The sequence below is a fragment of the Dermochelys coriacea genome, chromosome 6, assembly GCF_009764565.3.
Source record: "Dermochelys coriacea isolate rDerCor1 chromosome 6, rDerCor1.pri.v4, whole genome shotgun sequence".
NCBI lineage: Eukaryota > Metazoa > Chordata > Testudines > Dermochelyidae > Dermochelys > Dermochelys coriacea.
Window position 1 is genome coordinate 52,278,963 of NC_050073.1, and position 60,948 is coordinate 52,339,910.

Sequence of the window (60,948 nt, forward strand, 5' to 3'; positions counted from 1 at the left end):
TGTCTGTGTGGCTTTTGCCTGTATTCCATTTCCAGGATGACAGCAGGGGAATGGGTTGACAGCCAGACACATCCCAGGTGGGAACTAGCTCTGGGGATAGAAGTGCCTTCTGTACAGAAGGGGTCTATTGCTATGGTTTTGGCAAGGCTGAATCAGTGACTTCATTTGGTCTGAAGTGCCAGGAACAACCATCAACTTCTATTCCCAGGGCATTCCCCTTACTGAAACAATGGACTGAATGCTGCCCATCAAGGTGAGAATCCTGCTCTAGTGTCTGATCTCCAGGACTGTGTTCTATGCTGTTGAGGAAGAAAGTCCATGTCTCTTGGATAAAAAAAGGTACTATGTTCATGATGACCATCAGCGTGAAATGTTACATATAGACTGAGACATTACTTGTTAATAACAACTGGTGCGCTGCCAGCTTTACAGACCTATAAGAAAAGCAGTGCACTTATTCTGCTCTCAATTACACTGGTATTTTAGTGCTGTAACTCCATTGGCTTTAATGGAGTTACTGTTGATTTACATCAGTCTGAGAACAGGATCAGGTCCCTGGTCTGAGGAGCTTATAAACAAAGGCCTGATTTTCAGAGTGGTTGAGCATCTGTAACCCCTACTGAATCAAACTGGAATTGTAGGTGCTCAACAATTCTGAAACTCTGGCTGGTAGAGGCTCTTAGAGTGCAGAGCGCCTTCAACTCCCACTAACTTGCAGGGTCAGGCCTTAAACAACAAATAATGATGGCTGAGCATTGGGGACAGGGAGTGATGAGGAAAGAGGACAGACTGGCAAACAAAGGAAGAGGGGGCTCTGCCCTGGGGAGCAGGAATATGGATCATATAGTTTGCTCTCTTACATTTTCTTTTCTTCAACTTTGAGTGAGCAGACATCATGGTGTGAGTGACTGAAGTTGGAATGAGGATTAAGGATGTGCACCAAAAGGGGATGGGTGCACAGGTGGGCACACAGGAAGAGTAAGCAGTTGCAGGTGTAGAGACAGCATGTCAATAGGTCCAAAGCTGCTAGTAGGGGCCTTCCTGGTTCACCTTGTGTCACTGCTTACACCTGTGTAAAGTGAGTGTCAGAAACTCCCATCTGTGTGAGTGGAGGATACTGATCTGGTAGCATTTTACACCTACCTTGTACGGGGTAAGTGATGCTCCAGGTGCCAGGCAGTGAAGAATCAGGGCCTATGGTGTGTTATAGAAAGAGGAACAGGCAGAGCGCATTGGGTATGAAAGGGAAGACAAGACACGAGAGCAGAAATATAGCCACTGACAGAGCCTCAAAAGTCAGGAAGAGGAGCATCAGAGGATAAGGATGGAAGAAGAGAGAGAGACCCAAGGGAGGATGCATATGGGGAGGATATGGTTGAAGAAAAAGATAGTTTTCTCTGCAGAGATCTAGGAGAGAAGTACCACAGTCATTGTGATGGGTTCAGTCACAGAGACCCCCTTGGGACTGTCATCTGACATGCTGGAATTACCTCTGAGCCCATTTTCCCTGCCAGCTTGGGACTCCAGAACCCTGCCTTGTTGAGCCAGACATGCTAGCCTGCTGCAACACAGACCCAGGTCTGGTCCATGCCCCCAAGCTGCAGGCTTTACTGAAAGCAGCTTAGCAGGTTATCTGCCTCCAGCACCCAGACACCCAGCTCCCAATGGGATCCAAATCCAAAATAAATCTGTTTTACTCTGTATAAAGCTTATACAGGGTAAATTAATAAATTGTCTGCCCTCTATAACACTAATAGAGAGATATGCACAGCTGTTTGTGCCCCCAGGTATTAATCACTTACTCTGGGTTAATTAATAAACAAAAGTGATTTTATTAAGTATAAAAAGTAGGATTTAAGTGGTTTCAAGTAATAACAGACAGAACAAAGTAAGTCACCAAGCAAAATAAAGCAAAAACACACAAGTCTAAGCTTAATACATTAAGAAACTGTTTACAGGTAAAATTTCATCCTCAGAGATCTTGCAATAAACTTCTTTCACAGACTAGAGTCCTTCCTAGTCTGGGCCCAATTCTTTCCCCTGGTACAGTCCTTGTTAGTTCCAGCTCAGGTGGTAACTAGGGGTTTTCTCATAACTGGCAGTCACTTTGTTCTGTTCCACCCCCTTTTATAGCTTTGGCACAAGGCGGGAATCCTTTGTCTCTCTGGGTTCCCACCCCTCCTTCTAAATGGAAAAGTACCAGTTTAAAATGGATTCCAGTACCAGGTGACATGGTCACATGTTCTGAGAGACCTCAGCCTCCATTCTTCCAGGGCTTGCCTGTATGCACCCAGGAAGGTTTGCAAGTAAACAGAGCCATTTACAGGCAATTGTCTTAGTCAATGGGAGCCATTCCAGATTCCAAACTACCATTGATGGCCCACACTTCCTATAATTTCAATAGGACCCCAGAGTTATACTTCATATTCCTAGTTTCAGATACAAGAATGATACATTCATACAAATAGGATGACCACACTCAGTAGATCATAACTTTGTAATGATACCTTACAAGAGACCTTTTGCATAAAGCATATTCCAGTTACATTATATTCACACTCATTAGCATATTTCCATCAAACATATGGAAGTGCAATGTCATAGTTATGTGCTGGAACTTTTGAACAACAACATCCAAACTCTTTCTAACTTCAGCTCTGCAGAAAGTCACAAGAGGAAGATGCAGGGAAGCTCATGTTTGATGATTCCCCCTTTCCCCCCCGCCATGTTTCTTGGTGCCTCCTTTGTTTATTTTGCTTGTATTTTTATTTATGCAGTTTCCATTATCTTTCTCTTGGTTCATCAACCTCTTTTAAGGGCCAAACTTCATTCAGCTACCCATAATCCTCACTGCAGAATCAGTGGGGTTGGTATTTTTCACTTCCTGTCCTAAACTGTGGGGTAACACACCTATAATTCTGATCCCAGCAGTCCCTGTGGTGCCTGTTAGTGGGGAGTCATGTGTCCAAGAGGCCTTGCAGGAGCTGTTGCCATCACAGAGAGTAGTTTGGGAGCCAGATTAGCGATCAACATTACCCAAAGGAGCCACAGTAGTGTGAATGCATTGTTTCATTGACTATACTACTGTATATTCATATTAGTCTCACAGCAAAATGACTGACCAAGTATTATTATTTTATCAACTACAACTGGTTAATAACATAGTAAAAGCATCCTGATTGGTTAATAAATAAATCACACAGTGTTTTAATATCATGTGCTGCAAAGAGCTGCAAGAGACCCATTAAAGAACCACTTGCAGCTCCCAAGCCTCAGTGTGAGTATCATGGGATAGAGGTACCTTCACGAAGCACCAGACAGGAGGGGACCTGTAGGGAGCAGTGACAGCAGCCAGATTTCCATCCTCACTGCAGGTAACTCTTGCTACCGTCAGGAAGTGGAGAAAAGTGACTTGGCTCCTTTGTCTGTTGCCCCCCATTCCAGTTCCCACGGTGAATCTTCAGAGAGACAGGCAGTAGCAGCCTTCTGTGCCAGCCACCAGTAGACATGTAGGGTGACCAGATGTCCCGATTTTACAGGGACAGTCCAGACATTTGGGGCTTTTTTCTTATATAGGCTCTTATTACCCTCCAACCCCTGATTTTTCACAGTTGCTGTCTGGTTGCCCTACAGACATGGTAAGTGCACAGAGAAACTGAGAGGGTAAGTGAGGCAAGACACTGGATGGTGAGGGGATTGGCAACGCCATCAGAGATGGAGGGAATGGTTTGGTTGATTCTAGGAAGCTGTAAGTGCAGAGCTAGGGAAGAGGGACACTTCAAAATTGTGTAGTAGGGCCTATTTAGGCCGTGCAAGTTTCCTTTACACTGCACTGCCAACATTCCTCGGCCCTGCCTTGGAAGGACCATCTCTAGTGTAGGACCTTGGCCTCTTTGCTGAGACAATTTATAAGGGCAATGGCGCCAATTGGGGGGGGGGCAGGGGAGGGCAGAAGCCCCTCCCTTGAGTTTCATACAGGAGGTGTGCAAGCTCCCAGATGGAACTCTTAACTATAGCACAGCATTAGTGTGAAATGTAAGTTCTGCAGAGGAGAGGTGCCCCTGCGGCAGGGAGTCAGTATTTTGTTTACAGTCAGAGGCAGGGGGATTAAGATAAGAAAGGGCTGGTGATTAAATTAAGGATATGGAAGTTTGTAGTAAGGTAACACCTCTAGAGCCCCAGGAAGGTGAAGTATAAACTCATGGGGCCTTGCCCTAGTCGGATGTTTCCAAAGTTAAATGATCTATTCCAGGCTTGGTGAACTGCAAAAAAATTGATAGAAAATAATCTAGATTTTTCTACAACGGTTTCAATTGTTGTAGTCAAGAGTTAGTAACAAAGAATATATATTTAAAATTTTAAACCCAACCAGTGTTACTTAAGTGACTTGACACAAGATGTGAGAACATGTTAGTATTATAGCTGAGTGGGTCTAATATTTATCTGCAAAAAAAAAAAACAACCCAGAGTTTTCAGGTGCCTAAGTAGCCCTTGGAATCACAGTTAAAGTCCTCACCCCCAATCTGAAATGGCACCCATGTATAAGGGAGCAACTAGTGTTAGTTGCTTAGGTGTATTTGTTGGATTGACACGTGTCCACTGATATATGCAGTGCAGTTGTAGCCTTGTTGGTCCCAGGGTATTACAGAGACAAGAAGGGTGAGGTAATGTCTTTTATTGGACTAACTTCTGTTGATGAGAGAGACAAGCTTTTGATCTTACACAGAGCTTGGACATGAAGGAGACACAGATATCTCACCCACCTTGTCTTACTTGTCCAATGAGAAATATACGGTGACCGACCAAACCCATTTCACCTAAGGGCCACCCAACAGCTGTCTGATGGGAACAACTTCTAATCCCTACTCAGATGGGTTGGATTTACACTCTAGGGCTAGAGGTAAGTCTCTGCCAATTACCTACCATAATTCCAAATCAAGGGTCCCACACTAGCCATAGTTTTTTTTTCCCTGCCTGGATGTATACCTTACAATTTGAGATGCACAACCCATTTCACTTACCTGCTTATATAAGGCCCTTATTGTAGCAATACTGCTTTAGACATTGTTTAATACTGCATCGAGTCTGTTCATTTATTTCCTCCTCACACCTACACCCTGTTTCGAGGAGGAAGCTGTGATATCTATGGGACTTCTCTTTCTCTGAAACAAAAGTTGGGTATAATTGCTTCATTTCAGCTGCTATAGGAAACACAGCAAGGGAACAAGCTGGATTCTTTCCTAAGACCTCATTTATCAGCAGCATTGGGTAAAAGGCGCATCAAGTGAGCACAGTCGTGGCTGGGAAATGATGACAGCAATCTTTGGGATTCGAGAAAAAATTGAAGACGGGGAGAGGAGGGTTTGGGGGAAAACAACAACAAACAGATACACTCTGTTCTGTGCTGCTTTCATAACATGAAAGCTTCTATTCATCAGGGCTGCATCTGAGTCATCCCTTCAGCGGAGGAGCCATTAATCAGGCTTGCCTCGTTGTAATATAAAAGTCCAAGGTGTCTGTGTGGGGAAAGGCAGCCTTCTGGTACAGCACAGCTGTGCTTAGCTTATCCAGGCTCCCATTGTTAACAGTGCAAGGCCACGGGGCTGTAGCTCTTTTGATTGTGACTGAGAATGTCTCTGGCATTTCTGTTAGGAAGCCTCCTGGGGGAGAGAAGGCTATGCAGCTCCATCCAGAATCCTCCAGCTCACTTTGATAATGTCTGTGCTAAGTATATCATGCCTGCCATCAAATCCCTGTAGATCTCAAATACGCCTACCTTTCAAATCCAGTACTCAGATCTCAGTGGAAGCATGGGAAGTCCCAAGCCATAGCTGAATCCAAGCTGGGACCTTACAATGGAAGAGTGTGTATTAAAAGTCTTCTTGTGGGGGAGGGAATTGTATCACCAGTAAGATACCAAAGGGCCTAACGAAATCTGATTCCTATCGTTGGCTTCATTGTTGAATCTGACACTCAAACAGGATGTGTGTGGTCTACCACTTGAGCCTTTCCCATGGTGGAGTTGCCTCTTCTGTAACCAAGCTGCAAAGAGCTGCTAAAAAGTCTAAGATGGGAGTCTGCTCTCCCTGGCTGTGCTGATAGGAGCTAGGATGAGCTGCTCTCTGTTCATACAATCACAGAATCATAGAATATTAGGGTTGGAATAGACCTCAGGAGGTCATCTACTCCAACCCCCTGCTAAAAGCAGGACCAACTAAATCATTCCAGCCAGGGCTTTGTCAAGCCAGGCCTTAAAAACCTCTAAAGATAGAGATTCCACCATCTCCCTAGGTAATCCATTCCAGTGCTTCGCCACCCTCCTAGTGAAATAGTGTTTCCTGATATCCAAGCTAGACCCTCCCCCACTGCAACTTGAGACCATTGATCCTTGTTCGGTCATCTGCCATCACTGAGAACAGCTGAACTCCATCCTCTTTGGAACCCTCTTTCAGGTAGTTGAAGGCAGCTATCAAATCCCTCCTCATTCTTCTCTTCTGCAGACTAAACAAGCCCAATTCCTTCAGCCTGTCCTCGTAAGTCAAGTGCCCCAGCCCTCTGATAATTTTCGTTGCCCTCCACTGGACTCTTTCCAATTTGTCCACATCCTTTTTATAGTGAGGCCCCCAAAACTGGACGCAGTACTCCAGATGTGGCCTCACGAGTGCTGAATAGAGGGGAATAGTCACTTCCCTCGATCTGCTGGCAATGCTCCTACTAAATCAGCCCAATATGCAGTTAGCCTTCTTGGCAACAAGGGCACACTGCTGACTCATATCCAGCTTCTCATCCACTGTAATCCCCAGGTCCTTTTCTGCATAATTGCTGCTTAGCCAGTCGGTCCCCAGCCTGTAGCAGTTCATGGGATTCTTCCGTCCTTAAGTGCAGGACTCTGCTCTTGTCCTTGTTGAACCTCATCAGATTTCTTTCGCCCCAATCCTCTAATTTTTCTAGGTCACTCTGGACCCTATCCCTAACCCTCCAGCATATCTATCTCTCCCCCCAGCTTAGTGTCATCCGCAACCTTTCTGAGGGTGCAATCTATCCCATCATTCAGATCATTAATAAAGATAGTGAACAAAACTGGCCCCAGGACCGACCTCGGGGCACTCCACTTGATACTGGCTGCCAACTAGACATGGAGCTGTTGATCACGACCCACTGAGCCCAACAATCGAGCCAGCTTTCTATCTACCTTATAGTCCATTCATCCAATTCATATTTTTTTAACTTGTTGGCAAGAATAGTGTAGGAGACAATATTAAAAGCTTTGCTAAAGTCAAGATATATCATGTTCACCACTTTTCCCCTATCCACAGAGCCAGTTGTCTCATCATAGAAGGCAATCGGGTTGGTCAGGCATGACTTGCTCTTGGTGAATCCATGTTGACTGTTCCTAGATTCATAGATACTAAGGTCAGAAGGGACCATTCTGATCATCTAGTCTGACCTCCTGCACAGTGCAGGCCACAGAATCTCACCCACCCACTCCTATGAAAAACCTCACCTATGTCTGAGCTATTGAAGTCCTTAAATCATGGTTTAAAGACTTCAAGGAGCAGAGAAGCCTCCCTCCAGTCACCCATGCCCCATGCTACAGAGGAAGGTGAAAAACCTCCAGGGCCTCTCCAATCTGCCCTGGAGGAAAATTCCTTCCCGACCCCAAATATGGCAATCAGCTAAACCCTGAGCATATGGGCAAGATTCACCAGCCACATACTACTCCTGATCACCTTCCTCTCCTCCAAGTGCTTCAGAATAGTTTCTTTAAGGACCTGCTCCATGATTTTTCCAGGGGTGCTGCCTTCCTGTGGTCTTGCTAGTAAAAGCCATGCTGATGTAATCCTGGCTGGAAATCCCTTCCTGTCCAGGATGAATCAGGTGAAGCCACACTGAGTTGGTCTTGGCTGGAAGTGGCTCTTTGAAGGTCTCACAGTGGATGTAACAAACTGCTGTGGGTAAAACCAGAGATTTGTCCATGGGGATAGTTGAGCTTGGCTCTGTTTGCTTATTCAGGTTGCCAAGGCCTTGCTTATCTAACCTCCACTCCCTGTTCTGCTCTGCATGGAAACATCTGTATTTATGCAGCTGAGACAGGAGGTCTTTTTGTTTTAACTCTTAAAAGTTTGAAATCTTGAAAGACTGTCCTGACTGTCTCTCTCTCATTGGCTAAAAGACATATAAAAGAACGAGTATATGGAGAGCCCATGTTCCCCTTTTTGGAAATATACATATTACTCTGTCTTGCCTGCATTCACCACTCTGTGCAAATGCATGCTGTTCCCTCAGCTGTTTTACGTCATTGATCACTATAATTATCAGAGTAGCATTAAGAAGCCCCAAACAAGATGAGGGCCCTATTCTGCTAAAAACCAGTCAGATTAATAGCAAGTGACGGTCTCTTGCCCAAAGAGGACATATCATGTCAATGAGGCCTGTACTACTTTGTCCTCCTCTTTCACTCACCTTATGTTTCCTTAAGCTACTTGTCATCTTGTTCCCTTTGCTAAATAGACTTGCACACCTGATGGCCCCCTGCCATCTTTGACTATTAGAGTGGCGACCCCGTGGGCCTGATTATTGTTACTCTAGTGTTACACTGATGTAGTTCAGGGATATGATTCCTGATTTATGTCAGTGTAAGTGAAAGAAGAGTTGATATTCTGCAGAACATTGTATTCTTCTCGAGTCTGCAGTTGCCAGAAGGGAGTTAAATGGCCCTGACATGGCAGCTCTACCATGTGCTGTGTGCTACCAGATGGGCTATTGTGAAAGGATGCAGCCATGAGCTTTCCCACATGTGTGAATTTCTCTCAGGGACTCCTGTTATGGAACTTTCTGTCTTTGTTTAAGTACTGCAGGCTCAGGGTGCACTGTGTTCAGCACAGTGTGTACAGCAACAAAGAGGAGTAAATTGTGAGTGATTAATTAGAATGTGATTTGCTTTTTATCAGTTCTGTTCTGTTACAGAATGTACAGGTGCTGTTTCCATAGCAAAGCCAATTTCTGTGGCTCACAACTACTCCCAAGTTGAGGGAGGCCCCTACCAAGTTGTGGCCTGGCCCCACCATGCCTTATGAAGAGGTTTTATTGAGTTACAGAGTTATCCAGTTTTGTATGCGACTTAAAATATTTAGTGTTCCACAGCCTATTTTTAAATACATGAGCGACAATATACTGTAATGAACTAGCTGGAGTAAGCATATGTATGCACCGCTGCCCTCTTCAGGAGGGACTCAAGATTGTTCATCAGTATGCCCTAGGCCCAACACTGCTAACTGCTAAAGAAGATTCTTCTTCGGCCTAACTGGAGGGAGTCTGTAATTTTTGTAGCAAGTGTCTCCAAGTTCTATCCTTGTTGTCGCTGTGAGGTTCTGTGTGGCATAGTGATAACCATGCTATTCCTAGATAGCACTGAGTTTGTTGCAGTACAAATAACTGCACATTCTGATGCCTCTGTGTAGCCCTCAGTGTCTGGCATCCATTAGGTAAGTGGAGACCACACACATACACTTTCAGGGCAGAGCAAACCTGGTAAAGCCCAGGAGATATTATAAATCCAAAGTGTTTGGCTTTGAAGGAGAAAAAATGTGTCTTATTGGTTCTAATACAATTTTACTGTGTTCCATCCCCTCAGAACAGGTTTGAAACTGAGTGGCAAATAAGCGTGCTGGGATTTCCCACATTTCTCCAGGAGATGTGACACATTTCCTGTCCTATTTCAAATTCCCAAGAAAAGAATATGTTATGTCAAAAGTTTTAAAATTTAGAGTTAACAATTTCTACTAACAGAGCTTATCTACCTAAATTAATAACTCTATAAAACCTACAGAAATAATACATGTGTTTGACTATTAGCTGCATTGGCCCTATGAGTCAATGCCATGCAGCTAGTTATATGATGGATTGAGGCAAATCTAGGGCAATAACATGCCCACAATCTTCAATTATTAAAGATCTCACAAGGTGCTCAAATTATACTCACTGTGTGACACTGAATCTTCCTATGCCTGAGTCTTGCCATCTGTAAATTGGGTATAATAAGATATTGACATCATGATGAGATGAATGTCTAGATTTGTTGTCCCTCAACGTATTGCTAATCTCAGGTCTAGCTCAGTGAGTATTTACCTCTTAGGTCAATAAATCATGAGCTCACCTCAGTTAAAGTTAAGATCTGCTTGTTGTCCCCCTTGGGGAAGCCAAGACATTGAGTTTGAGTGACTTGTCCCAGGTTACATAGTGAATGCTGGACTGATTTGGGAATAGCGGGGCCTGATGTGCAGATTTCTGCTTTAACCACTATATCATACTCCGTCCCTGCCATTGTTTGTTTTAGTGTCTGGGCTGCTGAAGTGGTTAATGTAAGGATTTAGGTGTGTGTGTTTTGGGGGGAGAGGTGGTTTCTCTTCTTGGTCAGCTGCAGCACTTCCCAAAGGTGAATAAGATGAGCTTGGTTATTAGAGTCTTTAATGCCCTTCAGAAAGGTTTGTTGTTTGCATGTTGCTGAGAACATGCTGATGCATATCATTGGACTTGGCTAAGCAGCACTTCCCATGACCTCGGTAGAGTATTTTGGAAAGAAAATTAAAACAAAACCAAACTGGCCTTAACGAGGAGACCTTTTCAGTAAGTGTGTTGCAAGCATTTATGTTAAGGAACTCATAAACCATGCAGAAGCTTTCCCCTTGGTTCTTGCTTTCAGAGCAGAGTGAAAATGTTGGTGTGAGGTGATTTGTGGAGGTGCTGGCTGCTGACACAAGGACCCTTGTGCTGTTTATCTGAGTTCTCACTTTGCCTTTTGTAATATTTATGACATGCTTGTTGCTACCAATATATCACTGGAGCATAAGGGGCTGTGCCTCTGTCCCTCACCCTCTTCCCTTGCCCGGCGACCCCGAAAGACTGGAGATTGCTCATCTGCCCAGTCACCAGGGAATTTTTATTTCCGCTGTAGGTTTGATTGGTTTGTCATGTTCCAGGAACCCTGGGGTGGGTTTTAGGCAAATGTTGCTGCTTCTGATCAACAAACTGCATGTGGGGAGCAGGAGGAGAATAATAACAACAGTAATAAAAAATCCACAGAGGAAAATAAAAATGAAAAATGTGGTACTTCTTTTCAGCTCCTGCCACACTAGAAAGGGGGCTAATGAAGGACTGTTGTGTGGCATCACAGGTCTGCCTTTCTCTTTCAATTGTCTGCAGGAAATCCACAGGTACTAAAGGTATTGGCGAGCTGCTGCACTTTCAGAAGTAAAATATGAGGTGATTGTAATGGGATGCAGAGGTCACTTGGTTCAAATCTGGTCCCCATTTGGTAAGGACCCAAACTCATGATAGCTGTTGAATGGCTCTCTGTGAAATGAATGACTGTCTCTGCTTATTTCTTACAAGGGTTGGTGTCACCCTCAAAATATACTCCCTTCAAAATATGACTTTAATGGGACTTAAGTGGTACATAGACTTCATGCTAACCTTCTGCACAGGGGTGAATTTCATTTGGAAGTGTGTCCTTAGAACATCCTCCCCTCCACTTTCGAACATCCCACAACTTAGCCACATAGCTCCTGTTCACTTCACTGAGAGTTGCAGCTAGTTTCTGGGCTTGGCTGGGTCAGTATATTTTGGAGGAGAGGTCAGCTACAGCCATCATGATATTGACCTTTCATGTGAGGTCACAGGCAAATCACAGGTGTCCAGGGAAGGACTCGGTAAAATCAAGGCTTTGAAGTTATTTTTATCCATCTTTGGCCTCAGTCTCTAGGTTTCATTTCCCAGCAAGCCTTTTGTCAAGGTAATGTGTGATACTGGGATATTTTCACCTCACTTTTAAATGTTAAGTCTGTGCTTTTACCCACCGGCCTTTCCCTCTCCTCAGATGTTGTTTGGCCCCACAGTGTCTCTGCTATCCTGACCCAGCCAAGGCCCTGCACTTTGCTGGGAGAAGAGAGGCAAGGCATGGAAGAACAAGTTGCTCCCTCATTTCAAGGAAGGAACATAACCCCACAGCTGTGATTGCAGTTACCAAGCCCATCAAAGATTGCCTTTATAGTTCTTAGTCCCCATCCAGTGACAATACCTCTGCTAAACTGGCAAGAGCCCCAGTTGGAGACATCTGTTCTGCACATACTAACAAGGGGTGCTGCATGGAGAGAATTATAGGTCTCTTCCCTGCAATTACAGCCCTTATTTTGTCATTTTGCTTCTCTTTTTGTGGAATCAGTCAGTGATCTGTACTTGCTTTGCGTTATTCCTTCCCCCAACCCCCGCCTGCTGAGAGCTTGCTGCAGCTTGCCCCTGGCTGCTTTAGCAGGGCTGGCAGACCTGCTGCCTCCCTCTATATGATGTGGATCCAGCTGCTGCTAAAGTTTTCCGAGCCAAAAGCATCAGGCACCAGGGTTCACTTCTGAGAAATGCCTGCATGTGTTCAGCAGTGCTGGGAGATAGACCTTGAAGGTTCAATAACTTCTATTTGCTGCCTGGACCAGATATGAAGACAAGTGGAGCTTGTCCGGGATGGCAGACGTATATGTATGCATGGAGGCATCATTTATATAGAGGGGGAAGGACACACTATAAAAGTCAGGTTCAAAGTGGTCTGGCAAGACATTTTTCTTTAATTTTGAAAAAGCCTTTCTTTTCCTCACTGGTGTTTAAAATATCCCATTGGAAAACTCCACACTCAAATTGCTTTCCTCATCATTTTTTTCCCCTTTCATCTAGTGGTTTGCAGTTGTAGGGTCACTCTTTATTACATGGTTATGTATCAGTACTGGGCTGCACGCATACTGGTTTGTGGGGCCTGTATGGTTCAAAGTACAATGGATCATGTAGGTTAAAGTCTAAAACACTGGAAGAAGTTGTATCTGACACACGTAACTATCCACATTATGCTTTTTCTTGTGCTAATTCTGAATATTATTGCCAAAGCTTCCCCCAGAGATGGTACTTGCAGATCCCTCCATTACACTAGGTAAAAGAGGTATTTGGAAGGTCATTTTCAAAGCAGAGCTGTTTTTCTTAAAATATCCTAGGTAAGGAGTGACCTAGCCAGGAGTGACCAGTATCATTTTACTGGGTTTAATCTAATATCTGAGAGACTAAATTTGCCATCCTTTCTTACATTGCATAGCACCTTACTGCATACCTGGCCCTCTGCAATCAGTGGGCCTGTCTGTACAGTAGGTTACCAGTCCACTTGAATGAGGGTTGTAAAATTAGAGTTTTTGGAGTATGTCTACACAGCAGCTGGGAGGTGCAGTTCCCAGCATAGGTAGACAGACTCTTGCCAGCTCCACTCAAGCAAGTGCGCTAAAAATAGCAGTGTGGACATTGTGCACTGGCAGGGACTCAGGCTAGCTGCTGAAGTCCAAACCTGCCTGACCCCATGGGCATGAACCTATGCCACAGCGTTCACACTTCTATTTTTTTAGTGCTCTAGCTCAAGCAAAGTTAGTGTGAGTCTGTCTAGCTGGGCTGGGAATCACACCTCTCAGCTGCAGTGTAGACCTATCTGTAACTGAGTGTGTTCACATATCACATCCACTATCCAGTTCATGAGTCTCTGGATGGAAGAGGCCAAGGCCTATCACAGGTCAGGACTGAATTGTGGGGGACTGGAATGGTGGGACAGGAGCACAGGTCAGGATTGAGCTGTGTCACAGAATTGATGAGGAAGAAGCCTGCACCCTACCTTGTCTGCACACTGCCTTTCTCCAGTCAGTGTTAATTTTATGAACACAAAACTTGCCCCAAATGGAAAATCTCCTTTAAACTATAAACTGGAGTGAGCAGATTGGCTGTGGAGCTTGATGTAGTAATGGGAAGACTCAGAGGAAGTTGGGATTCACTGAATAAGAACTTCCAAAGGTTCGGCAGTTTTGGGGGCCGGGGACGAGGGGGATGCTGTGCAGTTCTGCAAATCTTTCTTTCTGATAGAACCAAGCCCAGGGGCATGGAATTACTGCCCAGCATGGCAGCTTTCTCTGCAGAGATGTTTTGGATCTTTAAAGCAACCTCAGTACTTTGCTCTCCCAACAAACAGGTGCCTGATGTTTCTAACTTTTGTGATTCTATGAAACAATATAAAATATGCCTTTTCCCTCCAGCCCATCTCCCTGTAAATGCAAGCTCCTTCCCTTCATAATGTTTTTTAGTGTCTTGTCCAGTCTATCTTAAAAATTCTCAAGTGATGGAGCTTCCACCATTCCCACAACTTAATACATATCACTGTAAGGCTAGCTTCCCTGATCTTTAATCTCCCCGTCTTTATTTCATCCCATTTGATCCTACTCTTACCCTGCCTATACAACACAAAATAATTCCTCTTCTATTTTTATTATTTTCACTCTTCCTACAGTTGTAGACTGTTATAAAGTCCTCCCTTAGTTGTCATTAAGCCAAGCTACAAAGATTTTTAGCTCTTTTAATCCTTCCTCATAACACAGCCCCTCTAGCTCCCTGATCATTTTTGTTTCTTTTCCCTGAACTCCCTCCTATTTTTTTCAATATCTCCCTGATAATATGATGCCCAGGACTGAGTGCAGTAACCCAGATGATGTCCCCCAGAGCCCTACCCAGAACTGTCTTTTCTCAGCTGCATGACATGATTTCTTTTGTAGCCGTATCTTATTGCAAATTCATTTTCAAAGGAACACCACCTCCCTCTGCAACAGAATGTAGATTTAAGCCTTCCAGGAGAGGTGGAAGATGACTTCTAGCAACTATAATCCCTGTCTCTGTGGAAACCTTCCTCTCCCTATCACCACTGAAAGGGTAGATGTAAACACACCATTTATATATAAACAAGAAAATCTCTAGTACCATCAATGGCTCTACTGTTCCAATTTTCAAAGAGATCAGATCTGTGAAAATCAGTATCCAGACAGCCCAAGGTGAGGACCAAAGGTTTAAACCAATGGTGTGCAAACTGCGGAGCACACCCCCAACCCCAGTGTGGGCACAAGAGGTTCTCGGTGGGCTGGTGGACAAAGAAACGGGGATCCTATTCCTGTGACACTGTATGGAATCTGGGAGACACTTTATGATATTGTTGTTACCAATATTATAAAATTTGCAAGGAATCTGACCATGTAAGGTACCTGTGAAAATGCTATGATTTGCCAAGTATGATGATCTTGTTAATATGTTTGTATGACCTTTGTATTGTGAGATGTAGATATGTAGGGTATATCTGCAGGGTATATTTCCAAACTTGTGCTGTGTTCTGGGTGATACCCCCAGACAGATTGGCAGCAGCGCTGCCTAGCTTGTTTATGGCCGATCAAGGGTCATCAGCTGTACAATGAATCCATTGAAAGAAGCCAGGGAGATACACCTTATGAGTCAGCAAGGCATGTAGGGGCAAGTTGGTGGACAGAACTCTAAGGCTGTTCCATGCCATGTGCTGTGAAACTTGTGTTTGGCATACAGGGAGTACAAGCCACATGGCAAAAGGAATATAAAGGGCAGCTGCATCATTTCCATTTTGTCTTCAATCCTTCCTGCTTCTTACCCCCATAAGCAACTTTTCTACAAATGAAGCTCTGAACAAAGGACTGAATGGCCCATCCAAACTTTGGATGTGTTCCAGAGGGACTTTCAAGCCAGCATACTCACCAATACTGCTAAGAACCTGATATATGGACTTTGAAGTATCTGTATGTATCTGATTGCTTTACCATTTAACAACTTTTTCTTTTCTATTCTATTCTATTCTATTCTATTCTATTTTCTATTCTTTTCTATTCTATTCTTTTCTAATAAACCTTTCATTTTAGACATCACAGGATTGGCTGGCAGCATGGTATTTTGAGTAAGATCCAAACCTGTACTGACATGGTAATGTGGCTGGCCCTTTGGGGTCAGAAGAACATTTTGTATAGTGAGCAGCATTTTTAGGTAACTTTTCACTGTACTGGATTTATGTGCTGATTGGGAGCCAGAGAACTGGAATGCAGTAAAGGGGGCAGTTTGATTTCTTTCTTAGCTTCTTGAAAACCAGTGTCGGGGATCAGGAGCACAGTTTGTGACTGGTTGGTAAATGTAACTTCAGTGTTAACTACCCGTTTTGGGAGAATCTGCTATACTTTTGGCAGCCTCCTCTAACCTGGGCATTTTCAGTGAGGGCTGTCCCAGGCACCTTGAGTCACACTACCACAACAGCAGGAGCAGGATAAAAATAGAGTGGGTATTGTGGGGTGGGACGGGAGCTATATTTAAAAAATAGTCCTTCCACTTGGCAAACAACATGAATGCCCCGGCCAGCAGCCGCTGCTCTCCAGCCACCCAGCTCTAAAGGCAGTACTGCCACCAGCAGTAGTGCAGAAGTAATGGATTACTTCAAATTACAAGTGATGGGGGCGGATGACAAATTCTATAAATGGTAAAGGGGGTGCGACAAAAAAAATTAGCACATCACTGGGTTAAACCCCCAAAATGAGCAGTTGAATCAACTGAATGCATACTACATTATTGTAAAAAGAAAAAGGAGTACTTGTGGCACCATAGAGACTAACAACTTTATTAGAGCATAAGCTTTCATGAAAGCTTATGCTCTAATAAATTTGTTAGTCTCTAAGGTGCCACAAGTACTCCTTTTTCTTTTTGCGAATACAGACTAACACAGCTGCTACTCTGAAACCTGTCATTATATTATTGTACTATCACAGTGTATCAAGTAAGGTCTTTCATGAAAGCTTGTAGTATTCTGAACTTGACGGTCATGAGAGAGATTCATAACCACAGTCTGTGTGTATGTGTATGTATGTATATATATATATATATATATGCATTTATGTCTGTATGTATGTGTATATATATATATATGTATGTATGTGTATATATATATATGTATGTATGTGTATTAAATACTGAGCTCATAATCTATACTACAATTTCAACCACACCTCACAGCAAGGACAGGCATCTCTCAAGACAGGTGTTTACACAAAACCAGCTCCAAGTAACAACCCTTTGTCCAATGAAGAAAAGACAATGGGGGACCATTAATGTTAATGGAAAGACATTGAGACATCCCCTGCTCTTCAATCAAGAAGGATTTCCACACTAAATAAACATGAGTCACCATGGCCTAAGAGAAGAAAAATAAAAAAGAGAAAAAAAGCCTTTTAAAATCAGGCTTGTGTCTGAATTTTGGGATCCAGAAACTGAGGGACAGTCACTTGGCAGGTGCTGTCTGTGAAATGCTGGATCCCCTCTATGGTATGGGATATGCAGGGAAACTGTTCAGAGGCAATAGATAACATTTTTTTTAGATAAAAAAATTTCTAATACTAGAAGCGTAAAGCCTGAGGTTGTATCTTTATTTTCTGTGTAACTTTTAGTGTTTGTTTTCCCCTTACTGTTTCATCTTTCAGAGTAGCAGCCGTGTTAGTCTGTATTCGCAAAAAAGAAAAGGAGTACTTGTGGCACCTTAGAGACTAACAAATTTATTTGAGCATATCCGATGAAGTGAGCTGTAGCTCACGAAAGCTTATGCTCAAATAAATTTGTTAGTCTCTAAGGTGCCACAAGTACTCCTTTTCTTTTTTGTTTCATCTTTGAATCTGTGGTTTTTCTATGAAACAAACCTTCTGTTCATTTTTACCCCTCTGTTCTGCTAACTGTGTGTCAAAGTAGGCTGGTGTTTTGGGGGGACTGGTTTCCTGCCAATTCGTCACACCCTAAAGGCATGAAAAGTCCAAGTATCTGGTAGTTAAGAACTTGGGGAATATGGATTTAGGAAGACTCAGGACTGGAAGGGCTATTGGTGTTGGTGTTACCCTGCAAGGAGTACCTGTGGCACCTTAGAGACTAACAAATTTATTTGAGCATCCGATGAAGTGAACTATAGCTCACGAAAGCTTATGCTCAAATAAATTTGTTAGTCTCTAAGGTGCCACAAGTACTCCTTTTCTTTTTGCCAATACAGACTAACACGGCTGCTACTCTGAAACCTGCAAGGAGTGACCAGGCTGGTGGAAGCCAGGGTGAGATCTTTTGTGTGTGTACAAGCTACGAGTGTCAGGGGTCTGAACCAAAGCTGCACAACAAAAGGCACCCAAGGTTACAGAGCTGGCAGTAACAGAACCCCTTACTGGATGATCCCCAAACTATCACAGTTTTCCCTTCCCTTGGGTCCTGTTTCTCTTCTGATCCTCATAGTGCTCTGGGGAAGAGCAACTAATGGACCAATACAACCATTTGGAAGGGAGCATGACTCCCTTCAAAGAGTCTCAGTGCTGACATTTCTGGTAATGCTGTGGCAGCTGTTTTCATTTCTGGGCAATTTTGACAGAGGATACCAGGCCTTTGTGGTCCCATACTGGAGGCTCTGTTGCACTTTGCCCTAGAAAACAATTAGCAATGAGGAAAACAGCAGCCATTTTGGGAACCAGTGAAATCTGGTCATCCAGAAGACAGAAGGGCTGGGAACCAGCAAAAACCAATTAAGACCCACCAGGCTGAAATAAAAGGAGCTGCCTGCTGCCAGAGAAACAAGGCAGGGCCAGGGTCACTTGCTGGCCACAGTCAGTGACAAGGGCTAAGAAGGAACTTTGCTGATTCCATCCCAGAGAGAGAGTTTAACCCAGAAAGGGTAAGAATCTATTTTGGTTAATTGGCCCAGAAAACAAGGAACAGTTTCAATTTTTGAGTTTGTTATAAGGGGTTTTGGACTACTGTGTCTTGGCCCTCCATCCAGTTCACAAAGACTCACCGAGACAGGCTGATAGCTATTGGGGGTGCTGGTAGCCAAAGAGAAAGGCTCTGCTCAATAGGTGAGTGCAACCCACCGCAGCAATGCTTTGTAAGTTGCATGATCTGTATTAATGTTCTCTCACTGCAGACTCTGTACCATGTATGAACTGTCAGACTGCATTTTCTGGAGAAAATAATCCAGATCAAAGCTTGATGCATCCAAACTGAAGGTGTTTTGGGTCTCTCAGTGGGAGAAAGGGGGATATAACATAAGTTATCTTTCTGTAAAGATCTCAGTTATTTACAAACAACAATTGACTTAGCTTCACAATTCCATGTGAAGTAGGTAAGTGTAGTTATCCCCATTTTACAGATGGTGAAACTGAGACATGTTAAGGGACTTGCCCATGGTTAAACAGCCAATGAGCGACAGAGATGAGATTAGAACGCAGAAGTCCTGACTCCCGGTCCCTTGCTCCAACCACTAGATTACCCTCTGCCTTAGTACAAAAGGTAGAAACGATTGCCTTTGCTGGGTGAAGGTTTCAGAGTCTGCACCAGCAAACTACAGCCTCCAAACTTTCAGACAAGATGTTTTCTGCATGGCAACAGTAAACTCAAACTAAAAGCCCTAAGAACGAGCAGGGAAGGGGAAGGAAGGAACAGCTGGAACAGGGAAGAGGCCATTCCAAGTCTTACAGAAGTTTGAGAAAAGGAAACGCTTTTCCCGCACTGTTTGACCAAAAAGAAAGAGGGGTGACAAAAGGGTCAAATTCAGCTTACACAGCTCCCTCTTTCAGGCATCTGGCCCAATGGCAGAAGAGCTGGAGTGATTAGGCTGAGTTTTTGGCACGCACTCTGGGGACCAACAACTGTCACTGACTTCCTCCCTGGCTCTCTTTAAACATGCAGCTGGACAATTCTCGTGTCCTGGCCTGGCCCCATCTGCTCTTTGTTTATGCTGTGATACATTCCACCTGACCCAGGATGACAACGCTTCAAACTCACTCTCCTGTTACAAATCTTCTCCATGGAATATATTATCCTTTGTCTTAGTGCCCAGTTTGGTGTGAGTCTGTAATAAACCCACTAAAGAGTTCCCACTCTCTAAACTGGGATTGTGCGGTGTATGAGAATAAACCAGGCATAAGCCAGTGGTTTTGATCACTCGGATGTTGGCCCAAAGCTTGAACTGAACCAAATTTTCTCTGAGGTTTGAAAAAGTTCAGTTCACTTTTTTTCACCTTGATTTTTTTAAATGTTTATTCTTAATGTCCCCATATCTTCAGAGATCTAAAATGCCGCCCTGAAATCCAATTCCAGGCAGGAAATATTGGGTAATCTCAGGTTTTCCAACCTGAGTATTCTAGGATCTTACAGGTTTTCCAGCCTGAGTACTCTAGGCCACACAGGTTCAGAACAGACCGAGATGGGCCTGAGTGGCAAAATTCAAATCCTCCTCCAGGGTTTTGATTTGGATTCATTATAGAAGTCTTGATATTATGATGTTTGGTTTGGGCCCCATCTCTGCTTGGGGTTAAGATCCAGGCTTTCAGGTAACTGTCTGAACTAAAGTTCCAGATCTACCCCTGACTAGTCCTTACACAGAAATGGGAGCAGAGATCAAAACACCTCTGGATGTTCTGATCACGTGGATGTTCACTATCCCTGTGCAAAGGGCTGCAGGATGTGCCATCCATGTTCCACTTTTGCTTCTGTTGAGGTTTTCATTGAGTGTTAAGTTTGAACACCCATCCTATCACCCAAAGTTAAGTACCCAAAGCAAAATTCAGCCCAAACCTCTTGGCTCTGCACATTATCTACCCGGAACAGTGAGGCTTGATCAAAACTTGATCCAACCCTGGCAAAAAGTTTGTGAACTTAAGCACACCTGGCTCAAGCAAGCTTCAGGTTTGTAACAAAATCACAAAACTGCTGAGTTTCAAATGGTTCCAAGTTCTGTTAGGAAGGTTTCACCCAGCTGCTGGGCTAAGTTACAACATAGTGTTAGTTTTTTATCGATTAGTCAGTGTACTCTGTGCTGTACAATAAAAAGGAAAAGACAAGCTCCCTACTCTCAAATGGCCTATAATCTAAATGAATGGGTACGAAACCAGGCATAGTCTCTTCTCTCAGGTGCACTGGGGATTTTTGTTCATAAAATTTGTAATTTGTTTGGAAAAAGCTCGCTGAAGAAATTAATTTTGAAGAGGTTGAGTGGCATGCACAATGAATGGCCCAATGCACCCTTGGTGTAACTCTATTGATGTCAGCTCCCAGTGCCTTATGCAATCCCAGGATCATTGCTTCTAGTTCATATTCTCTGCCTGTATTTGTATGGTCTTGCATCTGGTTCAGGCTTTTGTTACTGCAGCTGTGTGCTGGGCTGACTGTTTGTGATTTCCCCCACAATCACCACTCCCTGCACGCATCCTCAATTCCTTCTCTGAAGCTGTGTGATTGTTCTAATAAGTGCATATTTCCCAGCTTGGCTCCCTGTTCCTAGACTAATTTATATGACTATTATCCTTTTCGTTGGTGCCAGTTTACTGTGAATGCAGAAATTTGATCATTATGATCTGAGCTATTCTTTAAAATGCCAAAGTTGCTAAATAGTGAATAGAAAATGCCATTTGTTTATTAAACTCAGAAATCAAAAATGCTGCCCTTTGATGGATCTGACTTGTGGGGCTGAGTCTCCTCATAATGTGTGGACTAGATAATGGGATCCTGCAAACCGTTGTGCTTCTCGGGAGACAGGTAAGGGACAGCATTACCAGGCTACAGCAGGTACAGCTGTGCAAATGCTGTCATGGACAAAGCTCTGCTCAGATATTAGCAGATTTTGCAGCTCATATTGAACAGTGGGAGGAAGATAAGTGAAAATCAAGGGAATAGGAATTGAGGAAGGAAACATGGATTTCATTCAGTAAAGCTGTGATAGAAATCCAAATGCCTATCATGACTATACCAAACTATTGCTCTATGATGCTGCTCTGGTGGGAATTGAACATAGTAATTGCCATACTAGATCAGACTAATGGTTAATTTACTCCAGTATCCTGTCTGTAGCAATGACTGGTATCTGCTGCTTCAGAGGATGATGTAAAACTCCCATGTAGGCAATACCATGCCTACAGGGGAAGTTTCTTCCTAATTCATGCTGCAATGTTATTTTTGCTATTATACAAATGCCTAACAGATTTTTTAAAATCATACTAAGCATTTTTCTTTAGACTGTAAGCTCTCTGAAGTAAAGACTGTCTTTCTAGTTACTTTGAAGTCCCTAGCACAAATCTGTGCATCACAAAAATAACAAATGGTAATAATTTGCTTCAATATTTTGTGACTGGAAGTTCCACAGGTGAATTATGTGCTCTGTGAGTGGGAAAAATCCTTTTATCAGTTTTAAATTTCTTGTCTTTTCAATTTCATTGGGTGCCCTCTTGCTCTTGCATTAAAATAAAGGGTAAGTAGGTGAGCTTAACTGACCTTGTCTACAGCAATGCTTAGTGTGATACCCCATTATATCCCCTTTTATTCACTTCCTCTATAAACTAAACAATCCAAATCTTTTTAATATCTCTTTTCATATGGGAGTCTTTCCAAGCCTCTAATAATTTTTATTGCCCTTTTCTAGACCTTTTCTATTTTTCTGCTATATCCTTCTTGAGATGAGTTGACCAAAACTGAACACAACATTCTAGATGAGGATATATCAAAATTTACATTTACATGGTTTTATAATATTTTCAGCATTGTATGTATTCCTAAACTTATTTGTTGTTGTTGCTTTTTACTACAGCTAAGAACTGAGCTGATATTTTCATTGAGATATCCACAGTGATGCCTGGATCTCTTCTCAGGAGTGGTTATATTTCATTTACAAATCATCAATGTGCATGAATAGTTCAAAGTGGATATTACTCTGCACTTTTCTGTGCTGAATTTCATTGTTCTCATGTTGCCCAATTGCCTCATTGGCGGGCCTTCTGAGGCTCCTTACAATCTTCCTGTCTTCATATCATTAAGTAACACCTGTTCAAATTCAGATCATTGGAGTACTTCACTATTACCTCCTTCCATGTTGAAAACGTCCACTTATTCCTGCTCCTTGCTTTCTGTCTTGTAGCCAAATTCATGATATTCCACTGGGTATGCTGGACTTTTATGGATTGGTATTTCTGTCCCAGTATAACATAGGTAGAGGAAGACTGTATTTTATCAGCAATTCGTCTATCCTTAGGAATGATCACTACAGCAATCTGTTATAGTTACTGCTTTTTACTAGGAATATGGCTGATTTACTCATTAATTTTTTTATACAAATGATAGAGTATCAACCTACTTGCTTCCTGGATGTACTTTTCACCTTGACTCACTGAAGGTGCTGGATGGCTCAGGGGACTGGGACAGGATAATGGACCCTTTAAGTCTAATAACAGTTTGAATCCTCTAAGGGTCAGTAGTGAGCAAGTTACCATCTGACGTTTTGTCAGTGGTTTTGAGAAGCCAGGTGTCCCCATCCCAAAAGCCATCATCACAACTGCTACTCTTGTGGGCCATCTTAACAGGGAGACCAAGGTTCGAAGGAAGGATGGGAACTGTGTTCCCCTTCCCACCTGCAGGAGGGGGTGGAGCACTTTCTGTTTACCCTAAAACCATTAGTAAATATTATTTTTATTATTTATTAGAGTTACTATAATACGAATATCAGCTCTGGAAGCTGGCCTCCCTTGGTATGATCGTTCTAGGCCTCTATTCGCAGTGTTATGATTTATGGGAGATGAGGAACACTCTTATGAAAGTCATTGTTGAGGTAAACTTTGCAGGCCCAGGCTCCTCACATTGAGCTGTCCAGTATTGGAGATCGGAGACAGTGACATTTGGTTACATTGAAACTAAGAGAGAATTCCTATAAACAGGGCCAAATGCAGCAGAAAAATTTCCCATATAAGGCAACATGCTTATACCTGCTAGTTTGCTTTTGTCTTGCTGGCGGGTTTGAGCTTGTGCTGGCGCCCACAGCTTTTTACAGTCTTTTCTATGTATCGTTTTCTCCCCTCCTCCTTCCCTTAATTTTTATGTTTTGAACTAAAGTTGGACACAGCAGCTGACACATTTGGGCTTTTCCCCCCAGTCTCCCATCTCTTATTTATGTCTGTAAATGTTTTGTTTTATCTGAAATGAATTTGCCAGAGAAATGTTGGGCCCAGCTCCAGGCAACCCCATTTCCTTCTTCCATCTCGAGACATTCCTGAGTCCTGCAGCACAAACTTGCACAGCTAAATATTTAGAAGAAAGCAGAGGAGCGGTGTCCCTCAGGGGCACAGAGTGTCAGTTGGGATGAAATGGGCTAACTTGCTGGGTGCCAGGAGCAGCTGTTCTATGCATGGACCTGAGACAGCCTGGAAGAGGCTTATATTCAAGTCTTGCCTAATGTGATAAATACACCTTCCCAATTGACCCTCTTGCCTGACTTGAGGTGTCACCTTTTTCAACTTCTCCTCTGGACACAGAATGTGTAAATGCCATGTTTTGATGGTGGTACCTCAGTCCCAAAGGCATTTTGGGACTTTCCCAGCCTGCAAGCCCTGTCAGCATTAGGATTGCCCCATGAAAATGGGATGGGTGGTTGGGGGCCCAAATTCTCCTTTGTCCCACAGAGACTGGCTCTTCTGTCACTCTTATCATGACAGTGCTACTCCTTTGGCCTTCTGTAGCAATTTCCACGGGAGGATCTTAAAGTACTTTTCAGACACTAGACTGAAAATCAGAATTAAGCCTTGGTGACATAGAAGTTGCTCAGTGCATAGGCTGGTCTCCTGCACAGGGGTAAATTTCATCTACATATATGGCTGATAACAGCTCCCACAGTTTCAGAGACGCATTTGGTGCTTGTCTGAACCAAACTTCAAACCACCAGATATCACTCATCCATAAAAATGACCCTCCATGCTCCCTAACCACTTCTAGACAGAGGGGCAGTCAGAGGAAAATGAAAGCAGCAATAGAGTTTCTGGAAACAGGATACTGGAAATAAAGGGCCAAGTTTGCCTCCTTTAGAATGGAGTACCTCCATTGATTTCTGTGGAAACACTTTTGTATTTAAACCTGTTTGACAGAGAAAACTTTGGTTGCCAGTGTATATTTACCCTACCTGTTAGAGACAAAGGTATGTTAAATTTCCCAGATGCCCTCTGTTTGTCACTGAGGTTTTAACATCTCTTTATTGAACAAGAACAATGATGTGTGTGACCCGTAGTTCACTGGCTGGCATAAGGACTCAAAATGCTATGGGAGCACTGAGGACAAACATAGCAAAACTACTCTGATTGTCCAAGATATCCACGCAAATATTCTCTTGCTTGCTTTTTTTGTTTGTTTGAAAGTGGGGTGTAAAACAGAAGGATATTGTCAATTTTAATGTGTCTGTTTTTCTTACATAACTGTAGTATGTAGAAAAGCTTATATGGAATTTTTGTGTTAAGTTTCAATTATAACTGTTTTGTAAATAAAATGAAAGCCTCACAATAGATTAGTCTCGCAGTGAAATTGAATAGAAGTGAAGCTGACAGATTTCTCTATCCAAGCAGATTGCAAATATCAGAGTCAACTCTGGTGAAAAACAAATGATACTCTTAACCTTTTGTCCATTTCAATAATCCATAGTGGTGATATAAGGACCACATGGAGTGACATTTTTATTGCATATTTTTTTTTATTTTGGTACTGTCCCTTTAGCCACCATAGCAACTGGAGACATTTGTGCTGGGTGTATTATTAAATGAGAATAAAGAATGGAGCCAAGGGAGTGAAACTCATAAGTAACATTTAGTGACATCCTCCCCTCCTAAAAACTTCTCTTTAAATAATTGTGATTATTTTGGGAGTGGAGAGGGGGGCCTTGGCTGCCTAATCACGGGAGCACCTGTGCTTTTTCCCTTGTTTCGGTTTGAAAGCCTCCCAGAGTGTTCTCTGTGTGGGGAGAGCATTTTAGCTTGCAGTGGTGTTTGGGGAGATATGCACGTAGTGGTCTCCTTCTCTGTCTTCCCCAGTGGTTTGGACCTCAAGAGGATGAAAGGTGGAATTATGAAGCAAAATGATGACTCCTAGTGTGTCCCAGAAGGCTTCCTGCTTTCCTTGCTTGGAGATCGTGTAAGTGATAGACGATTCCGTTTCCCTTACGGGAGTCAAGCAACTATAGTAATTTAGCTAAATTCCTGATTCAAAGGTCAGTGACGCAAAAGAGATCTGGAGTGGTTTAAAACGGAGTGCTACTCATTTAAACAGATCACAACTAGCTTGATCAGACTTGGCTGCTTTCTGAAAGATCAGGGAGGTATTTTCAGACACGGGGCATCATTCTCTATGCATCCAGGGAGGGTCACAGAGAGCTAACCAGGAGATTTAGTTTGGAAAGCTTGATGTCCACACTGGTTCTCTGAACATGATCATCTTCTGGTTGTGTCTATCTTTCTGTGATTGAAAACTGTGGTGTGCCTGAATTTAGAAATTGTGAATGATGTCAAATTGAGATGGGGGCAAAGAAATCACAGCCTATCCATGGGCATGGGCTGGACTAGCCTTCCCATGCTGCCTGCCGATGTGCTTGTTCGTTCTCTCTCTTTCTCTCCCCCCCCCCCGCCCCCGACATGAAGAGTCCAGTTCTACATGTGGGAGGATATGTCTCTATGGCTTCTCTGCTGACAATAGTGCTGGTAGATTTTGCGATATGCACACCTCTCCACAGAGAACTGGACTGAGAACCATTTCACAAAGGCCACCAAAATTTGGGGGCACTGTTGACCCAAGCTTGGGTTGCAGCTAAAGCTAACCTCAGAAAGCAAAGGCGGTGAGATATATATAATGATAATATATAAGCTTCTGGTGTGAGGTTTAATGTGTGCAGCCTTCAGAGACTGTCCTCTTCAGTCTCTTGTGGCAATTTATCACAGAACTTTTAAGAAAGGAAGAGAACTAAGCTTTTGGGAGGGCAGATTTAAATTTTTAGTTAAGTCAAGGATGAGCAGGACACTTGCATAGTGTATAGTAAAATGACTGGAGAGGGACTAGATGGTTGTGGGAATGGGATATAGATCATTTCACCTGTAAACCACTAAACCTAATCCATCTCAGATTAGTAGTGGCGACAGGTCATTGACCACAGGTGAGTGTGTGTTACAAGTCCCCCTCTGTGCTTGATCTGCAGAGGGTGTGAGTCTGCTACAGCCCCACCTAGAGCACTTTATCTCAAGCAGCAGCACTTTATATGCTTTTAGCTCTGGAGGTCCGCAGTTCAGTCCCGAGTGTGTCAGCCAAGATGGTGGCCATCGAGTCACTCTGTGACAGTTGTTCAAATGGCAGATGTGAACTGAGTTGGGTCTCTATTCCTATTGAACAATATCCGTATCACAAAAAACACTGTTACAACAGATACAAATCAGCCCCCTCATTTGAAGTCTTACCAGAGGCACCTTGGACAGAAGTAGTTAGAGACTGAACAAACTTCTTACACCCCAGTGGTGACCTTCCAGTTCAAAGTTGAGTCACATTGTTAGGGCAGTGCTGGGGAAGCTTCCACTCTGACAGGTCATGATGTACCTGAACTGGGGATAAACAGGGGACTTTGGTTCCCTGACCTGATTCACCACCACCAAATTCACTTTACCGTTCTTTATGGAGATGGACAACGTGTTTGGCTTCCACCACTACATTTAATACATTTGTAAAATGATACAGTGCATGTCAACAGGATTTTAAACATAAAGGAGTAGAGATTTTCATTCTGTAGACTAAGGATCATGCCTAGAGTAGTGGGTGTTGAGTTGCAATGGGACCTTTACAGGTATTGGAACGTGAGGTCTCAAACATTCCCAGACACCTTGGGATTAGAGTTCTTAGACTGCTGTCCCAAATCAGGATTTTATCTCTGCAGAATCCCTTGTTGTCTTTAGGATTTGAGTTTTGGGGCTGGTATCATCATTGGGACTGGAATCCCTTGGAGGACTAGCAAGATCCCTCACATCTAGATCAGTGAGTAATCAAGTAGCCTTTTATGTAAAGTTTTAAGAAAATCTTTAATGTTTTAGAAACTGTTAATGATGTTGAAAACTACTGTCAAGGTCTTCAAAATTCATCACTGTTTAGGTTTCAAAACAGTTCAGTAAACGTTATACAGTTAAAATGACCAAATGTGCTGTAGTCAGTAATGAGACTAAGTACTTAAAGAAAGACTGGGGTTTGCCAAAAGCTGTCTGCCATTTCTTTACTTAGCCTAATACAAACTCCTACAGGTTTAGGGGGAATTGGATTTTCCAGCGGTAACTCTAGCTTTTCTAAATATTCAAAAATCTTGTGGTGATCACTACACTACTAGGATTAATAACCAGTTCATGTGTTCCTCTTTAATACCTCAGTGCAGTGCCCATATGACACGAACCAAATGCAGAGGGATGCTTCCTATTAAGGGAGTATGTGTGAGATTCTCACACAGACTCCTCTATCAGGTGCATGACACAATCTAATTTTAATGAAGAAACGTGTCAAACTAAACAAACATGAAAAGCAACAGGACTTTCCCTGGAGCATCAGGATGGCAAAAGTAAAACAAGAGGTGTGTCCAGGGCTCGTAAGCAAAATATCAGCGACTACCCACGAATACACTTCTACTACTGCTCATGAATTCAACAGGTAAAAGCAAAAAGTCTATATCTTCTTCTTATCGCTTTAGTTGCTTCTGCTACAAATCGTAGGTCTCAGTTTTCATTTGTTTGTTAAGACATTGGGGCCCAACTCAGTTCTAGTTAAGGATGACCTTGCAGTTGTGGCACTGAATTGGGACAACAGAGACGTGAGTTCTGTTTCCACATTGACCACAAACTTCCTTTGTGACCTTTAGCAAGTCACTTAATTTTGCTTGCCTCAGTTTCCTCATTGTAACATTATGGTTGTGTTGTGAGGCTCAATTAATTAATATTTGTGAGATAGTTGGGTGTTACAGTAGCCTTTCCAGATAGGAAGGAAATGAGGCGCCTACCCACTATCCTTTAACAGCTTTGCCTTCTTTTATTTTGAAAACGTAATGACTGGCTGTATAGACCTGTAGCAGGGTCCTCTTCAGAGCTGGAATCTGAGTGTCTTGGGGTCCTTTGGGTTGCAGGGACCTGGGACATAGGGGTTTAACCTTCAAATGCATCTTGGAGTGTCCTCTTCAGAGCTGTGATTTGATTTCTGGAACATAGATGCCCCTCTTTCTAATGTTGCTATCTGAGTTTAAGTGGTAGGGGCCTCTGCCAATCTGATTTCAGGAGCTACGCCAGTCAACCCATTAAGCAATCCTTAATTCACCTTCCTGAGCGGCCAGACAGCAGTAGTTTCCCCCAAGTATTCTCAGGAAGCTGACACGGAGATAATGTTCCTGAAATACTGAGGTGTATTTTTTTTTGATTAGTCCATGTGCTGTGCAGAAAAATCTAATATTGATCAGCTGAATGTGACTACAGTAATTTATGAAACAGGCTGGCAGCGCTACACAGGTCAACAATGACTGACAATGCTGAAAATCTGGTCTTGTCTCAGGCTGTTTCATGAGTGAACTGGTAGTTACATAAGGTAACCAATGTTACTAGGACCAAATGAGCAATTATGGAGGTTTTCAAGACAACATTGTTGAAATTCTTGTACAAGATGGTGGGAATGGGGTGGGGAAAAGGACAAATGAAGATCATTAGCTCTTGTGAACTGCCTGCAGAAAGAATCCAAGGCTGGAAAGTTGCTGTGACAGGGTTATGCGGAGAGTGTTTTCAGCTGAGGATTTCATTTAGTTCAGAGGAGAAGCTCAACACACCTGAGCTGGTAAGAGATGGCTCATTAGATTTATACTGCCTCTTGCCTCTAGGAATTTTTATTATTTGGATTATTATAGCACCTTGGGGCCCTAGTTGTAGACCAGGACCACATTGTGCTAGGTGCTGTACAAATAGAGGGGGAAAAGATGGTTCCTGCCCAAAGGCGCTTGCAATCTAATTATAAGACAAGTGATAGATCGGGAAGTTTAAGTAAACAATGAGGCAAAATCAAAATCTTAAAAATCAAACCTAGACTTGATTTATATGACTTTCTGTGTCAGGGAATTCCACAGACTGCCTATGTGCAATTAGCTGCAGAGGACTGGGGTTTAAACCCTTCTTAGGGAACCAAGCTATACAAGAAAATGCTAAGGACATTTAATTTCCCTTTTCCTGTGTGATTGACATGGTGTTAGTCAATGGGCATTGGGGATGTTCAGTGCCTTTGAAAAGCAAGCCCGCAGTCTGCAAACAGTCATATAGCTCCCACAGTTTTGCCCAGTCTCTCATAGAAAGTATGACAAGCTATTAAATGAATTAGAAAACTGACACTGGAAAAAAAGTCAGCCCAGAAAAACTACCAAAGTGGTTATAATCAGATGCTATTTGTCTGAGGAAATTTACCCCATCTCATTGTCCTCTGCAGCAGGTACCTAATGACCACCCATTCTGCCACCCTTACTGGGCTTTCCTGCCTGCTCTGTGGGAAGTGCTCTTAATAACCTTTTTGCATGTACTCAGATGGTAAACAGTTCTCCCTAGAGGGCTTTGCTTCCCTTCTCTTTTGTCCATGCACTGGAGGCTGTGTATTAAAGTAATGACCTAATTTTAACAAGGATAACTGTGTCCTCTCCCCAGTTCCTCAGCCCCCAGTTACAGCTCTTGATAGGAGGCCTGGAACAGGACATCTGGAACTTTGTTGGGGTTTAGTTGTTCTGAAAACCAGTGGAATATAGACCTATATCAGAAAGTGACAGGGACTGAGCAGGAAGGGCCGGCATGAAGTTAAAAAGGAAAAAGCTGGTACAAATGGAAAAGCACCCTAGAGCATCATGTCACATCCATATAGAGTTAGAAACATCTTGCAAGGTAAAAATACCTTATATAGAGTTAGAAATACCTTGCAAGTACAGCAACAGGTGTGTTATGCATTTCAGTAGGGACATGTTGTGTGCGCACTAAGAGAAGAGTTTGCTTCTTGAATGATAGAATGTGGTTTGTCCCTGAGAGCTATGGAAGTTATCTATCTTAGGGTTTTGTACTGCTACTTCTCATTGCAATGTCTCTGCACACCTTCCACATAAAATCAATAGCTAAGTCTCTACTTTTCTTCCTGGAGATTCTAGCACTTCTCCCTTTTCAGAGTAAAAACTCTGCATGGGGTAGAGGTTGTGGTTTTAGAGTCCAAGAGTTTAAGGCCAGAAAGAACCACTAAGATCATCTAGTCCAGTGGCTCTCAACCTTTCCAGACTACTGTGCCCCTTTCAGGAGTCTCATTTGTCTTGCATACCCCCAAGTTTCACGTCACTTAAACTATTTGCTTACAAAATCAGACGTAAAAATACAAAAGTGTCACCACATACTAGTACTGAAAAATTGCTTACTTTCTCATTTTTACCATATAATTATAAAATAAATCAATTGGAATATTAATATTACATTTCAGTGTATAGAATATAGAGCAATATAAACAAGTCATTGTCTGTATGAAATTTTAGTTTGTAGTGATTTTGCTAGTGCTTTTTATGTAGCCTGTTGTACAACTAAGCAAGTATCTACATGAGTTGATGTACTCTCTGGAAGACCTCTGTGAACCTCCAGGGGTATGTGTATCACCGATTTAGAACTACTCTGACCTCCTGTATATCCCAGGCCACCAACACCCACACCCTGAATTTTTTTTAAATTTTTTTTTAATTTCATTTTGGTTTGTTTTTAGGTTGCTTAATGTCAGGGTTGTTGTTTTATTTTGGCGGAGTTTGGCTGGGTTGGGGTTTTTTGGGGTAGAATGGGGTGAGTGCCATACTTATGGTGAAAAGATAGCCAGATGCAAGTTAAGACTTTATTTATTTTAGTGCTAATAAAAAGTGCTGATTGACAGCCCAAGAAGCTGATATTATCTAGGGACTAAATGTGACACAAACATAGCCAAGGTAAGCTTCTTCCACGCCATTTGTAGCCAATGTGCCTAATTCTGACCCCAAGGGAGCCCCTTTAGTAGTAAGAGTGCTTCATTCCCCATGATCTATTCAGTTCTTGGTCTCTATGCTGAGATGGCCAGAAAGATGCCAATTAGTGTCAATTGGCAGGATGTAAACACTTGGACTGCTAGGAACTGGATTGAGATCCACTACACTTATTTCACTTAGATCACCAAACAGACAGCCATCGTTGGGAATGACTTTGTTACTATATTTCAGGGCTTATATGTGGCCAATGCAGCAGCTGCTGTAGAGTCCTAAGGAGCTAGTCTACCTGATGAGCTGACCTGCAAAATGACATTTTGAAAAACAGTTTATTGTCCTTTTTCCACCTGATGAAATTATTTTGTTTTTTAAACCATACCGGGTAGACCTTGTCCCATAGTGAACTTTGAAGAGCAGTCTATTTAGCCCCTGAAAAACATGGCCACCAAGCAATTAACTCTCCTTTTGAATCTCATCCTGATGTGTTTTTCAGTCTGCCAAGGTCTCTGTGCTTGAGTCTATTCTCCTTGCTTCCCCCTTTGGTATGTTCCACTTGGTCAGTTCGCACTAAAACTCCAAATTAGGCTGCAAGTGCACCATGGCTTTTCGTGGGCCTGCAGGAATATAGCAGGGATTCCGCGCCCTCTGTTGGTTAATTCGTCTCACAGCAGCTTCTGCAGACCCTGAGGTTTGGGGATCTGCAAAAGAAACCTGAATATAACTGGTTTTAACCCCCCTGAGGAAGCATCTAAAACCGATGAATGCTCCTGAGATTTTAATGGTGCCAAAAGAATAAAACTTACACGTTGTACTCATTTACAGGGAGAGACCTTCATTCCGGATTAATTTAAAATAAAGATGAATCTGAGCCAACCCCTTCTGAATTTTGTGGATGTTTAGATTGGGATCTGATTTTTCAGGAGTGGATTACGAGCTCTATGAACCCCTTTCTCTTGAATGGGTCAACCCAAAGCTCAGCCTCCAAACAACTTCACTCTTTGCAATGAAGGGCCATCTCTCATTGTAAGGCAGATCTTATTCTGATGGAAGATCTTGCAGTGTGCTTCCATCAGACACTTAATCTCACTCTGTGTGAAATGAGTTAGGATCAGTCCTGTCCTTAGCTGACAAAGGTCTCCATTACATAAACCTCATCACTACTGTCTCACTTACGGGCAGTCCCAGCTAAAGCCATGGTATTCTCTGGGCCAAGGAGACTGAAACCTATTCTTAAAGGGGGTCTCTCCATGGGAAGGCTGAGGCACATTAGTGGGGCAATATTGGGAGGAGTTGCTACTGTAAGTGTGCTGTGGATAACAAGACTGCCTAGTTTCCAGGGTTTTCAATCCAGCACTTTTCACCAACAGCAAATTGACATTTATTCTCTAATTCAAAATTATTGCAAATTTCTTTCTAATGTCATAGCTTGAAAGTCCTGACAGAGAGCAGAGTCACCCAGGACAGCCACTGTGGACTGTATAGGGTAAAAAATTCTTGTGTGGGATTGGTAGATTGTTGATAATTCACATTAATGACCAGTAGACTAATTATAAATTAAATTTTGCAAATTAGTAAGACTAAACCCCATTCATAGAGGTAGTCTCTCCAGGGCAGGGCTGAGGCACATTTGTGGGGAGATTAATGCTGCAAATTAGTGAGTATGCTAGAATACTGCCTCCCATAAGGAATTTTGTTCCATTTATTTTACAAGGGTAATAACTGTTCTTCATGATCACACCTCATGGTGTACTAGGAAATTATCTGCAATATAGTTTGTGAAAGTAAGGAAGATTTAGGCCTGGTCTAGGGGTCGACATCCCTGCAATGCTCATGGATTTGAAAAATCTTCATCCCTGGTCTAGACATAGCTAGATCAATGGAAGAATTTTTCCGTTGACCTATTTACCCTTACTCAGGGAGGTGGTGGTCCTACACCAACAGAAAAATCCCTTTTGTTGGAGTAGTCTCTGTCTACACTGTGATGTTGGGCTGGCATAGCTACAGCACTATACCTATGGCTTTATGGTACCTGTAGCATAGCAATGGCCCAAGTAACACGACACCTCGCTACTGGCACTGTGAAAACAGATTTCAGAGTAGCAGCCGTGTTAGTCTGTATTCGCAAAAAGAAAAGGAGTACTTGTGGCACCTTAGAGACTAACAAATTTATTAGAGCATAAGCTTTCGTGAGCTACAGCTCACTTCATCGGATGCATTTGAAGTGAGCTGTAGCTCACGAAAGCTTATGCTCTAATAAATTTGTTAGTCTCTAAGGTGCCACAAGTACTCCTTTTCTTTTTGTGAAAACAGAGGAACTATCCCCTCTGGTAGGGGTTCTCAAACTTCATTGCACCACGATTCCCTTCTGTCAACAAAAATTACCCCAAGTAGGGGGCCAAAGCAGAAGTCTGAGCCCTGCCAGGCAGGGGGGCCAAAGCCCAAGGGCTTCAGCCCCGGGCGGGAGACTTGTAGCCTGAGCCCAGCCACCCCAGGCAGTGGGGTTCGGGCTTTGATCCCAGGCCCCAGCAAGTCTAATGCCAGCCCTGATGACCCCATTATAATGGGGTCATGACCCACTTTGGGGTCCCAGCCCACAGTTTGAGAACTGCTTCCCTCTGGACAGTATGTGTGTTTTGTACTTTTGACTTTACTGCACGATAGGAAATGCAGTGAGATTTTTGATAAGCTAGTGTCAACTGAATTAATCCAAAACCACTGCAATAAATATGAAACCCAGAAAGTGCACTTCATGTTCAAACCTAAACCTCTTCTGAACTTTTTTCTTATTGTTCCAACTCTGATCTTACAACAGGGGTGATCAGCTAACAATACACTGCATCCCATGACAAGTTGCATGACTGTCTGTGTAATGTGGCAGAGGCCCAAGACCATCAATCACTCAAGAGGCACAGCTGTCCAGAGTAAATTAACATATTGGAGTACTTTGCCAAAGTCCTGTAGGAGGGGGTTAATGTGAACCAAATGGATTATTCCTAGTAAGTACATCTTAGTTTAAAAAAAAATGCACGCACAAACCCATTTCTGCAGAGCATGAACCACCAAACAAAACAAAAAACCTAGGTAACTTGCACTATGCAAATCTGCACAAAAATTCCAGGGTTCTTGCACCTTGTCAGCACAACACCCCTTATCGCTCATTTCATCTTAGTGCATCACACCTTTATTTTTAAGGCTTGACTCCATATCAGATTAGCTCTGAGCTTTCCAGTGTGACCACTGCGCCTACTTTTTTTGTGTGTTTCATAGAATATCAGAGTTAGAAGGGACTCGGGAGTCATCTAGTCAACCCCCTGCTCAAAGCAGGACCAATCCCCAATTTTTGCCCCAGATCCCTCAATGGCCCCCTCAAGGATTGAACTCTCAACCTTGGGTTTAGCAGGCCAATGTTCACACCACTGAGCTATCCCACCCCTCTGATCTCCGCTGGCCCCAGCCGTGTCCCCCAACTCTTGCTCCATACAGAATTGCTGCCAGACAGCGACACCTGGAGATGTCCAACCCAACCGCTGCCGCTTCACGGTGCATCGGGGCCGCCTCCCCGTCCTGAAGTAGGCGCAGGCAGATGCAGAGCCTCATGCTGCTTCTCCACTGGGCCAGCAAGATACTCTTACTTCGCATACGCACTGACCCACGCCAGGTTGCAGACACAGGTTTCTCTGAAAGCCTCAGATGCTGGAATTAAGAGATTGCATAAGAATTTCACTTTCATTTAAAAATAAAGTTTCTTGCTCACATAGTAGTGGAGGAAAGCTTGAAAATGTGAAGTGAGTGCACCCTGAAGGCTTCAAAACTGGAAGACAAAAAGAATCCACCATTTATTATTTTTCAAAAAATCTCATCAATTTTTAGACCATCTCAGTTCTCTCGGGGGACCTCATTCATGCTTTTTGAATGCTGAGATGATCAATGCTGACTTCCTCTGAACCCTGACTGCGGGTAAATTCCTAGAATCACGAGCTGTTGCCTGGCTCAGCAGAGCCACCTTTTAGGGATACAGGCAGGGCAGGGTTCAGCAGGGGCTCTGCTCTGGGATCCTCTTCAGGGGCTGCCAAAAGACCTCTACACCCTGCTATAAAAGCCATTTCTATGTGCTGCTATGTGTGAGGATCTGTAGGTCCTGAACCTGGGGCCCATGGCCGCATCCACCCTGTTACCCAATGGTTCTACTACTGACAAGAGAATTGGGAGCTCTAAGGCCTTTTGCTCCACTAAAGGTACTGCCCCCTGGGACCTGAGTGGAAGAACTCTGGAGCTAGGGTTGCCAACTTTCTAATTGCACAAAACTGAACACCCTAGCCGTACCGCTTCCCAGAGGCCCCGCCTCTTACCCACTACATTCCCCCTCCTTCCGTGGCTCACTCTCCCCCACCCTCACTCACTTTCACAGGGCTGGGGCAGGGGCTTGGGGTGTGGGAGGGGTTATAGGCTCTGGGCTGGGGGTGTGGGCTCTGGGGTGGAACCAGAAATGAGGGGTTCAGGGTATGGGAGGGGGCTCTGGGCTGGGGCAGGGAGTTGGGGGGTGAGGGCTCTGGCTGGGGCTGCAGGCTCTGGGATGGGGCCAGGGATGGGGGATTTCAGATGCAGGAGAGGGCTCCAGGCTGTGGGAGTGGGGCCGAGGATTTGGAGTGCGGGAGGGGGCTGTGGGTTGAGGCAGGGGGTTGGGGTGCAGAAGAGGGTACAGGTTCTGCAGTGGAGCTGGGGATAAGGGGTTCAGGGTGTGGCAGGAGGCTCTAGGCTGGGGCAGGGAGTTTGGGTGCAGGGGGGTGAGGGCTCTGGCTGGGGTGCAGGCTCTGGAGTGGGGCCAGGGATGAGGAGTTTGGGGCACGGGGGAGGGGGGACTCAGGGCTGGGGGTTGGGCTGCGGGTTTACCTCAGGTGGCTCCTGGTCAGCAGTGCAGCAGCCCTAAGGCAGGCTCCCTGCCTGTCCTGGCTCCGCACTGCACCCCAGAAGCAGCACGTCCAGTTCGTAGACGGGGGGCCAGGAGGTTCTGTGCGCTGCTGTCACCTGCAGGCACCGCCCTCAGCGCCCATTAGCTGCGGTTCCCAGCCAATAGGAGTGCAAATTTGGTGCTCAGGGTGAGGGCAGCACATGGAGCATTGTGCCCCCTGCCTAGGAATCAGACATTCTGGCCGCTTCCGGGGCGCAGTGCAGAGCCAGGACAGGTAGGGACTAGCCTGCCTCAGACCCGCAGCACCGCTGACCGGACTTTTAACCGCCAGGATCCCTTTTAGACCGGGCATTCCAGTTGAAAACCGGAAACGTGTCAACCCTATCTGGAGCTGCAGATTGGGTTCAGTATACTATTTAAGCCAGAAAGAGACACAGGAAGTTGTCTGTCCAACCAGGTGGATCCTGCAGCAGAGCCTTCTACCTGATTCCTGGCCTCATCTCTGGTTTCTGACTTCAGCTCTACCCTGTTCCAGGTTTCCTGTGCTCTCAACTTGTTCCAGTCCTATTGCCCTGTTTTCTGACTGCTTTGGCCCTGACCTTAGGCTGCAGCTCTTTGGTTTCCAGCTCAGCACTGACCCCTCAGCTTTGGCTTTTGTTTTCTGCTGATCCTGGCTCTGACTTTCAGCTGACACCTTGCTCCTGACTTTGGACCTGCCATTGGCCTCTGGTTCCTAAACATCGCATTGACTGAAACTTCCTGAATCCCTTCCACAGACCCTGATGCTACGGGTATGTCACGATGGGCCCAATTCACTATTGCCCTATCGTGTAGTCATGTACATAAAGGTACAAAGTCAGTTTAAAATGCTAACAAAGCTGACTGATTGGGTTTATCACTTGCACTGGTGTAAATGACCAAGCAAGGTGCAACAGGGTAATGGTGAACTGGGTCAGTGTCTTGCTTTTGTCAGCATTGATAACTAGAGAACAAAACATAACCCCTGAGTCTAAACCGGTGGTCCCCCAACTTCTCCTCTCATGCCCCCCCCACCAGTAATAGAATATGTCAGTGGCTTTACCCCCAGCCCAGGCCAGGAGCAGACTTGTGGGGCGGCTGGGAACTGGGGTCCAAGAGTGGGGACTGGGCTGGCGGACGAGCTGCATCTGGGAGCAGGGGCCAGGAGTAGAACTGGGCCCCTGCACCGCCCCCCGCCAGAAGTTCCCCTCCCCTGCACTCCTAGGGGGTCGTGCCCCTCAGTTTAGTGCCAGTGGTAGCAATAGAATCATAGAATATCAGGGTTGGAAGGGACCTCAGGAGATCATCTAGTCCAACCCCCTGCTCAAAGCAGGGCCAATCCCCAATTTTTGCCCAGATCCCTAAATGGCCCCCTTGAGGATTGAACTTACAACCCTCGGTTTAACAGGCCAATGCTCAAACCATTGAGCTATCCCTCCCCCCATTGAGCTATCCCTCCCCCCTAGATATTCCCAAAGTTTTGGAAATGTTAGATCCACAAGTGGCAGCTCATGCTCACCTTTGGCTAATAACAGCGAAGGTAGTTTTTGTTGGTGGTAATCGTGCTTTTGGATTTTAGGGTAAACTGTTTCCCAGTTCTAGACAGAGGAGACACGTATGGACGGGGGGAGGCAGAGTCGCCCCCTCCCGATTTGCTGCTTGGTTTGTACTGAGCATGCGCACACGGAGTGAGCATGCTCAGTAACACTGCTGAAGCCGGCTGCCCTCACTCCGCCTTCCCACCCCCAATCGGCAAGCACGGGTCGCCTCTGGTCCTAGAGGTGGACATGAGGGGAATGGAAAAGCAGCTGTGGACGTGTCAGAAGATCCTTTGACACCTTAATGAACTTGGTCTATGCTGACCGGATACAGCCAAGGTTGTTATGTCTTTCACATTCTTAATTTTCAATACTTTGGTAGTTGTTACATTTGGTGGGACTCTAAGGAGCCCAAGAGTATACAGGAAAGCCTTTCTTAGGGGACCACCCAACAGCGTCCGCTTTGCAAAGTGGTACAGAACTGTTCTAGTTAAAAGGATGGGTGCTGCCGTTTGGAGAGGAATCATTAGGGTTGTTTAGAGAGAGAGCGTCAGGATTTTTGTCCCCATTCTGAAGATTGGGAAACTGAGTCACGGGGAGACTAAGACTTACTCAAGTCCACAGAAGGAGTTAGTAGTAGTAGCTAAGATATTTAGGAATTCTTGCGCTCAGACCACTCTCTCTAAAAAGAAAAGCGCCACCTTTTTGTGTGATTAACAGTATGGAAACTAATGGATGAGCACTGTGATGGGACAGAGCACATGCATGCATTGGTTTATTCTTTAATAGATTGCCGTACTGTAAGTGTGCGTGCTGCTTCACCGACAGTAAATGACAGGACCTTTGTTACACCCCGAAAGCTCAAGTCTGGCCTGGAAATTTACAACTGGATGTGCTACGGATTGAACTAGAGGGGCCAAAGTACAGTTTATTAAATTCCACAATGCTGCTTCTAGCCGCCATCTTCATCTTTAATGTGAAGAGGCAGCTGTCTTAGACTTCAGATCTGTGCCTCGTGTCTAATTTGAAATAATCTTTATCTGGAATCATGAGGGATTTGAGTTGGTGACTGCAGAAGTAAAAAGTCCCTCCATCTGCTCCCCACCTTTAATCACCGCGGTTCGAGGGACTGTTTCGCCTGCCCAGCAAACTGACTATCCTGTGTTCGAGTAAAGCAAAAAAAAAGACTCGGGAAATTTTGGTCTCGTTAATTGCAGCCAAAAATGCGGCTCGGGCACCTGTGGCACACACATTCCCCACAGATCCACCCCGGGAGGAGAGTCTGCGAAGCTCCTGTAGTAGAGAAACAGGCACGCTGGACAAAGGTCCAGACGCCACCAACTCCCCAGAGGCAGAGGAGCTTGAGGGACAACGGGCTTTCCCCTGTTCTACTAAGGTTCCTTGGTGAAGGCCAGAGGACAGTAACCGCTGCGCTCCTGCCCGAGGAGCGGGCGAGGCTGGTTCCGTAGAACGGGGCTAAAGGCAGTTTAGGGAAAGGGGGCTCGGTTCGGCGGCGGCGCTCCCCGCATCTGCAATGCCCGGCCGGGACTGTGCGCGCGGCCTGCCCCTATCTGCGGCGCCCAGACCCGCGTGCGGGGCGCCACCCCGCCAGGAAATCAGCTGGAGAGCGTCCGCTCCCTGCAGCGCCCCTCGCTCTGCGGCTGCGGGATCTCGGCGCCGTTCCCGGCCCGGGCCCCTCCCTACTGCCTCGTCCACCCCCGCCGGTGGCCGGTCCCACGTCCCTCAGCACCTGGGGGCGGCGGCGCCGAGCAGAGAACAACTGAGGACTGGCGGGGGGGGGGGGGGTTCAGGAAAACCCGGGGAGCTGCTGGGGCGGAGGCAGCCCGTCGCGGAGGGGCTGGGGGGGGAACGGCTCTGCCCGGGCCGAGGAACTCAGCTGGCCGCCGGGGGGGCCGTGGCGCTCCAACAAACCCGCCCCGCCCCCAGCGCCGCTTCACCCTCACCCCCCGCCCGGACACAAGCGCCGCCAGCTTGTTGGAGGAGCAGGGCCCGATACAGCGCAGGGGGAGGGGCGGAGGCGGGGCCAGGCCGGAGAGGGGCGGGGGAGGGGCTCGGTGCGGCTCGCCCAGCCCAGCCCGGCCGCGGGGAGCGAGGCGAGTGACTGACACGGACCAAAGTTATCCCGGAATAAGGGCAGCACGCATGTGCCGTCACCCCGGATGTAAACATGCCGCCCAGGCCCTCAGAAGCCCGCCCCGCCCGGCTAGAGCGGACGGGCTGACCCGTGCTGGGCTGAGCCGAGCCGAGCCGGGCCGGGCCGGGCCGGGCCGGGCCCAAGCGAGCTGGCCGCCCGCCTGGGGGGAAGGGAGGCAGAGCCTCTGCCCGAGGGAAAGGGAAGTGGCAGAGCTTCCGTGAGGCGGGGAAAAGGGGGGCAGAGCCCCCCACCCCCAGGCAGAACCTTCCTGAGGCAGCTGAGGTGGAGAATTGCCCCAATGGTTTGGCTCAGCCAGGCCTTCCTGTCACAAATGACCCCAGCCCCGTGTTAGTGGCCCTCTTCCTCCCCCCCTTCCTCTCCCCTGCCCCTTCCTGGGGGTTTGTTACACCTGGGCTAAGTACGGAAACTCTGTTACCATCTCCTCACCCCCCCATCCCTTCAGTTACTCCTGGCCGCGCGCCCCAGGAGTTCCTGCCTTTACTGGGGTGGGGCAGGAATAATGGATTTTCGGGGGAAGAAGTACGAGCGGGGCAGTAATTGGTCAGACCCTGAAGTGGTGGAGCTCCTGCAGCTTTGGGCTGATGAGTCAGTTCAGATGGAGCTGGAGAGCTGCCTAAGAAACCAGCATGTTTTCAACCGGATCGCTGAGGTGTTGAGGGAGAAGGGCATCCACCGGACTGGGGATCAGTGCCGGGAGAAAATAAAAAAGATGAAGCTGGAGTACCGCAGGATCAAGGACAACAACAAGACCCCAAGGGGTGGCAGGACTTGGAAATTCTATGAGGTGATGGATCGGGTGCTGACCAGCCGGCCTTCCATCTCCTACAGTTCCTTGAGTGGCAGTGTGGTGTCTCAGCAGGCACTGCAAGGGAGCATAGTGGAGAACTACCATCACCACTTCACGCCCTCAGCTCTACCTTTCGGACACTCTCAGCACCCTGAGCTGATGGAAATCAAATGTGAGGAGGTGGACTCTGATGAACACTGCTTAACCCCGGAGCCCCCACTATCTATGTCTTACCAGCAGGGCTCCCCTGAGGAGCATGAGATGGAGAGAGCTTTTTTGGACAGGGCCCAGAATGACTCTCCTATCTCCAGGGTGGAAATTCCCATTGAAACCAGTGTTTCACCTTCAGGTAGGACAGTCTCTTCTCATTCAAGCCTGAGGCTTCTGTCTTATTTCCCACAGAGAGCGTGCGTCTCGATGTTACCACCTCTGTATTCTGTTGAGTTTCCTTATCCCAAACAATTTTAATGTAGAGTAATAGGTTCTGCATTAATAACCTGTTAGTATTTCCTGAAATGTCCCTTAGTGCAGGTTGGTATAAAAGACATATAAAATCAATGCACTTTAGGGTGTGTGAAATTGAGGGACTGACACCTCCTAGAGGCAGGCATAGGTGCTGTGCAAGATTCCTACTTGTAGTTAATTCTATCAAAGCATCTCAAATCCAGATAGAATTTTCATATTTTGTGGTCTCATCTGAACATGAAAACATCTGAACATTGTGATAGGAGTCCCTGTTCTTTTCACTGATAGGCTAGAACCCTCTGGATGAATCCACTGACCTTGCATTCCTAGAGCTCTGTGCAAATACAAAAGATATATACAGAGAACATGAAAAAGTGGAGTAAGAGGCTAATTAATTAAGATGAGCTATTATCAGCAGGAGAAAAAAACTTTTGTAGTGATCATCAAGATGGCTCATTTAGACAGTTGACAAGAAGATGTGAGGATGCTTACCATGGGGAAATAGATTCAATATGTGTAACGACCCAGCCACTTCTAGTCTCTATTCAAACCCAAGTTAATGGTATCTAGTTTGCATATTAATTCAAGCTCCGCAGTTTCTCGGAGTCTGCTCAACAGTTTCTCGGAGTCTGTTTTTGAAGCTTTTCTGTTGCAAAATTGCCACCTTTACGTCTGTTACTGAGTGGCCAGAGAGGTTGAAGTGTTCTCCTACCGGTTTTTGAATGTTATGGTATCACTACAAAAGGTTTTTTTTCTCCTGCTGATAATAGCTCATCTTAATTAATTAGCCTCTTACTTCACTTTTTCATGTTCTCTCTCTCTCTCTCTATATATATTTTCTTACTATATGTTCCATTCTATGCATCTGATGAAGTGGGCTGTAGCCCACGAAAGCTTATGCTCAAATAAATTTGTTAGTCTCTAAGGTGCCACAAGTGCTCCCGTTCTTTTTGTGGATACAGACTAACATGGCTGCTACTCTGAAACCTGTCATAGGGATTTCAGAGCAGTCTGGAATGGATGGAGTCTTGGATACATACAGCATGGTGGTGCGGGAGAGAGACGATGACCTCATGCTGATCACTGTGAGGTCAGGAAGGAATCCTCTCTTTCATTCACTATTATGCTTGCTCAACTGGCCAAGTGCACTATTTAGGAGAGGGGGTTTGTCATTCATTAGAGTTAATTTGGATCATTGCCAGAGGCAGAATACTGAACTAGATAGACCAATGCTTGGATGCATAATGTCAAATTCAACATATGAGGTTAAAGGAAAAACATGGTTTTTTTTTTTGTTTTGTTTTGTTTTTTCAACATTCAGGATGTACCTGGTAGATTTGACTTCACCCTTCCTGTGGCATTCTACCATGGACTGATCTGATTCTTGTCAGAGAAAGGCAATGGGGTTACTTAAGCAGACCTGGGTCAAACTGGTCCAGTAGAGGGAAGTAGTGTATGTTCACATCAGTCAGTATGCTGCAGTGTCGTCATTAGAATGAATTGCTGCAAATTTATTTTTCTCTTTGTCTCTGAATATCTGCAGGTTTCAGTGAGCCCAACGTGGCATCCTCATCCCGGATGCAGAATGTGGGCCCTCGGCCTGGCTTCTCCACCTTGCACCGCCTTCGGAAGAAACGGAAAGGCCAGCGAGTGAAGGATCCCCTTGATGACCTTCTACTAAAGACCCTGACATCACAGAGGGCCATGGAGGAGCGCTTTCTGCAGATGGAGGAGCGGCGGTTACAGCGGGATATGGAAGTGGAGGAACGGCGGATGCAGCTAGAGCAGCGACGTTTTGAACTGGAGCGGGAGCATGAGTTCCGCATGTTCAATGTCTTTGCTCAGATGCTTAGCATCTTAAAGCAGAGCAACAGCGGCTCCTCCTCTTCTGTTGCACTGCCCCGGGGCTTGGATTTCATCCAGGTGCTGTCTGACATCGCTGGGATGGGAGGAGGAGGGGGCCTGCAGGAGGCGAGGGCCATGCATGTAGGGCGACCACATTCTGAGAGAAGGACTGACATGTACAATTTCTGTAACCCTGGCGAGTTCCAGAGCAGCCCCTTCCTCTCAGCTCGAGGAAACATTGCCAATCTCTTTCGTGGCTCGACAGAAGAGGGATACAAGGCCTATCATGCTGACAAGTACGATGAAGACAAAAACCCCAATGTGAGTGAGGTTTCACTTCTGTGCATTTCTTTCTTGCTAGGAGAAACACCAAACAGGATCATTTCTTAGACTCGCTGACAAGGCTTGTGTTAGAACATGACTTTTTTTATCTCACTGATGCCAGTCAGGTCAATCTTTTCATTTTAATAAAGCATAGAAAATTACATAAAATGAGCTTCCCTGTGTAGCAGGGAGCAGCACCCTATGTATCTTTGGGTCATGTATCCTCAATTTCCTGTCAAAAACTATTGTTAGGACTGCAGAGCCAATAGAGTTACAGGAGAGCAAGTGGAACTTTATTCTTCCTTCTGCATCATCTCCAATGTCATCCACTGAGTTCCGGTTGCAACATCACTGTTGATGATGCAAGAGGCAGAAAGACCCAACTGGCTTTTCAGAACCCAAGGAGGAGTTTGCAACATTGACATTTAGAAAGCTGTCTTTTTCTTTCTTTCTTTCTTTTTTTTTTTTAATTAACCATTCAAAGCTGATGCTGCCTGTTTACCTTTTGCCTGTCACTCTGTACGATATAATTAGGCTTGTTGCAAAGGTATGAGATTTACAACATTTCAGGGTAATGTATTTTTTAAAAATTTTTTAAAGAAATAATTATGTGAGCTTTTTACAAATAAGCCATAGGTTCTGAGCCTAAACATCAACAATTTTAACTTAAAATTATTAATCCTAACTTCTTCAAACACTATCTGTCCTGCAATGCAGTATCATGAGAGTTGTATATTAGAACCTTTAAAACAAAGTATACCAATATCACATGATTATTCAATACAGTAAGTGCAACCCAAGGAACAAACATTATCATTTCTTCAGTGTTGCCTACATTTGTTTACAAGAGTATTAAAATTCAATACCTAAAACTGGCTCCAACCTGTAATAATGTCATAAGTATACCACCCTGTGTATTTTTTTTTAATTTGTTGAGTGACCCACCCTAGTCTCAGAAGTGAAAATGTTAACGTTTTTTTTTTCTCTCTGTACTTTATTGTACTGTGATATGAGCATTCCAGGAGATAAGGCAAATACTCTAACCTGCCTTCAAACTTGGCACTGTGTAAAAAATGAAGTTTCCATGTGCATGAGTAAATTGGTAGAATGCAATGTCATTATCGGATTAACACACATTTTGAACATGGAAATATTTCCAAAGCACAATTTGTGTGTCACAGCAATATAAATCCCAGCTTTCTCAGCTAGGAAAAATTGTATAAATTTGTGTTAAGGTCAGATTTACGTTAGCAAGTCAATTTAACGTTAAATTACTTATACACATATAAACTAATATAAACCTTTGTTTTATACCCATCCCTAGAGTATTTACTGACTAATAAATTAAGCACTTGTATAAATTACTAGTTTATACATATGTGATAAGTGTTCTGTGAAGCTTGTTTTTCATCCATTGTTATCTCCTTTACCTTGCTAGGATTTTTTGAGATGGCAGAGTAACAGCAGCATGGGCAACAGCAAAGCTGAAATGCAAGAAGTGCTGCTGCCTAGTGGTAGTTTGTCTCCCTAAACAATGATTTCTTTCTTTCTCCAGGGAATAATTAATTTTGGTACCAGTGAGAATAAACTCTGCTTTGATTTAATGTCCAAGCGGGTAAGTCCAATCCCCAGAAGAAATATGTAATACTCCACTTAATTTCTACTTAGTACTGATGATGTGCTTGGATTGCAATTGTTGCTCAGATCCCTCACAGAGCAATAATTTCCCAGAGCGCTTACCTTTTAGCTGTCATGTCTCTTCTTTTCTTCCATGCTGGCACTGATGCAGAAGGCCATTGGCTGGTCCATTTTCCCTATTTCATTTTGGATTGTGCATTTCTTTAAGTTATCTTCTCAGAGATAGATTGGAAATGGTGGTATCTTCTAATCACCCAGTTGTGGACTTGCCTTTGGGGCACTGCCTGGCACACAGAGCCAAATGAAAGTAAAGTACATTTGCTTTTCTCCTGCTGACAGCTCTTCAATTCACATAGAGGTGAGCCCAAGTCTCACAATTCAGGGGTGTCCAGATCTAGGGATAGAGGGGGCTTGATTTGGCCCGTTGTCAAGCTGCACAGTTCTGATCCAATTCTGAACTGTCTTGAAGCTTGAGAGGATTTGGTACCAGTGAGGGTATTACCAATAAACTGGGCGAAGCACTAATTGGTGGTCTTGCTTAGTTACACCAGGGAAAGGCCCAGTACAGACAGTATAACTCAAACTGTAGACTGCCTGGGCTGAAGGAAACTCTCTCATTTCTCATTAAGCCATGTACCCAGATTCAGGCTGTTTTTTTGGAGAGACAGCAGTTTGCCCTACCTAGAGGTGAGGAAGGGTGGGGTACTGAGTTTGTGGCACAGCAAGTCTCTACTGTAGTTGATTAAAGTTCTTTCACTCCCACTCCATCACTGCCAACCCTCAAAATGTTCCTTGTTTTATTTCTGCCTGCCATGCCACTGACTCGGGGGGACATTACCCCAACACTCGGCCTTCCAGTTAAGAGAACAGGTAAGGCAGAACTTCTGCCTGATAGCTGTGTGCAGAAGTCTGAAAGGTGCCTTTTAGGATGTCTAGGCTGTTCCTTCCTTTCCCCCATTACCTCTTCCCCTGAGACTTAGTGTAATGTCTGCAGTTAACATGTCAGAGAGGGAACAACTGCATCTTGATTAGCCTTGTTATGACAGTGGGTTACTTGCTCCTGCCTATCAGCAGCAGCCAGATGAGCTTGTTCTCATGCATACTGGAACAGGCTCAGAGCTGAGAAAAGATGTTTCTTCCAATTTATGAACTGCCACATTCTAGTGCTACTGCATTGACTCACAGAACAGTATGCTACTAGAGGTTATTAGAAGGCAATCTTGCCACTAACTTGGAAGCCAATGCCTATATTTTGTAAGTGAAAACAGTAACTGACCAGATTTCTGTCTGCAGTTCGTTACCCCTAAGTCCGGTGATGTTCTGTGGACTTGAGAGCCCAGAGATGAGGTCTCGGATGTTGTTCCCTACCAGTTGGCCCAGTTAGTTTATCATCCTCTGCAGCATCACCCTCAAGGACTCCTTTACTTCCCATTGTGTTGTCATTTGGGCCAAGCCTGCTGATCTGTGCCAGCTGAGTTTAGGAGAGAAAGCAAATGAGGCACACTCGTGTGTTGCACAGATTTCAGGATACATATCCAACTGTGTAAATAGAGTACAAGGTTATACCACCCAAGATTATTATTCTACATGGGATGAAAGGCAATCCCATTAAACCCCCAGAGCAGCAGCTCAAGTCATCCGAGCCCCAGCCACGGCATCAGAACCCCAACCCAGATTTTTTTAAAATTACTTTATAAGATTTAATATCTGCATGTTGGTTTCCCTCTTAGTCCTTTGCATTTCTTCCCCCTTTGGTCCCCACCCTTAAATCTGAGCTCCTTTTATGAAATCTATGAGAATGCACTGTATGTAAATGTTTGCTGATTCATTTCCATTCATTCTGATCACTGCTTTACTTCCCTTTGTGACTTGTTTGGACTGGGCTGCTTGAAACTCTGCGAGCTACAGCTTTGAAAATAATTAAATGAAGACCGTATACTTACTTTTTAAGTGTAATCTGGAAAAAAAAATTGTTAAAGGCAACTGATTCAGCCCCTCAACTAAGGTGAAACTCCCTTTGAAACCCAAAGGAGTTCCTTCCTCATGAGGAAGACCCAAAGGAGCACTTTCGAGAAGTTAACTTCACCTTTCCCAGTTAGTTGAAAGCTACTGTCCTCAGAACTTGGGGCAGGCCCTCATCAGGGCCCTAAGGACTGCTTTGTTCAAAAAGTCCTCCACAGAGATCTCTTTTTCCATGGGCGTTCATTTTGTATTAGCCTTTGTGCTTCCTTTTTGCAGATCTCTGTGCAAGGAAGCATTGCTGCATAATTTTGATGGCCAAGTAGTTCCTAAAACCCTCATAAGGCTGCTGAAGTCAGTGGGGCGTGTGTGTATATACATGTGAGTACGGTCCATAAATTGGTTTGTGTTTCTGATTTTAATGGTTGTACCTGTCCCCTTCTTGTTTCTGACAGCTGACGCAGAGTGACATGAACCTCATGGAGCCTCCACTGCTGCAATATCCTGATTGGAAAGGACACATGTTGTAAGTAGCCTCATCTCCCAGAAGTTTCCCTTTGTAAATACTTGCTTTCTAAATAGAATACAGATGTTCTCCTCATGCATCTATGGGAAAAGGCCACCTTGAGGTTATTCAGAATGCATAAGTACAAACCAGCTCTGCTGGATTGGTTGGATAAAGCTTCTCTAGGCTAGTAAATCCTTCTCCTCTTCCTCCTAAATCCCTACGTGATCGCCCTGTCTGTTCATCCAATTCCAAAATATCTGAGTGGGTTCCAGGTTTTTTTTTTTTTGTTTTTTTTTTTTTTAAAAGAAGAGTATCGTGCATGTCTAGTAGGTGGGTGTGTCCACTGTTCTCTACAATTGTAGTGGACATTGCTGGACCATTATTCCTTCCTATGTTCTATGTCTTGAGAAATTAAATTCTTCAGAAATATGTGTGGAGTTATAAATCATTTCTATGACCTTTGCTGTGTATGCAATCCACCTCCGTAGTATGGAATAAGTGGCCCAGGGTATGTGTTTTCCTCTTTGTTTATTTTTTCCTAGCTGTATACGTTAGTCTGTCAAGTGCCTGGCTTTATTTCTTTGTGATGAGGACCTGTGGAGAGCCCAGCCTCTTGGAGAATAAACTGAATCAATCTTTGCTTTTTTGTCTTTCTCAGTTTACGGGAGGAAGTGGCTCGATTTTTGACCTATTATTGCAAGGCCCCTGCACCTCTCAAGGCAGAAAATGTGGGTATCTGCTTTTCACTGATGTGTCTTCTAACATATTGCCATGAACTATGAAACAGGTTCTTCTATCTTATTTTGCTAATGTTTAAGTGTGACCTGTCTCAATCTTTTATCATGTAAATGGGAGGGATTGATCACTAGTGTCAGGAAGGTGACATGCAACCTTTTCAGACATTCTTCACGTGCAGCTCAGCTAATGTATTTCAGTCCTACCATGTAGCTTCCTTTGTTCTTTCACTCTTGCATCCAACGCCATCCTACAAGTGGCCCTCAGTCATTCTTTGTCGTAACAACTTGGGCCCTACTATGCCAGTGCACCTTAGTCATTCTAGTCCCAGGGCCCCCTTGCACTTTTCTTCTGATTCACCTGAAGCTGGATTTATAACTGAGTCAAGAGTAGTTTTGCTCTGCTAAAAGATTGAGGAGAGAGCAGATTCCAGTGCTATTGTCAGGAAATTTTTGTGGTGGTGCATTCCAATGAACAGGATTAACATCAGCTCCCATTGTCTCTTCTGTAGGTGATTGTGTTGAATGGTTGTGGCTCTCTGTTTTCTGCATTAGCTACAGTTCTCTGTGATCCAGGGGGTAAGTGGGGTTATTGGATGATTTTTTGAAAATATACTTTTTTGTTTGGTGGCAACATAGTAGTCACAATACAAATACTGTATGTTGAGGTGTGACTGCGGAGTGGCTGTGACTTACTGTGGAATTTCTGCCAAGTTTCTGCCAAATGCCATATTTTTTCAGTGCAACCACAAGTGAGGAGGATGTCTCCTAGAACTTTTTACTATCAAATGTATATCCTCCTCAGTGGGAATGTAGGTCTCCTGCATTCTCGCTTCTGGTTCTCCCTGCTCTCTTTCCCATTTTAATGTAGTTGCACCTCTGGATGTAGCTCTAAAAATATGGACTGCATTCATGTTGAGTGGATTCTCAACAGGGAATGTTTGATGCTCTGAGACCTGGAATTGGGAGTTAAAAGTAAAACAAAATTATTGCTAAAGGGAAGCAAACAAAATTTAACTCTTAAAAATTCCCATGGACCTCAAAAATGGAACCATAAGCAAAAGCTTCCAAGCTCAGATGGAGTGCCCTAGTAAGGAAGAAAAGATCATGAGTTTAGTGGATAACTGGCTTTGTTTTCTTGATTTTTAGAAGCTGTTCTGATTGCCACCCCTTTTTATGGTGGTATCACCCAGAGTCTGTTCCTTTATGGTAACGTCAAGCTGGTCTATGCCTATTTAGACAGTAAGGTAAGAATTGGGGTGGGGGGACAAATCTTTGCAGGTAGAAAGAATTGGTATTGGTGGAAGGCACAATAACACTGCCATTGTGCTTTCTGGCTTCAGAGAGCTTTGCAAAAAGTCCTCACAACACCCCTTAGTTGTAGCTTAGATGTAGCACCACCATTTTACAGCTGAAGAAACTGAGGCATATAGAGTTTAAGTGATTTATCAAGCCACTACGAGACTCAGTGTGCAAACCAGGATTAGAATTCTAGATTCCCTGACTGACTTCCAATCTTATGATGTGATCACTAACCTTTCTGTCCAGCATTCTGCTCCCATTAAACAAACGTTAATTGAATTTTGGAAATTTGCAAGCCTGGCATTTTTTACAAAGCAAAACCAAGAATAGAATAAGTCTCAACTGAACTCTCCTCCTCAAGGTGATCCCAGGGATGGGGCAGCATATGGGAACTTTGCATTGTCCTGTCTGTCCAAGGATAACCAGACAATATGTGTGTGTATGGGAGATCCAGTATCGATATCTCCTTGATTTTATTTATTTCCTTGTCCCCTCCATAGTGTAAGGAAGAGGGAATCTGGGTTGTTGCTGGGCTTTTGTGGTTTGGGAAATACTTTGGTGCAGAAATGGTTGATGGAGGATCTATAGAAACATTGTTTGCTTTTATCTTATGGGTGCCTTTCAGATCACCGGAACAAGCACCCGGCCCTTCCAGCTCACAGTGGACAAGCTAGAGAAGGCCCTACAGGATGCCCGGTCAGAGGTGAGTGTGGCTGAACCTGGCCTTGGTGGGACCATTGGTGGTGTCTGCAGGAGAAAGTGGGAGTGCAGATCTAGAAGGATGAAGAAGCGTTGGGCAGATTTTAACTGCAAGTTCTAGTACAGGTGTAGAACCTCCTCACACATACTTCTGCATCACTGGAACGTCATCTGCTCTGGGATCTCCCACGGTAGATTGATTTTTAAATCACCAATTTTAATCATGATTTAAATTATCAATCTGAATCATGTTTTTCATTGCACTTTTTAGTTATTTTCCTAAAGAAAGGTTGATTCTCATTGGTTAGGAACCATTAAAAACGTTGATTTGAAACTAATAGCCTTTACACTAAATGTGGTACCTCTTCCAGCTAGCAGGAGAATACACTGTATCTATGCACTTTTATTTAAGCAATTATATCATTTGACTTTTTACTATTGATTTGTGTCAAGCTTTGTTTGGATGGAAATGCACAATAACAGCATTTTTTAAAAGAAATAAAATGACCTTAAATGTGCAGGATACATATAGAAAAAAAATTATCAAAACATGTATGCATTTAAAACTAATTATTAAACAAATTAAGTATTATCTGTAGACAATGAATTCAGTTGTTTCTGGTCACCATGTTCTTTAAGATTTTAGAACTAGCAGATCTCAACTTCTCACACCTAATTTTTGGAAAATGATTGGAAAAGGGAAAACGAGCTTTCCTGCTTTTTCAACTCCCGGTTAAGTTCTTGACTTTGAATTAATTAATCATTGAACTGAACTAGTTGAATAAACTGAAATGGGGAAAATATTCTCTCTGTATCTGCGGAACTGGCTATGGCTGTCAAAAGCTGGTTTAGCATGTCAGCAGATTCTGGTTCCAGTTGCTTAGCTAGTGACTTCCAACAGTTCAGTGATCTGACTTTCTTTAAAACTTGGCAGCAGATATGTACTGCTTAATATTATAATTTTTATTTTATTTAAATTATTTTAATAGATTATAAGAAGTTTAGGCATTAATGTAGGTTGTCAATTTCTAATTTAATTTAAATTTAAAACGTTGATTTATTATTTTTTTAATAATAATTTTTTATCCACTCTGTGGTCTCCCATTCCAAAGAATATGCTGGGATGTGAGCAGTTTCTGATCATGCTGTTGGGAGTTCTGACTTTCCCACTCCACTCATTGATGCCATCGCAACTCTATTCTTCCCATCTAAGGCCTGGTCTATACTAGGAAATTAAGTTGGCTTAACTACATTGTTCAGGGGTATGAAAAATCCACATTCCTCAGCAGCATAGTTAAGCCAACCTACCCCCAGTGTAGACTGCGCTAGGTTGATGGAAGAATTCTTCCGTTGACCTAGTTACTACCTCTCAGGGAGGTGGATTACCTACACTGATGAAAGAATCCCTCCTGTTGGCGCACATAGTGTCCACACAGAAATGCTGCAGTGGCACAGCTGCAGCATCTATTCAGCTCCTCTTCACAGTGGGGAAAATGTAGGATAGTCTTTGTCAGGGATGAGTATACCAGATGTCAGTGGTGCTTAAAACCAGAAGCTCATTCATTCCTCAGGCCCCAAAGTACTTTATGAACCAGGTAGCTTCAAGAATCTCTTCATCCTCCTGCTAAAACATCCCATAGTTGAATTTCTCCTACAGCTCTGGGCACTGGGGTGCAATGCCATTGCTGTGCATGGTGAAGGTGTGAGTTCTTAGGGGAGTCTTATGGTTTTAGAAAAGGGGGTTGAAGATTTACCCCACAGGTATTGTTCCTTTAACATTATATTGTGTTTTTGTTTTATAGGGTGTTGGTGTGAAAGCCTTAATTCTCCTGAACCCCCAAAATCCCTTAGGGGACATCTACTCCCTGTCAGAATTACGGGACTACCTGGAGTTTGCTAAAAGGTGCAGCAGTTTAAGGGTCTGAGGAGACCCAGATCAAAGATAGCTTTCTGAGTCTGATGAAACAGTCAGTGTGTCTGTCTTTCTGGCTCTAACTTTCCTCTCTGCCATGAAAATAACTTATTCTGGTACACACAGAAAAGGGCTTAAGACTAGAGAATGGGGAGATAGGATGGTGGACCACACAGTCATTTCTCCACCCGTGGATTGGCCAAGCACTTGCCCAAAGAGAAACTGGTCATACCAATTTATTGGAGTTCTAGTGAGCTATGCAAGACGCTAATTTGCTATGTCTGCTGCGTACTCATGGGGATATGGTGACATATAGCAGCTCTGCTATGCTCCTGTCATGGGATATGTGGTTCATTTTCCACAGCTGTTCCATTTATGCACATTAGAAGACAGACAGTTGTGGGATTCCAGCCTTCTCATGTACCACCTGCTCCCCTTTAAATTTCTGTCCATCCTTTGTAGATGGTGATAGAGTTTACTCAAGTGGAATATTAAATGAGAGAGTTAGTAAGCCTGCATTAGCAATGACTAAAAACTCTTTGTGTCATGGCTGTGGTGAGTGACAAGAAATGAGTTTGATGGACCTCAGTCTGCTATTCTGCATACATGATGCAGCCCTCAGACTATGAGAGTATTATTCTCTCAGAATCCTCATTTTCTCCCTTCCAGGCATGAATTGCATGTAATAGTTGATGAGATCTACATGCTGTCGGTTTTTGACGAATCAGCTACGTTCCATAGCGTTCTGGGCATGGACAGGTAAAGTCTGCACTGCTTCCTTGGCCACCTGTTAGCAACTGTGCAACATGTTGTCATGTTGGTGGTTTGTGGCTGGGATTTGACTTGTGCTCCAGTAGACTCTGCCTCATGTTGATTGCTTCACAGTTTCCTTCTTACCAGTGCCCTTAGCAAGTTGATACGCTTTTGAATGTGTTTATTTGTCCATTGTTTGCAGCATTTCTAAAAACTTGAAAAGGAGGTTTCATTTCCTGCTGATCATTATCTTTCTTTTTCTTTGCCAAACACTGCTGCCCCTTCCCCTGGTTCTAATGGTGCATGTAAGGATTGTAGTCTTTTTCATTCTTTACCTTTGTTTTATGCAGGAGCAGCAGTACTGAGGTCTTACTACTTATCCGGGAACGGGTTTTATTAGTTAATGCTTTAAAGGGACACAGCAGTTACAAAGCTCATATTTAAAAATATTCCTTGCTTGTGTTGCTAATAACCCATTTGATTGCTGAACAGAGAACTTTTAAATTTACTTTTACTTTTTCCCATTGAATCTGTTTTTCTTATTTGTGCACTATTCAGTTGGGACAGTGAAACTTGATTGGTCCCTTTTATTTTCTGGTTCTAGTCAGTTTCAGCTTCGGGTGCTAGCCCACTGTTGCTGAATTTGGATTCACAACACTGCAAGGGAAAATTTAAATCCACCCCCAAAAATCTCATGTTTTCATTGACATTTTTAAAACAATTGGTGGAAAAAGTCATTTTAGTTTTATAAAACATATTGGCAGGGGCCTGATTCTTTTAGAATTGAGTGCACTTTTGTATGTGCATCTCTAACAGTCTGGCCTATAATTTGGAACTACAATATCACACTTAGATTAGATAATGATGTATGCCTTATAAATACCTAAGATATACAAAAGTTGGGTCTAAAATTAGTTCCTAGTGTCCCTTTAAAGGTAGGTTCCATTAGCCTTATACTGCTTCACTCATGTTCCCTGGCGTGTTGTCTGTGCTTGTGAAATGTTGCTGCTTTGCTTCTGGAATGTTGCAGTGGTGATGCAAAAGCTTCAGCACCTATGACACTAACTGCCTTGTGTGCATCCTTCTACATGCAGATTGCCTGATCCACAGAGGACTCATGTGATGTGGGGTATTAGCAAGGTGAGTGCAGTCATGCCAAGTCTAACTCAGCTATGCAATCAGCCTGATGTTCCACGAGGCCTTGACCCAGCGCTGGAAAGAATAGATAGTGGTGATGGGATCCTGCATCCCTTTGCAGTAGGGTAATCAGTGTGTGTGTATTTGGTGCAGGATTTTGCTGTCTCTGGGATTCGTTTTGGCACTTTGTATACTGAGAACCAAGATGTTGCCAATGCGGTGGCCTCCTTGTGTTACTTCCATGGAGTTTGTGGACCTGTCCAACACAAAGTGGCACAGCTGCTCCGAGACAGGGGTGAGTCTGAGAGAGTGGTTTCGCACATAGTTATCTGCCTTTCTCTATTGTCCTGGGAGCTCAGAGGATCTGTCCCCTACATTCCCAAGGGGTCTCTAGCTAAAGCAGCTAAAATGAGTCTTCTATAATCCTGGGGCTGCATGTCAGATGTGGTTGACCGTTCTACAGGATTGTCATAGAAAGAGAACATGCACTCAGGGTGAGCAGGGTGAAAGGAACAGCTTGAAGGCAGTTACTTGGACAACAGCGGTCACCATTTTGAGAAGTCTGCTGAGGAGAATTAAAGGGATATGAGCTTCTGGGAGGAGTGAAACAGAACTAGATTTCTAGCTGTGTCTTGGATTGCACACTAGCAAATTGCAGAGGCTTCACAACAGACATCTGAGGCCTAGGGAAACTTCCACCAGGAGATTAGATAAGAGGATAGAATTCAAGACAGGCACCAAGTTCTTGAATAGTGTTTGTGTTCTAGGGTACTGCAGTGGAGGAGAATGTGAGGATGAAAAAAGAAGGGGCTACGGTGAAAGATGGATAGAGGCTTTATGATCCCACTCCATATATCAAAAATAATCATAGAAGAAATCTTTTTGGAACTGAATTATTGGTCAGTTTTGTGAAGTTTCTTCTCCTCCTGGCTAGACTGGATCAATCAAGTATACCTGCGGGCCAACCATGCCCGTCTCAAAGCTGCCCATACCTATGTGACAGATGAGTTGAAGACCCTTGGGGTTCCCTTCCTCAACCGCAATGCCGGCTTCTTTGTTTGGATTGATTTCCGAAAGGTCAGTGGTCTCAGGAGAGGAGGCTGCTCCTCTGGCTAGGCAAACATTTGGCACAATGGATTCTGGAGGAGAGTTGGATGTAGTTGTATGAACACATCGTTAAATCCTAATTAATTATTCCGATGAGCTGGAGGGAAGAGGTGCAGGATATTTTTGTAAGCACGGTTCATGGGTCCATCTAGTTTGTATACACATTTTCCTTCTTGCTAGAGATCTTTTCTAACTGCATCCTGTCTCTTTTCACCATCTTTGCCCCAACCCCTCTTCATAGGAACCACAAATGCTTCAATTCCTCAGGGACCCTAGCTACTCACCAGTCTCCCAGGTCCCATGGGGATCACAGCTTGACCCATTTGCAACAGCTGAGACACAGAAAAATCTCCGCAGGCTGTTATAGTTTACTCATCTTTTTTCCTTGGTGGGGGCTGCCCACTTCCCCCCTCTCTCCCCCCCCCATTCAACACTCCCATGTCCTGCAGCTCCTCCCTGTGGCTAAAGAAAGTTGGGTACCCAAACTTCTCCATCTTCCATGTGAAAGCCTTCTCCTTAGAGCTCTGTGAGCTGCGTCCCAATTCCATTACTACTGATCTTGAGCACTAAGGCTTCTTGGTGGAGTGACTTGCAAGTTACTAACCCCTTACCCTTCTGCTCCCAGTACCTTAGGACAGGAACATTTGAGGAGGAGATGCTGCTCTGGAGGCGATTCCTGGATAACAAGGTTCTGCTGTCCTGTGGCAAAGCCTTTGAGTGCAGTGAGCCGGGGTGGTTCCGTATCATCTTTGCCGACAAAACCCACCGACTACAGTTAGGTGTGTGGTATTTCCTTCCCCTTTCCATCACCCAATCTTGTCTGCAGCTCTCGCCACCTCATTCCCTTCTCAAATTACCTTCTAATCCTGGGCTCCTCCATTTTTCTTCACTTCCCTACCCCAAGTCATTTGGATTTGATAAAGATTTGGGGATTCTTGTGCTTTTGTTGTGACCCTTGTGGTTTTTTTTCTCCCTCACACCATCCAAGGCATGCAGCGGATCCGTAGAGTCCTGGAAGAGAGGGAACACGAGATCCTTTCTGAGGACAAGGACCAGCTATGCCAGTCAGACCAGGATGGCAAAGCAGACAGTACAGACGAGGTCATCTTTGTGTCCCGTCACCAGGAGCCTGGTTCTACTGGGGGCTCCAACCTTGGTGACCTCATTGGCCTTCTGCAGCAGCAGATGCGCTCATCTGACTGGCTGCAAAAGAACACAGCAGAGCAGTTTGCACAGGAGAAGCCAGAAATCTATGACGTGTTCAGCAAACTGGTGGGGAAACAATAGGGACCCCTGTTCCTCCATGGGCCTTATCTGAGCAGGGACTGACACCGGAGAACCTAACTGCTTGGTATTTGACTTCTTGCAAGGAATATATTTTCTGTATAGCGAGGAAATCACTTTGTAAAGCTTGCTACCCAGGCCCCTCTTTGGAATCTCTGCTTTGTATTGTATAGCCCATTTCTCTGTATTGGGGTATGGGTGGGGGATGCAGGGCTCGCTTCTGCCACTGCCCCTTGCCTCATATTTTATAATTCATTTCAAATGAATGAGCTCTTGACTCTTTTTATAAGGCACCATGGTGCCATCTTTTATGCTGCTTCTTGTTTCCTCTCACTGTTCCCAGGGAGACAGAAACTTAAGATAATTAAGATGTTTTATATTCTTCCCTGAACGAGGTGCAGAGACAACTAATTCCTTCAGCCCCAGAAGATGTTTCCTCATCAAGCCACTGTAATATGACATGTATTGACTGTTAGAACCAAGCACTTGCCCTGACTCTCAGCTGGGGGTAAATAAGTGTGTATTCATATACAGACCACTGAGAGAGAGAGACACCTCAACAAAGGGGATCGAATGACTTCGGTAACTAGTACTATGGAGCCTTTCACTTCTGGATCACTAGTTCCCCTACAGCCTCAGGTCCATTGTGATTTTAAAATATATAATATAGCGATCTGGTGCCCTGTGTTAAATGAGCTTGGCTATCTCAGTCTAGCTTTTTGTGTTCATATAAAAGATCATCATCACAACTGGGTATGATAGCTTCTCAGCAGGAACTGCCAACAAAATGGGCAAAGGTTGCAGAGGGTCATGGAGAGTAGACAGCTCCATTATGCTAGGAGGATGTTCTGGTTAGAAATAAGGCACTCTGGCAGGACAGTATAGAGAGCATTCACCCTGCTGCTGCCAGGCTCTTCAGAGCCGACAAGCCAGCACCTTCCCCCTCAATCAAAAAACTTTTAAAAAATGTAATCTAGACTGTTACATCAGACAGCTTCTGATGGTAACTTTCTGGTTACACAAGATTCTTTAGTTTTCTTTGAAAGAGCCTGTTTGAGCTGCATTCTGTGTGATGGTGGTAAACTGTAACGTAGCTGGTAAACTGATCTCTCGGTATAAAGCATTTTACTTTGCCCTTAGTTTGATTTCCTCCGAGACAAAGCAAGACTTATTATGTTCACATCCAGGAGTTACAGAATGTCTACAGTATAGGTGCTACAGCAGCACAGCTATGCCTCTGTAGTGCTATAGTGTAGATGCTTCCTACAGTGACGGAGGGGTTTTCTCCAGCAATATAGGAACACCACCTTCCCGAGTGATGGAAGCATTCTTTTGTCAACCTAGCTGCATCTATACTGGGTGTTAAATGGGCATACCTATGGTCTTTGGGTGTAGGTTTTTCACACCTGTAAGTGCTGTAGCTATGTCAACCTATCTTTTTTAAGTGTAGATTAGGCCATCCATGTTAATGCAGAGCAAGAGCAAATTTTGCCCTGCAAAAGAAATAAATAATGATTGTGAATATAACCTATGAAGGGGATCTCTACTCCTGTTACGTGCCCAGCTGCACCATTGGTGGTAACTGAGCTTGTGTTTTAACATAGCTGAATTTACTGAAATCTGATAACGGTCATGTCTACCTCTATGAGGACTATACCAGCACAGCCACAGCACTGTAGGTGTGCTAGCAAAATCCTGTAGTATAGCCTATGCCGATAGAAGGGGTTTGTCCATCAGTATAGTAAAACTATCTTCCAAAGCAACAGGAGCTACACTGACAAAAGTATTCTTCTATCCAGCCTGGAACTTTCCTCTCAGCATTGATATTGTATGTGAAGAGCAGGATTGAGAGTTAACAGAAAGAGGTGGGCTCCCAGATCTCACAGGCACTCATACCAGCAATGATTGGGGTGTTTCAGGCAATAAGGGAAAGAGCATCAAGTACATGCAACCACTCACCCTACACAAGAAGGTCCTTTCCTGCAGTATATCTCTCAAGAAGCCATTGGCTTCAAAAGAGACACCTTTCCTCTAACTGAAAGACATCGCTGATGCGAATAGCAATTCCCAGCTCACTCCATGCAAGTATGTAGCCTCTCCTTCTCTATCAAGGAAAAAGGAACAGTTAATCTGTATAAAGTGAGGGATAAGGTAGCAGTGTCTATCATTAAATGGGATGGGAAGCAGCTTACATTATCTAAAAATTGGGTTTATATGATTTTAGGAGTGAATTAATTCTTGCCACAATCAATGTGACAAATGCAAATCAAATGTAAAAGGGGGATAATGCTTCCCCAGCTTTCAGGCATGGAGTGAGAATGTTCATAAAGTGCTTTTAGGTGCCTAAGTGGAGGAGGTTAGAAAAGGGTATGGTTCCAAAACAATGCAATAGTTAAAAGCTTTCTATCTGCTTACTAATTCATCCTTTTTTCTCAGATTTTAGTCATATTTTTTTAGTAAATTCTCTGCCTGTGCTGATTTAAAATTTATTTTGCATTTACGCGAATTTCTGCTTGTGAAAGGTAAAGCACGATTTACGTTATTGAAATGGTTACATCTTTGAAGAGGGTGGGAAAAGAAATGCCAGAATAGATAGCCAAAGGAAAGACAAATTGACTCCCTTCCCCTTTGTGACATTCCCAAGGACTCGCTGAGCTGCACAAATTTCAGTCTAGCAGTAGCAAAGTGAAGGAGAAGGCTCTCTGAAATGAAGAACATGAAAGGACTCTTCAGGCAGTAATAAATCAAAACACTATTTTATTTTATTTCTTTTTTAGATTCTGTAATAAACAAAGCAACCCATTAACTGGTGCTGGCTCTATTTTCTCCTTGGTTTTTAGTAGTTCCCAGAACTGGTGCATTTGAATATACAACTCTGAAATTAATTTAATATACAGCTCTGAAATGGGTGTTTCCCAGCTGTTCGTGTTCACTGGCCGGTAAAATGTTTCTTCTTAACAATACTAAGGGGTTTATTTTACTTCTTGTACACTAAAAGAGCCAACAAGACGTCCATATTTGCAGGAGGGGGACTGTTGGTTTTTTTTTTTAATGAAGAAAACAATACTAGAGGGTTGCATGCATTGTTATTCATGTGTGCTGCATGTTAACCAATTTTTACATGCAAATGGTTTTACAGGTGTGAGGACCGTCTAAGAAGGTATCTGTGGGCCAGACTCTTAAGCTTGGCTGTCCCCAGAAACTGAGAATGTAGCTGTGGAAGCGGAGGCAAGACGAGTTGTGACTATTTGAATTCCCCTTTGGAACAGAAAAGGCAAAGTCTGTCCTAGCTAATACTCTTCAGAAACAATAGACTGTTGTCAGAAGCCCCTTTGAAAGTGACTCCTCTCGGCTGGCTGAAAATAAATTGGGTAGGGAGAGGAAAGATTTCATAGAATTGTAGGACTGGAAGGGACCTTGAGAGGTCTTCTAGTTCAGTCCCCTACACTCAAGGCAGGACTAAGTGTTATCTAGACCGGCCCTGACAGGTGTTTGTCTAACCTGCTCTTAACTAGGGTGACCTGTGAAAAAGTGGGATGGGGTGGGGAGGTAATAAGTGCCTATATAAGAAAAAGTCCCGAAAAACGCAACTGTCCCTATAAAAATGGGACATCTGGTCACCCTATTTTTAACAGTCTCTAATGATGGAGATTCCACAACTGCCCTAGGCAATTTATTCCAGTGCTTAATTATCCTGACAGGAAGTTTTACCTAATGTCCAACCTAAACCTCCCTTGCTGCAATTTAGGCCTATTGCTTCTTCTCCTATCCTCGGTGGATAAGGAAAACAATTTTTCTCCATCCTTCTTGTAACAGCCTTTTATGTATTTGAAAACTGTTATGTCCCCATTCAGTCTTCTCTTCTCCAGACTAAACAAACCCAGTTTTTTCAATCTTCCCTCATAGGTCATGTTTTCTAGACCTTTAATCATTTTTGTTGCTCTTCTCTGGACTTTCTCCAATTTGTTCACATCTTTGCTGAAATGTGGCACCCAGAACTGGATACAATACTCCAGCTGAGGCTGTATCAGCACAGAGTAGAGCAGAAGAATTACTACTTATGTCTTGCTTACAACACTTGTGCGAATATATTCCAGAATGTTTGCTTTTTTTTTTTTTTT

At 44.1% G+C, this 60,948-nt stretch overlaps 1 protein-coding gene across 4 annotated transcripts; it reads left to right on the forward strand.

The window, feature by feature from the left end:
* Positions 1 to 21,433: 21,433 nt before the first annotated feature.
* ACCS (1-aminocyclopropane-1-carboxylate synthase homolog (inactive)) lies at positions 21,434 to 59,633 on the forward strand. 4 transcript variants are annotated; one of them, XM_038405774.2, is made up of 15 exons: positions 21,434 to 21,456; positions 43,169 to 43,791; positions 45,350 to 45,409; positions 47,847 to 47,917; positions 48,558 to 48,627; positions 49,146 to 49,212; positions 49,783 to 49,880; positions 50,561 to 50,638; positions 52,437 to 52,537; positions 53,216 to 53,305; positions 54,394 to 54,439; positions 54,590 to 54,731; positions 55,371 to 55,513; positions 56,169 to 56,322; positions 56,532 to 59,633. In XM_038405774.2, exons 2-15 carry the CDS (start codon positions 43,204 to 43,206, stop codon positions 56,828 to 56,830), a joined length of 2,007 nt encoding a protein of 668 aa, XP_038261702.1. In that variant the 5' UTR covers positions 21,434 to 21,456; positions 43,169 to 43,203; the 3' UTR covers positions 56,831 to 59,633. The 4 variants fall into 4 exon arrangements, with proteins under 4 accessions (XP_038261702.1, XP_038261699.1, XP_038261697.1 ...); XM_038405771.2 differs by lacking the exon at positions 21,434 to 21,456 and adding an exon at positions 38,384 to 38,536; XM_038405769.2 differs by lacking the exon at positions 21,434 to 21,456 and adding an exon at positions 40,015 to 41,509.
* The last annotated feature ends 1,315 nt before the right edge of the window (positions 59,634 to 60,948 follow it).

What these genes read in the sequence shown, in the direction of transcription:
- ACCS (XM_038405769.2), top strand. Translation starts at nt 40,873, where the DNA reads ATGGATTTTCGGGGGAAGAAGTACGAGCGGGGCAGTAATTGGTCAGAC. An exon ending in AACCAGTGTTTCACCTTCAG is followed by an intron (nt 41,510 to 43,168) that starts GTAGGACAGTCT and finishes GAATATCTGCAG; the next exon opens with GTTTCAGTGAGCCCAACGTG. An exon ending in AACCCACCGACTACAGTTAG is followed by an intron (nt 56,323 to 56,531) that starts GTGTGTGGTATT and finishes ACACCATCCAAG; the next exon opens with GCATGCAGCGGATCCGTAGA.